This window comes from Gordionus sp. m RMFG-2023, chromosome 3 (genome assembly GCF_954871325.1).
Source record: "Gordionus sp. m RMFG-2023 chromosome 3, tfGorSpeb1-WG-v2, whole genome shotgun sequence".
In the NCBI taxonomy this organism is placed as follows: Eukaryota; Metazoa; Nematomorpha; class Gordioida; order Chordodea; family Parachordodidae; genus Gordionus; species Gordionus sp. m RMFG-2023.
This window is the reverse complement of record NC_088777.1, coordinates 31613229-31664094: the sequence shown is the minus strand read 5'-3', so window position 1 is coordinate 31664094 and position 50866 is coordinate 31613229. Positions and strand designations below refer to the sequence as shown.

The window sequence follows — 50866 nt, the reverse complement described above, 5'->3', positions numbered from 1 at the left end:
TAAGGTCTTTTTCAACTTTGAAAAGGTTAAAAACCTATTTAAGAAATAGCACCGGTGAAAGCCGTTTAAATGGATTCGCAATACTAAATATTTATAAGGAGATTATTCAAAATAAAAATTTGATTCAAGATTAATTAGTCAAATCTCAGAGAAAAGTAGACCTCATTTTATAAATTAAAATAATAAAATTGCTATATTAATATGTTCTTAGTCATAAAATTTTTATATTCAAAACGTAATTATAATGAATTATTAGTCATAATATTTATATATTATACTATTTTTAATAAAAATATTGCAATAAGAATTAGTGATCTGCATCTGGCCTAATCAAACCCGGCCCTGCCCGAAATTATTTTTAAAAAGTTTTGCCGGCCCGAACCCGAAATGTTTTTTATAAAGTTTTGTCGGCCTGGCCCGAATTTATTTAAATATAGAAATTCATTTTTATAATTACTCAAAATAAAAGATATTATGTTATATGGCGTCTAGTTTTTATAACTAAAATATTTTACATTAAAAAATTAACATAAAATTGATATATTTAAAAAAATTTCCAAGGCCTGAGCCAACCCGGCCCGAATTTTTTCAAAAAATATTAGGCCCGACCCAGCCCGAACCCGATTTTCCTACTTTTGCAGATCTCTAATAAGAATTATTTATGTTTTATTAATATACTCATTTGTATTAATTATAATTGTTAAATTCGATTTTTTAAATATCGTATAAGAATCACTCATATTTTATTGCAACTTTTTTTTAAAATATAGTTATATAGAATAAATTTTTAATATAATCTGAAAAAAATTTCTACATTTTGAGATTTATTTTATATTATCATTAAAATAAATACATAGTTAAATAAAGAGGGTGTTATTTATACTAAAGTATTTTAATAATAAATAAAATTTATAATGAAATTCTCTGCAAAATTTTGTTATAAGCAAAAATTTAATTAACATAATTATTTTTAACATAGAATAAAATATATTGAGTGATCATAAAAATGGGAGGTTTTTGGGGTGTTACTTTTTCTTCTTTATATACCAAATGGATTGAATTAATTTACAAAAATTTTCGGAATAATGTTTTCAGTCGCGTATTATTACTAATATTTTTTTCATTTATGCTGACTACTATAGTGGATAGACACTAATAAAGCACAAACTATTGGCAAATTTTTAAAATGTGGTTTAACCCCCCCCCCTTCACCATGGATCAATCCTGGCTACGCCACTGTATTTATTAATATATCTGAATGGAATACTACCATACCTTTCTAATTATAATGAAGAAGAAAGTAGTAAAATTGAAATTATGAAAATAGGATTCCCTCAATTAAATCCAAATCTTAACATTTTAGGTGGAAAATATTTTAAAAGATAAAAGTAACGGCTGACCTATAAATGTCAAAACTTATCCTTAGTTGCTACTAAAGTCGTTTTTTTGCAATATCAAACTCAGTCTCTTGGAAAGATTCACTCATGGAGTTATGGAATAAATGTATAACGCTATGGAATGCCTGTGAATGGTCCAAATCTTTAAAAATAATAAGGGAGATAATCAGTGGAAATTCCATGCATGCCCGGGCGAAATAACCTATACGATAATATGACTTCATTGAAATTTTTAAAAAAATTGATAGTCTGGCATTAAAAGATATTGATATTGCTTATGCCCATATTATTTGTGGTTAAGAAGGACTTAGGTATATTTGAAAATTAAAGTTTAAAATATTGTCTACCTTTATTGATAGCTGTCCAAGATGGTATAGGAAAAATTTTGGAAATTTTTTTTTGTATGATAATGAATAAAATGAGGTATTTTTGGAATCATCATCACCCATACTTAAAGAACTTACGGATTGAGTAAGATGATAAAAAAAATAACTTCGAAATTTATTACTAAAAGAGCCTTAATTTATTGTTACATAATCAAACTCATCATTAGATTTAACACTTAATAACCAATAAAATTATGATTATTTTTCTTTTAGTGGAATAAATGTTTCTGAGTTTATTAATATAAATGATTGAGCTAGAGGATTTGAATTATCTTAAAATATATAATAATTAAATTAATCTTATATGAGAACGAAAAGGTAATAAACCTAACAAAAATATGCCGGGTTCGATACAGGTCTAGGTGGCAAAATTTTTAAATTACCCAAACTATTGATCGATATAAGTTTATTTTGTAAAAATAAGAGTAAAAAAAAACTTTTGTTAGCTATTTTTGCATCTAAAAATTACTGGTGAAAAATTTGAAAAAAGGTAAAAAGTTAGGGCACTTGCGTCTTAACATATTAGTAGCAAAAACAAAAAAATTAAGTTTAAAGTAACCATTTTTTAGGTTCAACTAGAGATGTAAAGGTAGGGAAATTTCCCGGGAAATAATGGAAATTTTCCTTAATATAAATATGAGATTTTATTGCAAAAATTATGATTTATAATTTAATTTATTATATCATAAATTTTAAATAATATTTTCCTTGTGATTCTTTAAACTTATTCTTTTTATTAGTGCAACTATTCAAATCTATAACTATAAAATATGTCAAATTGCCTATTCAATCTAGTTGAATATAAATATTTTATCAATTTTTTAAAATTAATGAGCCCAACCTATAAATTTCCATCTTGATATATTTGCAAAAACAGGGATTCGAACCGAACCCGAATCCGGAGAAGTGAACCCGGGTTTTTAGAAAAAAACTCTGAACCCGAACCGAACCTGAACCCCATTTATAAAATTTTCAAAACCCCGAACCGAACCCAAGAATTTTATTTGAACTCGGGTTCAACCGGGTTCAGTGTATTATTTAAAATCATATAATAATATATGTAAATACAAATATTATATTTTCAAATTTACAATTAAATGAAGTGTTAATAAATTTTAAACAACTTAATTCATTTATGCCATTTTTAAATTTATTCTCGATTCCTATTGGAGTGTTAAAAAATTTTAAACAATTGAATTAATTTACACCATTTATTTTTAAATTTTTATCTTATTATTCTTAAAGATTATTAATTAGAAGAAAATGGTTAACAAATCAAAGTAAAAATTATTATATTGTTAATTTAAAAAAATTCTAAACATCTAACTTAAAAATTGTTAAATGTAGGGCAGTTTTTGTGAACTTATTAAAATGATTTTAAAATTTATATATGCTAATCATTTATTTTGGTTCTTATTAATTTTTACAAGATATTATTGAAGTGCATATTATAAATGAAATTAAATTTATAAATATCTCTTTTTTAATTATGAAATCATAGCTATTTAAAAAAATTGTTCTCTTTTTATAGATTTAAGATTAAAGATAAAGTCATATTTGATAAGCATTTTACCCTTAATACAATAGAAAAAATATCAATATGTTCATATTGCAAAGTAAAAATGTCTGGTAATCACTTGTCAAATTTAGAAAGACACCTGGAAAGAAATCACAACAATGAATATTTAAATGAAAAAACCAAATATCAGGAATTGTTATTGGCAAAAAAACCTAAAATTAATATAGAAACCTTTTTTCCAAAAAAGCATATAAGTATAAATATATCATCTAATGATTTGATGAGTTCTATACTAGAACTTGTTACTGTAAATGGCCGGCCTTTATCAATTATTGAAGATTCGGGATTTCAAAGAATTATAAATCCACTCCTATCTGGGCTCAATTTAATTATAAACAAAGAAAATTTATCCAGAACTATTAATAAAACAGCCCAATCAATTAGAGACAAAATATCGAGAGAGGTAGAAGGAAAATTAATAAGTTTAAAAGTTGATGCAGTTCAACGACTAGATAGGTCAATTCTTGGTGTAAATATTCAATTTATATCAAAGTCCATTATAAATTTGAGGACTCTTGGAATTGTAGAGCTGAAAGAGAGATGTACAGGAGAATATATAAAAGAGAATATATTAAAAACTTTACTAAAATTTAAAATTAATATTGAACAAATATACACAATTACTTCTGATAATGGTTGTAATTTTTTAAGAGTTATAAAGCTCCTGCAACCTGAAACTGATTATGATATAAGGAGTAAATATGATATTGATGATATACAAAATACTTTTTTATCAACTATTATATCCTATCCGATTTATAGTGTACGGTGTGCAGCTCACACACTTCAGCTGGCACTTCAAGATCCTATAAAATTATCACCTATTGTGGAAACCATTGCAAAAGCTAGGAGCCTAAATTTAAAATTAAGACATCCCACTTACCAAAAGTTATTAAAAAATATGAAACTCCCTAAGCCTATGTTAGATTGCCACAGATGGCATTCAACCCATGATATGTTAGAAAGGCTGATTTTACTAAAACCCAATATCGAAGATTTTTTTTCAGAGCAATCTGATTATTTATTGACTGAAGATTGGAAAGAGATAATAACGATTGTTGAAATTTTAAAACCGCTAAAAATCGCAATCAAACAATTCCAATTTGAACAGTTAACACTGACAGATTTTTATGCAGCATAGTTAAGATGCTGCATCGAACTGGAAAAAAATCCAAACCATTTTGCTCAATTACTATATTCTTGTCTTTAGAACAGAGAAGAAAGGTTTATAAAGAACGAAATTCTCTTAGCTGCCATATACCTGGACCCAAGATACAAGGTTAATTAAAAGCTTAGTAAATTAATTATTTTAGATTTATATTAAAATTGTTATTTTATGGAATATTTAAATATTAACAATATAAATCCTTAAATATTACAGGTATTACTTAGTGATGATGATAAGATTTGTGCGAAAAGGCATCTTGTCAATTTATGGAGACGAATTAAAAGCTTAACAACGCCGATTTTATCTGATGATATTAGTTCCGATGAAGTTATTGAACAAGAAGATGATTTAGAGAAATTGATACAACTTAAAGAAAGGCAGGAGAAAATACTTAAAAGAGGGCCAACGATTGCTGAGAAAAGTATTGGAACAATAATTACTGAATTTAGCGATTATAAAAGATTAGATAAGAAGGAAAATATTTTGCATTTTTGGGTGTCTGCTAAGCTGGAACACCCTGAATTATATATTTTATCTAAAATCTTATTTGCTGTTCCTGCAACCCAAATTTATCATATTTTCACATATAAATACATTTAACATAGGTTAACGTTGAAAGATCTTTTTCACATTTGAAATTCATTCTTTCACCACATAGATCGAGGATGAGTGAACAACTCTTGGAAGATATTATGCTAATACGTCTAAATAAAATTTTTGAAATTGATACATGACTATATGCTTTGTTATTTTAACTATATTTGCCTATAAATAAATAAAAAATTTATTTTTTATATCAAATTTATGTCTAGTTTTTTATTATGATTTAAATATAGAATTTTTTTTATCAACTCAAAAATTCTTGAACCCGAACCGAACCCGAACCAAACCCGGGTTCAAAAATATTTCCCTGAACCGAACCGAACCCGAACCGAACCCGGGCAAAAATTTTGTCGGGTTCGCATCCCTGAGCAAAACATTATTAGATTTTGAATATAATAAAGTGACAAATATTAAACAAATTCGATACTTTAAAAGATTTTACTCACATTAGTGATGGCTGGACAAACATTTGTGGTGAGTCATCATTAATTTCATAATTATGACTCCAGAACCCATTTTCTTTAAATCCATTGACACAGGATCTAGTGCTCACACTGGTGATTATATCGCATCTGAGCTGATCAATTTGACTGGCGGAACAACTTGAGGATCAATTACCGAAACCTATACCGTTGTGTAGCCTGTTAATTTATCCTAATTGATCTTCTATCCGGAAAGCAACGGAATGAGCCGTTCGTAAGTTATGGGCAAAATAAAAAAGTGTTGGCACTTTGCCAAAACCGGAAATAAATAGGATCATAATCTGAAACTTGGCAATTATGTAGTATTCAATATACATTAATAATCTGCAAACCGCGTATCCGTATCACTAACCGTAACCGAGTTATAACGGTTTTAAAAACGTGAAGTTAGCGGAATTTTTTTAAAAAATTGAGGATCAATTACCGAAAATTATGCCAAAGTGTAGAGCGTTAATTGATCCTCCAGAATCTTTAAATCGCATACAAGCAGGATATACTTTTCGAGAGTTATATGCAAAATAGGATGTTTTGGCATTTTGCCAAAATTTAAAATTCGAGCAATCATTTTTTAGTTAAAGCCAATATTTGGTGTCTTACTTGATCCTCCGAATTTCAAACGGAATGTCAAAAAAATTAAAAGAAAGTGTGTTATCAACAATAAATATTTCAAGGTCAAATTTCGACCTGACAAATTATGGATATGAAACTTATATCATTTTTTAGTTCTTCGTTGATAACAAGTTAAGAATAATATCCGAAATTAAAATGTAAAAGTTAATAACAAAATTAATAAAATAAATTACGGTACACTAAAACAAAATCTAGTGCAGCGACAGACATTCTATTATTTTTGCCATTATTTAATGATTTTAAATTTTTTTATTAGCTTACTAAATGTTTCAAGGTCAAATTTATACCACTGAAATTATATATGCACTGTTCTATTAAATTTTATCGATTTAAAAGGCCAATGATAAAGCTCGAAAGCCCATTATATTACTCTTATAAAAGTATATTCCTTTTTTATTGATAGATCTAAACTATTTTAAAAAATATTAGAAAAATGTATTAGTAATTTTGAATTACAAGTAGCTATCTAGAAAAATTATGTATTATTTAATTTAGCCAAGTTTATCGTTATATTTTAATCTATGTCGAAAATTTATGTAATATAATAGTGAAGGAATGGTGAATAATATTATGTGCGAATAGTAATATGTTAATCAGAAAACGCAACAACAGTATAATTTCTTTTAATCACGATATATATATTATAAGCGTTGGGGCGTTGTGTTCTTATTAATTAATGTTGTTGAGGCTTGAGTACCCTTGGATATTTCATAGGAGATATGTGGAATTGATTGAGATATCATCCAATCGTCAGGTTGTTATTATTTCAACAGGCTCTGAATCCGAAGAGGGATATCTCTTAGTTGGCTTGATCACTAATTTATATGCGCAATAGAGTGCATAGGGATTATAAAGTGCAGCGCTGCTTCGGTAAAGACACCTACATATTATCATAACCCCAGTAGTACGATGTAGTCACTGGAAGCGTCAACGTAGACAGGGTTTACGTGCGATCTTAGCTTGATGGGATGCTGAAGGGCACCAATGATAACTTCCGCTTTCTTGAAGGCGAGGTAAGTATTTTCGGTTTTGGCAAAGTGCCAACACTTTTTTATTTTGCCATAACTCATGAACGGTTTATTCCGCAGCTTTCCGGATAGAAGATCAATTAGGATCAATTAACGGGCTACACAACGGTATAGGTTTCGGTAATTGATCCTCAAGTCGTTCCGCCAGTCAAAATTTACACTTTCTTTATTTTTATGATATCTCTCTTTCCTTTAATTTTTCTGACATTCCGTTTGAAGAATTCGGAGGATCAATTAAGACACTAAATATTGGCTCTAACTAAAAAATGATTGCTCGAATTTTAAATTTTGGCAAAATGCCAAAACCTTTCTATTTTGCCCATAACTCACGAACGGTTTATTCCGCTGGTATGCGTTAAAGATTCTGGAGTATCAATTAGGGCTCTACACTTTGGCATAAATTTGGGTAATTGATCCTCACTTTTAAAAAAAAATCCGCTAACTTCACGTTTTTAAAACCGTTATAACTCGGTTACGGTTAGGGATACGGATATGCGGTTTGCAGATTATTAATGTACACATTAAATACTACATCATTGCCAAGATTCAGGTCATGATCTTTTTTATTTTTTGGCAAAGTGTCAACACTTTCTTATTTTGCCCATAACTCATGAACGGTTTATTCCGCTGTTTTCCGGATAGAAGATCAATTAGGATCAATTAATGGGCTACACAATGGTATAGGTTTCGGTAATTGATCCTCAAATCGTTCCGCCAGCTTCAAAATTTCACACTTTCCTTATTTTGCTTATAACTCATTAACCATTGATTCCGCTGATGTTTGGTTTGAAGATCAATCAGGATCAATTAGGACTCTAAATATTGGCATAGGTTTTGTTAATTGATCCTCACATCGTTCCGCCAACTTCACAGACCTATTTAACAGCTTGTTCCGTAAAATTATTTTAAAATGCTTCTACAAAAAATTCCCTTATTATTCTAAATTCTTGGGAAACCTTGCTATGACATTAAGAACTACTCCTTTCCAGTTCTCACTTCTCACATCTCAGCCTCTGATGATGGTAACCAGAGGTAGATCCCTCTTGGACCCCTCATCTTTTAATTAGGTATATATGACTTTGTTCAGAATCTCAAATCCATGATTTGGACCTTAACATTTGGTATCTTGATGATGGCACAATTTGTGGTCCTCTATTTAGAGTTACGGCAGCTCTAAATTTTATTACGACCAATTTAAAACATAGGCCTAACCCTAAATATAACTAAGAACAGAAATCTATTTTCAAGATTACAGTACAATAGCCTTATCTGACTAAAAAACAGTTAAACATATCCTAACCCTTTGGTCTCACCACACTTATCTAATTCCTCCTTCTGGAGAATCTATATCCAAAATTTTGACAACATAATTATCTTGGATATAATTCTAAACATTCTACCATCACATTATTGCTTTTACATAATTCGCAAATGCTTAAATTTATTTAAAGAATTTAAGCATTTAAAGCCTTTATTTATAACTTTCGTGGAAATAATTTCTAATCTCAATTTATCACCATTTAATTATAGATTAGCCCAAATACTGGTAAAATAGGTGGCATCGACTTATTATCCCTACATAACCTTATCGCTCTCATCTTTTCTTTCTTTTCACTTATTAAACAATTCGCCAATATCCTATTTATTCTCTCCTAATAATAATTTGCTGTATCTTTGAATTCTATAATATATAATAAACTACTATCATCAATATAATAAAATTGAAAAAAGTCCGTTTTTTATTTAAACAATTTATAATAAATTTTATTCTATGAGAATTATTTTAAAAAATTAAATGCCCTCATCTATTGAGAAATAAGTGTATATATATCAGAGACCTGTAGAAGTACCATTTTCAAAGTCCGGCCTGGATTTAAAAAATATATAGCTAATGGCGATTTAAAATATTTAGTTTTAAAATATACAGCCGCAGCCTGGGTATTTTTTTTTAAAAATTTTTTTGGCCCAGACCGGATATATTTTAAAAAATTAAAATACTACCATGCCGGGCCTGCAGGCCATTGATATATATTTTTTTGCAGTAAATTTAATAAACTCAAGAAAATAACTATTAAAATTCTTTATAAAAATTCAACCAAACTAAAAATTACATTTCTTCCTCAAAGTTAATTTAATACTTGTTTTATCTTTAGCAGGCATGTATTCAGAATAAAAAAGTTCTGAAAGGGAATAAATGAGGAAAAATGAAATGAAATTAAATCTAAAATGAGAAAAAATATAATCTGCAAAAAACAAATATAGAAAATCGTCTAAATAAATAAGTAGGAGAACAATTATATCTCATATATCTTTCAGAAGGATAGGGTGTTTCCAAGAACCGAGTCCTTTCATATTATTTATTTTAAACACATAACATCAAATTAAGTGAAAGAAATTAGGTATGACTATTTTAATTTAAAAACGATTACAATTTATAAAATAAGTGCATATCAAAATAAAATATATTTAAAAAAAAGAAATAATATATTTAAAATATAAAATAATAATGTTTTAAAAGAAACGTGCGCTGGTGCCTCTAAATAATGGAATTGTGGATTGATATATTATCCTACATTTCTCAATTGAAATTTGTTGACGTAGGGAAGAACCTTCCTGGATTAAGCGTATTTTTTTGGCCGAGTGCTTTGAAGAAATCGCAGATTCTGGATCCAAAAGCACATGTCAGAAACAATGGCGATTAAAATTGCATTAGGAGCCTTGCTATATTTATAAATTTTTCTAATTCCCGCTCTAACCAAAGAAGTGGAGCCAAATTCATAGATTTTATACATTTTTTAAGTCTAAAATTCTTCGATGAATTTGTAGAAATAGAAGAAAATTAAGGAAGAAGTTTTATTTAAAATAAAATAAATAACGAAAACAAATTATAATCCTATCATATTTTCTATAGTAAATTCAACAGAACTCCCAACCCCATTTTCATCTAGATATAATTATAAAAGTATTTTACAGATAATCATTTTATTCCATCTTATTTTTCATAGGTTTGTAGATTGACAATGGGATATATGGATGTTTTCTGCCAATTTCATAAAATTCTATCAAAATGGTTCAAAGTTATGCACATTCAAAGTTGGACAAACAAAATAAAAGTTTCCAACATGTAAAAATTATTTTTTATTTCTTTTATTTAGACGATAATAAAATAAAATGTTTTTTTAGAAGATGACTTGAATTTTAAGAAAAGAAAAACATTGGGAGCCAAAAGGTTTTTAAATAAACTCCCTAACAGAAACCGGTCCATCGCAGCCTTGAATAGATTGATTGCAAAAATTGATTCTGTCAGCTTAAAAACAGTATAGTGGTGGTAGAAAACGCACAGCTTGTACTTTGGAAAATGTTGATTCTGTTAAAAGACTCGTATTGAGCCAAGACGACAACCTGACACCCGCAGAATTATTCGTATGCCGAGAAATTGATATTTTGCGACTTCAGTGCAGATTATCCAAAAAGAGCCGCAGCTGAAATGTTTAAAAAAGAAACAACCCTATGATCTAACCGATGCGAATAAGATTGCCCGTCTGGTACTTACCAAATAACTTCTATGAAATACTCAGAGGTGAGTTCATATTATGTGGTCGGATGAAAAGCTGCTCACAATGACTCCACCAGTAAATCTGCAAATTGATAGGGTTTATATTGCAGTTCCAATGAAAAAAAACTAGTTGTAGCCAATCGATTGCCTCTTACTAGTGCAAATTTCTCAAAATGGTCATGATTTCAGTCGGGATATCAAGTCTTGGCTACACAGAGCTCATCTTTATTGAACAAGGGGTCAAGTAATGATGCATACTATCGTGACGTTTTACTCGGTGAGCACTTATTGTCTATTATTAAAGAATACCGGGCAATGAATTTTTCAATGCAGGATATTACCCCAGTTCACCGAGCCAAATAAACTGTGGATTTATTAGGGGAAGCCAGATTTTATTTCACCCACTTTTTGCCCCCCCCCCTTCATCCTGTATTGGAGCTTCCTTCAACAACGTGTTTATCAAATCGCATATGCAACGTTGATCATCTCAAACAAGGACTTGAATGGAATCGTTTTGATCAAGGAATTAATAATCGTGCAATCAATGAATGGCGAGATCAGAGCATGTTTTCGAGCTAATGGCAGACATTTTGAACATTCGCTTTGAAGAACAACATTTGTTAATTCTATATATTGGTGTTTTCATGTTTTTGATGAATTGTAAAATTTAATAAAAATAAATTTTTTAATGTTGAAAAGTTCGAGTATAGTTTGTAAAACCTTTGTTCATAACTTTGGACCCTGTTGATAAAATTTGCCGAAAATATTGATGATTTATCCCTCCTTCAACCTATAAAATTTTAGCAAATTATTTTTAGAATTGACATACTTATTGCCAAAACAAATTTGGGACACAGTGTAATTACTTTTCAAATAAACGATAACACGAAATTATATTATATTGCTAAATCATAGTTTATGTATTTTTTTGATTAATTATATATTATAGTATGTGTGGTTATGCATTATTTTGTTTATTTTAAAACATGCACCCTAATAATAAATTTAAAAAATATACTTTATATGAAGCAAACTTTTTGGATAGTTTATTTTTAAAATAATAGTATTTTTTTTTATAGGTAAACACCATGTTGGATAATATAGATATCGTCATAAAAAATTTTAAAAAAACATCGTAGAAAATAAAACAGAAAAAAAACGAATAAAGTAGTTACAATTTGCATGACCTTTCTACCATCATAAAATGAGAATTTAAGAAAATTCCATGATTGATAACTGAGTATATTAAAAATTGTATTAATATAAATATATTAAAAATTACTTGAATTATTTATATTTATTCAAATATGTATCAGTTAAAATTTATTGTGGTGCTGGTGGATAAGATAATATAATGGATGCATTTAAATAAGTTTAAATAAAGCCCACTTTGTGTGAAGAGGGGGGGGGGCAATTTTAATCTTGATTTTTGAAGGTACAAAATTAGATAATGTTTTCAAATATATAACTTTAGGATAATTAAAATACGAATATTATATAAGTAAACTATACAAGTTTAATTGCAAAATTAGTAGTGTGACCAAATATATGTAAACAAGTAAACTTAAATATAGTTATAGGGATTTCCTCATTCAAATTAAACAAAAAAATTTAGTAATAATGGTGGAGGGTTTAAAAAATATATAATAGTATTGTAAGAAAAATTATCATAAGATTGGGAAATTATGAAGGAATGCAATTTTTGTGTTTTTTAACACTATTATTTTAATTTAGATATTGAATTTTATAGATAGGTTAAGTGTAATAAACAATACATAAAGTTTTATATTAAATATGTTTGTGTTAGAACATACAATTAACCAACCCTTTAAAATTAAGCATAATGAACACTCCTACGCACACCTAATTTATGTGAAAAAATAGTAAATTAGGATATTAAATCATATAATTTAGGATAGGGCTTTCTAATTCCAAAATAATCATTTTTTAAAATGTAGGTGTTATTTTGAGCAGTTCAGTTATCTTATATTATAATAAATACAAATGACTTTTGAAAGATGCATGTTGATAAGGTTAATTTATTATGGGAAGGAAGCCGGGGGGGGGGGGGTATTTAGAAAAGGTTATTTAAAATTATGGATCTCAGTGATGTAACGAAAATTGTTTAAAATAAAGTAATTTTAAATACTTACTATTTAAGAGATATTAGAGACAAAATCAATAGATAACTATTATTTTAATTCTAATAATAGTAATATCCCATAAAAAGAAGCAACGAAAAATGGTAAAAATGTATGACCCTTTTTTTCTATAATCACCGCCAATAATTTTCTAGCAGCAAAAAATGATTAGAATTTTAAGTGACTCACATTTTAAAAATATAGGATAATTTAATTTTTTAAAAAATGAATGGGAGAGTTCGAGATATTCCTCATTTTTAATTTGATAGCATTTTATATTATTATTTTTTGTTTAATTTAAAAGAAGGATATATAAATTTCGTATCTTAAAAAAATTTCAGTTTATTTTTTTAGCAGATTTTAATCTCTAGCATGGATGGGTGGGTTTCTAGTATAATCAATAGCAAATTATCAATATAAGCTTTCAATCTTCGATTTTCTTTCTCTAATTTGATGGTTAGCGATTCTGTGATCTTTCGTTCCATAATCTTAAAAAAATATTTAATATAAAGATTAAACATTTCACGAAATTACGTATTTTCTTCGTCTCAATTTAAATTTTCTCTTTTTCGCTCAATTAAATGTATTTCCTTAATTCTTCTTCCTTTCAAAAAATCTATTTTCTTAAATTCATATCTTATAATATAAAGTATTAACTAATCAGAGAGAATTCGACGGGGAAATATGACATAACTCAGTTTAATTTTCATTATAACCGAATATAATAATGATTTACACTACTAAAACGAGTATATCCAACTCTAGCTGTCATGAAAATCCGTTCTTCCTAGCGTGATTTTATTAAGGTCGCGCCAAGTAGGGTGTATAACGGTTCAGTTCCAATGCCGTTTTAAATTTTAAAACCTAATGGTACCGTTCATGTTATCTTGAAAAAATTTATATCGGTTCGTTCCAATTTTTATAAGTTTTGAATTCATTTTAATTGATTCCTTATAATCTAATAAAAACATTTATAATAAAAACCAGAGTTGTTAACGCGCTACAGCGCGCTATCTTTTTTGGTAGCTATAGCTAATAGCCGCTACTTTTTTTAAATTATTTAATTTTTTAGCGCGCTACTTTTTTTAAAAGTAGCTAAGTAGCGCGCTACTTCGCTACTTTTAAAAAATATAATGAATGTAAGTATAAACATGAAAATTTAAATATAATATCATAATTAATTATAATTTTTATAATTTATTATTTAATTTTGAAATTTAAATATATTTTCAATTTTTAATTTATATTTTCAATCTGTGTTAATAATCTAAAATGGCATCGTCCATGGATATCCAAATCCTTGAAAGTGATTCAGATATGGAAGATTCAATGGAAGAAAATGTACTTAATAGCTCTAATAACGTTTTTCCATTCCCTAAATTTGAAAAAATTTTTAAAATAAATATTAAACAAAATCTGGATTCAAATTCATGTGCTTAAAATGTAAAAAAAATATATCATCAAATCAATCGAGTAGCTATAACCTGAAGAAACACCTAAAGGTAAATTGTTATTTTTACATTATAATATTATTTATTTTATTAGACTGTTCACGCCAATTGCTATAAGGAAATAAAGAAACATATAAAAAAATTTGGTATAGGAGAATCTTCATTCAAAAAGACATACTATCCAAACCAAATTAACTGATAATAAACATGCCAATATTTCATAAAAATTGGTTGATAAAGTTATTGTTGATTTTATTATTGACACAGTTCAGCCAGTGTCTTTGGTTGATAATCCATCATTTCCTCTGATGATTAAAACTTTATCCCCTGGCACAACAGTTTTATGTCGCCAGACACTTATGAATAAAATAGCCGACAACTTCAAAGTGATGAAAGATGCTCTAATAGTAGAGTTATCATATATATCTTATGTATGTACCACGGCAGATAGTTGGACACATAACAGAAGGTAAAAACTTATTTATATTTATAAATTGATCTGATTAAATATTTTTAGAGCTTATTTGGGAATCACAGGCCATTGGTTAGACCCTAGGACTTTAAAAAGAAGATCTGTAGCCTTAGCCCTTAAAAGGATTATAGGATGCCAGACATATGACGTACTTGCAAATAAAATTATTGACATCCACAAGTCTTTTAGGATTCATAATAAAGTTTGCAAGATGGTTACTGATAATGGGTCTAACTACCTGAAGTCATTTAGGTTATATCACAAATTTATTTATAATATTTATTTTAAGTTATGATTTTTATCAGAATGGAATGGTTATTATTTAATCTATAAAATATTTAGTATTTTAATATTTCACATTATTTATAGAATTTTTATTAACTAAATACACACATATTTTAGTAATATTATGATTATCATAATTTATATCAAATTATAAATAAGATAGGCTAATGGCGAAGCTGAATAATCTTACTCCAACAAACAGAGATTGCCGAGTATCTACCACGAAGACATCCTCAAATAATTTTTTTGAAATTAAAGATGATTTAATAGAAAATCCAATTGATCTTTTTTTTCAATCAAAAAATATTGAGATAAATATTTTTGATAATTTTTCATATATTAAAAATTTATATATGAAATTTAATACCCCCCTTGCCCTCAAGTGCTAGTGTCGAGAGATTATTTAGTAAAGGAAAGCTTATACTTTCTGATCGTAGCTCTAGACTTGGGGATGATAATATTGAAATGATATTATTATTAAAATGCAACAAATTAAAATAAATATTTATTTATATTGCTTATTTTTTTATAATCTAAACTAACTATATTTTTATATTTATAAATGTTGATTTTTATATATTATTTATTATACATTTACATTATAAGCAAAAAAAAAATAAAAAAAATTTGTTTCATTTGTTTCTAAATTTTTTTTTATAAAAGTAGCTCAAAAGTAGCTAATAGCGCGCTACTTTTTTTGACAAATAGCGAAAGCGGTAGCGCGCTACTTTTTTTGACAAATAGCTATTACGGTAGCGCGCTACTTTTAAAAATAGCGTTTAACAACTCTGATAAAAACTAAACAAAAATTATAGAAAATAAGTTGAATTTATTTATTTTATTATAAAGTATGAATAAGAAAATAATAAATTAAGTAACATAACTGCGTCTAAATATGAACTACCTATTTCCTAAATATTTTAAATTATGGTATCATTAATAAATGAATATAATTTATAACACGTTATGAACCGGCTTAAATAGATTCGAAACTATTTTTAACAATTCGGTTCTCTCCTTTAAAATTTTGGTAACTCACTGAATCACGGGGAAATTTTTAACATTATTTTTTTTTATTTATTTTATTTATTTATTTTTTAAATTTAACAAAATTTTTTTTTGTTTGGTCTGGTAGAATGAAGTCATATTTTAATTTTAACAATTTAGCTATAAATTGTCTAATTTGGTATTTTAATAATTTGAGCGATACAATTTTATAAAATTATAATAACTGAAAACAATATTATATTTAAGAGTATCAATTAAATTATATTTAATTTTATGGGTCATTCAATTTCAATTTTAAACCTAACGATGCCCAAATTAAACAAGTGCTTACTTTTAAATCTAAAAATAACTTTCTTTTTTGAAATATTAACCTTTTTCCACAAATTTTTTTAAATTTTTAAATATACTCTGTTTTATTGTAAAATTAATGAATTGTGATAAAAATTTCCACCAAAATGCAGATGATCATTTATTTATTATATAAATATTTAAAAAATAAATAAATAATAATATCAAAAATTTCCCCGTGATTCCCTGAGTAACCTGAATTTTTATTATAACGGTTCATAGACGGTTAGGAAAATTATAACTTGATAGTTCGGTTTAATTCGACACCCTGCGCCATCAAGGGTAAAACTGCATAAATTTAAAATTTTAATTAAAAGATGAGTGCAATTATTTTTTTTTGAATTATCAAATACGCGATAATTTAATTATTTTTAAAATTATTGCATTTGATTTATAGTCTGTCCTTTCCAAAAATTTAAATTTTTTAATAATATTTTCGCATATTATTTATTTTTGTTTATCATAAAATAAACATTATAAAATATATATACATAAATTTTATATATATTTAAACATAATTGAATTGGAACCGTGAGATGCTGGGGGGATAGTTAATACCTTATTTAATCTTTTTAAACCCACAGGAGTTTATACAGTTTTTTACAATAAAATTGAGACGATGGTGCCAGTATTATAACTATAAAAAAATCTGGAGTGGCAACGCGTATTTATATACTATATCCAACTATTGTATCTCGGCATTGTTTTATCACTGTCAAGGATTCGTGGTATCCGATTCTATAAAAGGTGTTACTTGTCTTAATCATTTTGTTAACACAATTTAGTTTATATAGCCAATCCAATACAATCAAAAGGCTTTGAATTATTTGCTGAAGATAGGAAAATTACTTATAAGATAGGTGTCTAGCAGTATTCGTAAAAACACTTTGGAATAATTATGTTTGTCTTTATACGCATTTCAAAAATTTTAATGAATCTAACAGTTAAAAATCTAACCGGTTGTCAACCCAATTAGAAAGCTAATGATTTTTATTAGATCTCGCCTTGATATATATTCTTTGAATTATCCTATCTTTAATGCTTGAGACAAGAACAATCAGTTTTCTTTATGCTGAAAAATCAATAAAACGAATGATTCGTGTTTTACAATCGTTTAAGTATAAGCCCGGTAAATTTTAAACCTGTTATGTTTATTTTACATTTAAAAGATTAGCATATGAAATTAGCCTAAGACGCTAGTTAAATATATTAATTTGAATTAATAATATTGAAGAAAAAAAGAAGATACTTTGACATTAAAGGAAATCAATAAATTACTGCTTCAATGGACAATATAAGAATAGGTTAATGGAAGATAATTCTGACAATTTTAACAAAGGAAATATCATATTAAATTATTCAATCTTATTTATTTAACTATCTTATCTAATATGGAATATTTAGAAAAAGATAATTAACCGCCAGACACTTAAATTCGTTATGAGAAGGAGCAATTAAACGACTTTACTTCAGACTAAAGCTCAATGTGAAACTAGCATTGTATAAGATGAGGGATATTAATGATAATAACGAGAGCAATAAATGTCCCCGCGATTTGAAGAAGTTCTAACATTTTATAAACACAATTCCGCGTGGTACTGCCAATTGTGAGTGCGATTCTGACCTTAGAGTGTTATTATGACGGATTTGTGGTCTTGTGTTATAACATATTTCCAGTTTAATCGTAATAAACGTTAAAGAGTTTCCTCTTAATAATTGAAATTATTCTCCATACATTAAAAAATAGCTGATAAGTGATAGGACTGTTAACAATAATTAATCACAGAAAAGTTAGGTTAAGGTTGTTAAAAATCAGAGACCTGATATTTTAATTTTATAAATATACCCGGGCGGGGTCTGATTTTTTTTTAAAAAAAAATACCAAGGCTGGGCCTGAAAATTTAAAAAATCCTGGCTGGATCTAAAAATATAAAACCCAGGACCGGCTGGGCCGAAAATAATTTTTGAAAAAAAATCCGGGCTGGGCTGAAAATTTTTTTTAAAAAAAACTGGGCCGGGCCAAAAAAAATTTTAAATATCAGGGCCCTGCAAATGGTACCTCTACAGGTCTCTGTTAAGAATGTTGAATAACTTTTATATATATTATATTTGCATTATATTAACTATCTTTGATATTTTAATTATTTTATATAAATAATGTATTTTTTATGAAAGTTTCGATAAAAAACTTTAAATATAAAAAAAAATCGTTTCTATTTTCCATTTTAGTAATAAGATGCCCCGACATATATCTTAGGTTATACATGATAAAAATATTTAAGTAATGTGTTATTTTTATTTTACATCATTTGTCTCCATATCCATCGAAATATTATTTTTTAGGGAATTTTTTAATTCACTCTCCAGATTAGCATAATGCATTTCATTGCTTTGGCCATTAGTGTTCTCCAGGAAAGTGGGGTCAAAATTACCGTTCTTGAAACTCAAAATATCGTTTATGTCGTGATGGTTATTATTATTTTTGTCCATTATATTGAGCATTATCTCTTGTTTTTGAGTTTTCACTTTCTCTTTTTCCTTTTTTTAAAAATTTAAATAAAGGAGACATTAACGAAAAACCTAAGGGTTGCGAATGAAACTCTTCAGGAAATACTAGTAGAAGAATTATATAATTAAATAAAACGATGTTTTATATAAAATTTGATCATGTTCTAACGTTTTTAATCAATAGATGAATGTAATAGCTTTATGCCATCAGAAAATAGGTATTTCGTCCCTATATTTTTAATTAAAAATAGTGGTCTATCCAAAAATTTTTTATTTATTTTTAAAGCCTGAGCATGGCCCAATTATTTTAATTTTTCGAAAAAATTATATTTTATACATTTTTGATTTTGGAAACTATCTCCTTCAATTGAAGCATAATGAGTTCTGGAGATTTGTTTTCTTCTTCGTCTTTATCGTTCGCGAGAAATCCATTGTAAATATTTTTAGCGCATTCACTATTCTTAGAATTACCAGAAATTTCATCGAAACTAGATTCAAAGCCGAGAATGTTTGTTAACTCCCGTTTTAGGTGTAAAAGCGATTGAGTACTATCTTGCATATACTTTTTTGAAATAAAAAAAATTTTTAATTAAATTTTGCCTAAACCAAAAAGTTATCGATAACTATAAAAAAAAATTTAAAATTTAAAAAAATTCAACTTAATAAACAAATTTTCTTAATAGCTAAAAAATAATAAATAGTAAATTGTAATATTTTTGTGTCAACTAGGTTTATCCATGCCTAAAGATCCTGTTAAACAATTCAAAACTCCATTGTCTACTCAACCTGAGAAACTTATTTCATGATCTAGAACTATATAAACATTAATTGTAATATAAAATATTGATTATCCTTACCAACTCTTTAAATTTCAGATAATTTTGTAAGATACTATACGAATTATTAACCTGAAACACTATTGCCTGATACTACATTCCTATAAACTTCTACTGTAGAGAAATACTACATATACATCATATTTAAAATATATTTTTATATAAATATTTTCCTCCCAAAAATTCTTCATTATTTTTTTGTCTCAAAATATCTGGAAAATTTTGTTTATAAAATACTAGCCTAAGTATCCAACACACTTTATGTGCATGGCATAGTTAATAATCGTTGCCCAAATATAAAGATAGATAAGCATTATATTGACAGAGTTATCTTCCATACCCAGGGATTCGAACCGAACCCGATAAAGAAAACCGGGGTTTTTGGGAAAAAAATCTGGACCCGAACCGAACCTGAACCCCTTTTAAAAATTTTCAAAGCCCCGAAGCAAACCCGGGAATTTTATTTGAACCCGGGTTCAACCGGGTTCAGTGTATTTTTTAAAATCATATAAGATATTTGTATAATTGTAAATAAAAATATAATAATTTTTGAGATTTTATAATATTTTCAGATTTCATTTAAATGAAGTGTTAATAAATTTTAAACAACTTAATTCATTTACTCCATTTTTAAATTTTTTAAAATTTATTCTCAAAGATTCCTATTGGAGTGTTAATAAATTTTAAACATAAATTCATTTATGCCATTTATTTTAAATTTTTAACTTATTCTCAAAGATTATTAATTAGAGAAAAATGAAAGTGAACAAGTCATAGTAAAAATTATTATATTGGATAATTGTTAATTTAAAGAAATACGTCCAAATAAAATTTATAAAATTGATACATGACTATGCCTTGTATTTTTAGCTATATTTTGCCTATAAATTAAAAAATTTATTTTTTATACTAAATTTATGTCTAGTTTTTCAATTATGATTTAAATATAGAATTTTTTTATAAATTAAAAAATTATTAAACCCGGAACCAAACCCGGGTTCAAAAATATTTCCCTGAACCGAACCCACCTATTTTTTTATAACCTTAAACCGAACCCGAATCGAACTATCAAAAATTTTACCGGATTCGCATCTATCCTTAAATTACGATCAAACTTCCCATTCCTCTCCCAAATGATGGGATTTTCAAAGCAAAAAAACCACCTACTCTTGACCATATCCTCAAAAGGTCTAGAAACATGGTGCTAGATTTTATAAATAAGCTTATGGCAAATGTCAATGATAATTTTTGTTATTTAAATGTCCTGTGAATCTTTAATAATTTTCCTTTTCCAATTAATAAAACCTAACGACAAACATAATTCCATTTACAACTTTATAAAAAATTGTTTAGCTATAATAATATATTCTACTGATCTTGATCTCAAATTTAAAATAATCAGCAGCAAAATTGACCATGGTAATATTTCCTTATACACGCTACTTCATCAATAATAATTCCTTTTATGAACAACTTTTATTCATTCCGATTGGACCAAATAAAGCCATTGGGGATTTTAAATTTTTCAATAAAACTCATCTGGCGATTCCCATCATATCTCTTGTCATTTTAAACCCCAATTTTCCTCTCTTTTTTTAACAAATCTGCAGAACTCTTTAAACCATGTAGTAAATAAATAAAAAAACTAATTTCAACGATAATTTTAAAAAATTATATTATAAAAGATAAAATAAATATAATAATTTATCATTTTATGTTAATTTATAAAATTGTAATATTTAACATATAAAATTATAATATATTAGATTTTTTAAAATAAATATAAGAGCCTCTAGATTTTCAGGCAAAGGATCAGAATATTTACAAATATTAGTTATTAAGAATGGCTGACTCTCAGGGCTCTTTTTTTTTAAATTTGATTTGTTTTTTCTAATATTTCTCGTTTTTTTTATACTAGCTTTTCGAATTCCGTTTGATGGAATAGCTTTAAATGTTTCCGATTATTTGTTGTATTAAATAAATTTTTCATTGTTCCTCCCTGTGAAATTAGAATTCCGCAGATAACGCATTTTGCAAAATTCTTTATCAAAATATTTCCATAATTCAGAAGCCATATTTAAAATAATTCTTTTATTTAAAGTATAAATAATAAAATTGGTATATTATTTTTTAATAAAATTTAAAAAAAATAAAACTTTAAGTGTTCCTTTCTATTTTTACTAGCTAATAACCCGTTAAGAATGACGGGGTTGAGGGGTAATTAGTTAGTTTGTGCATATGGTACTAAATATGCTTTATAATAAAATTTAGGAGAAAAAGAGGTAAAATTATTGCAATATAACCCGTGAGCATTAAGGGTATTAGAAATATTAAAATTTAAATTTGTGATAGGGATCACATTGGGTAAGATGTTTCAAAATTTTTGAATTTTAAATATGGGCTATACATTGGCCTCAAAATTTTGTTTTGCAGACACAGCTAGGCCTGATCAAAAAACCACGTCCCATGCAACTTTCCCAAAATTTTGCCATTTATTTCTATTGTAATTTAATAATAATGTCTTAAATTTAATTTTATATTTATAATAAAATTTAAATTTGTGATAGAAATCATATTGAATAAAATTTAAAATAGAGATACTTGGAAATTTTTTTAATTTTAAATTAAGACATTAGCCTGAAATTTGTTTTTGCAAACATAGCCAGACCCAGTGACCCCTACACTTTTTGAGGGATAGAAGCAGAATACCCCCTAAAGTACCCCCCCCCCCACCCCCCCCCCCTTCTTATTGTAAATTATTTTTTGACACCTATAAATTTCAAAAATAATTTTTATTGCATCAATATTTATTATAATATAAATATAATGTAAAAAATATATGCTTTAAAAATATTATTTTTAAATTAATAATTTAGATAAATTAGGGGAAGAGAAAGCAAAAGAATTTATAATTTCATCAATATTTAATTGTTTAAATAAATTATTTTCCATTGATAAAATGGTTAAATCAATTAAGAAATGGATCTTTCATGACACTACGAAGTCTTGTTTTAATTTTACTCATGACCCTTTCGGCAGTACATGATGTAGTAGGAATAGTTAATAAATATTTATATAAAATTGTTAAATTTGGGAAAGCAGAAAAATTTATAAGCAGACGATAAGGTAAAATAAATGAATAGTTTCTCCAGTCTGAATCATTCATCTCAGAATTATTATCATCATCAGAAGAAGCTAAATAATGTATTTGTAAAAATATTTTAATTAAATAAATTTACAATTCTCAGAATCTGACAAATCTTCTTTAATCTCTAGGTCTCGAGTAATAATTACGTCCCCCGTTTTAGCCATTTTATAAATATTTCTAAACATCAACATTTCCTCAAAAACTTGACTTGTATTTAATTGATAAAATTCACAGATATCCTTGATATCATCTTTAACAATTGCCTTTTCCGCCATTCCCTCTGGAGTAAAAAATTATGTTTGACTCAAAAATTTTATCGATTCATCGTTAAATCTTTCACTAAACTGCAAAATAATTAAATCAAGTGCAGCATAAAACACACTGATTTTAAAGCTAAAATAAAATATTATATTTAATGATGAAAGTATATATATATATACCTCTCCTTTTTGGATTGTAATGTTTGAAGTCTTGAACTTTCAAAATCAAAAGGTAAATTTCTCTTCTTCATAAAATCTTGGGCCTTTGAAAAGACATCCAAAAATTCAGTGTTATTATCAATTTTAGGATTATAAAATAATAAAAGATAATAATTTAAATTATACTTCTCATATTAATCAGGCAATCTTTTGCCAATTGAATTTGATTTATTGCAAACCCTATATCCTTCGAAATGGTTTGCAATTTTGTACAAGCCAAGCTTGTTATCAACAATATTTTATCCAAAACACATAGTGATAAAATAAAATCAAATTTTTCTATTCTATAGACTAGAGCACTAGCCATAGTGGAAGTGGCAGGATCTTCAGAATCCTTTAAATTTGCCAAAGCTGCCCTCAAAGCATCATAAAGTAGGAAAAAATTTACAATGGCCTTATATGATGTTAGCCAGCTTCTATAAATATAAAATAAACATTATATATCGAAACAATTAAGATAATATTACCGAGTGGTATTCTTGATGCGTAAAAATCTATGTGATTTTGTCAGTAAATCACTCTGACATGTTTTGAGCACTTTATATCTTTTAACACCATTAAAATATACGTAAATTTCGTCTAATATTCCCAAGACATTTCGCAGCTCTTTTGCTGATTGGCATAATTGAACAACTATTAAATTTAATCGATATAGCACCAAATAGCTGCCTTTGGCGCCTCCGCTCTAATCAAAGCCTGCACTCCATTAATTCTTCCACTCATGTTTGAGGTGCCATCATAGCTTTGCCCCACTAGGAATTCGAGGGGTAGATTCATGGAGCCAAGCTTGGATATTATATTCTTTTTAATATCGAGGCCCGTTGTATTTCCCGTACAATAAATGTCTAATCAGCCTTTCAACGGGCTTAGGTGTCTCGCTATTTTCAACATATCTCACTATCAAAGCTATTGCTTCTGATTTCGATACATCATATGTGCCATCATCTATAATTGAATAGCACCTGTTGAATTCAATCTCCTTTTGAATTTTTTTTATAACCATATTTTTCATGGTTTCAATAAGAATATTTATGTTATTATATGATAACAGATTTTAATATAATTTAGATTTTAATCCCTTAATTTTTTTCTCACTTCTTCTTTCTTCATTATCTTGTATATACATTTTAAGAACAGGCTAGAATCTGCAATAAGTTTAATAAGGCTCATCATATTGCCATCTTAATTTTTAATCAAGCATTTATATTTTTTTTGGTAAATATTTTTGGGCATATTTTGACAATGATCTAGAAATTATAAATGATTATATATAAGATTAAATATTTAAATTTTTACTATTCCCTTTGATAAAATTTTAATTTTGCGCCAAATCTTGAAAGTGGAAAAATAATTTTATGATAAGAAATATCGGATAACAAACTAATTTGCTAAACATCGACCATAAAAATTTTTAAAAAAATAAATAAAAAAATTTAAAAAAAAAAAAGTACCCCCATAGAAATTTATAGAAGCAGTTGCTTCGGACCCCCCCCCGTTGTAGGGGTCACTGGCCAGACCTGATCAAAAAACCAAGTCCCATGCAACTTTCATAAAATTTTGCCATTTATTTCTATTATAATTTAATAACAATGTCTTAAATTTTATATTCCATTTATTTCTATTGTAATTTAATAACAATATCTTAAATTTAATTTTATATTTAAAAGCAATCATATTAGGCTGCCAACCTAGATCTCCATGAGGAAATAGTACAGGGTAAACCATTGGGTCTAAATTAGGGCTTAATATGTTAAGAATTACTAAATTATTCCCATTGGATCTAGGATACACTTTTATATCTCACTTAAAGGGAGGTTCCCCATCATCATTTGTAAAAATCATTGCTACGTCATCAATTGTAGGAAAATTATACCGCCTACGGTCGCTAGAACGATCTCCGCGAAATATCATATTAATCTTTGGCAGTAATATATTTGAATGTTCTGCAAGGGATAACTCAGCTTTCTCAACTTCCCCTAAGGTTTTGAAACTTAAAGCTTAGGGATTAATTTGGCGTATAAGCTCATCTAAATGTCTCATGATATTTATATCACAATCAGAATTGGCAGGGTGCTGAAGACGTCCTGCAATGGCCTGAGATGTATCCAACACATATAACTGAGCAAATTTAGGTAGAATATCAGTCTGGGGATATAAATGCAATGTGCGATGATAAATTTGCCCATGAACTTTAAAACAATAAGGTCCATTACCTGATAATTCTGAAATCTGTGCTCCCATACTGGCGAAGGCGATCGCACTATTATAAGATCTAATATAATGCATTAAATTATTTGGGCAAGGGATCTAAGGAGTTAGATAAGAGATTTTTTAAATAATCAGGATATGGCGATTGAGTAATTTTGACTTTACCTTTATGACAACAATGAGTAAATCTACCATCTGAAGGTCTTTCAGCTAAAAAAATTTAAAGATTGACAAAATTGGCATAATATATTCATAAGGCCACAGTTATGTTGCTCCACTAATGGATTAATCTTAGGGAAAATTAGGTAAAATGTTTTGAATTTTTTTTTTAAATCTTCTAGAGCAAACGAGAATCATATCAGATTTATCCTATAATATTATAGTATTATAGAATAGGTATTAATTGTTTTTTCTAAAAAATAAAATTATTTTTTTGAAATGAGATTAGTTGGAGGTAAATGAGTAATTAAATTATTTTGTTTGAATATAATTATAGATGTATTTATATTATTTAATTTGATCCTTATTCTCCATTGTTATTCTTATCTATATAAAAATAATATAGCTAACTTAAAAAAATATATATAAATAACATTGTAAATTAAAATTATAGGATAAAATAAATGGAAAAATTTTAAAAATATTTATCAATAAATGCCCTAATTTTAAAAATAATTTTCAAAATTATTAACAATAAATGCCCAAAAAATAAAAAATATAGACAAAACTTTAAAAATATCAGCTAATATATAAACCTGAAAACAGCAAAATGTTTACCACAAGTTGAATATTTTCTTATAACTCCAATATGTGCAAAATTTTACCTACAGGTCTCTGTATTAATTGGCTTTACCAACTAAGTTTGTAAATATATTACAATAAAATAATTTAACAGCAAAATGTTTACCACAATTTGAATATTTTCTTATAATTCCAATATGTGCAAAATTTTACCTACAGGTCTCTGTAATAAATGTCTTTGCTTTACAAACTATATTAGTAAGTAGATTACAATAAAATAATTGGACAGTAAATTATTACTTACCATAATTTAAAAATTTTCTTATCCAATAATAAATGAAAATTAACGGCAAAATTTAAAAAATAAAAAATTATTGTTAATTTAAATTAAATATATATGAAGAATTATTGTAAAATAAAAAGTTGAGGGGGGTAGCATTGAAAGACGTTTGCCTTCCAATCGTGAAGTCGCCAGTTCGAATCCCGAGGATGGCAAAAAAAAATTAACATTACACTATATAGTCTCCTTAAATTTTAAATACATTACGGAGATACGAAAAGTATCATCATGTGATTATGGAGATTATATATATTAGATAAAAAAACTTTTAAAATCTATTTTAAAAAATAAATAACATTTGCATTGTTTAAAAAAAAATTATTTAGAAAATATTATTAATGTAAAATAGAAACTCACTGAAACTCGGAAAAATTTATTATTTTTTTAAATTTTTTTTATTTATTTTTTTAGATATTTTTTTAAAAAATTATTATTAATAAAATAATAAATATGATGTAATAATAATTCATTTCATTACTCAAAAGTTTTAAGAATTGCATTTTTAGTAAAAAGATCGGATCGGGTTTTTTACAGGTATCGGCCCGATCCGATATTTTTGGAAAACGCTAATTATCGGTACCGATCTTACCCGATATTTAATATCGGCACAGCTCTACTAGAGATGTATCATATCTAATTTTTTTTTATCTTTACCAAATCGGTTCAGTTTTTTAAATTATTTACCTAGCCGGTTCCAATACAGAATTAACTAATGCAGACAAGGCCTACGCTACTCCAATATATAGATAATTAATACATAATCAATTTCAGAGCCCAAAAATATATCGGTAGATGATGGTATTAGGCCTAATAGTCGAATAACTACCCAATGATCAAGTAGCAAAAATCTTGTATGTGACTTTGCCTGAGCATCTACTTCCCCTTAACAGTTAATTCTATAATATAAACCGAAAATAAAAAAGGACAAATTTTATTTTTTTTACTTCACTATTTAGAGGGACATGGAACGGAACGTTCCGTGAATAGAACTTTAAGTAAATTTATGGAACAGGAACGTGTATTCTGGAACCTTCCCGAAACGCTCCGGAAATTATATATAATTTCTTATTTATTTCTACAATTAAAAAAAATAATTTTTTTTAATCCATCTAATGGCATAATTTAAGTTCTTTTTATTTTTTAAATCCTTACAAATGATACATCCTGAAATCTTTTTCTCCAGTGAAGATTAAAAACTGTAGAAAAATGGTAGCCTCATTAGAGCCGTTAAAGGAAGCGAGCTTAATGTTCCAAAAAGAGAGCATTTTTCGAGGTGACTTTATAGGTCAATAGACCAAATGTGAAATAAGGCTTCAAAAAATTAATTCCCTATTATCACAAGACTTGATTCCAGCTCTCAACAAAAGGGAATAAATGCTAATGAATTAATTATTTTGTTCTGACTTATATCTAGATCCTAGGTTTAAATCTCTTTTAAACGAAGAGGAAAATAATAGAGCTATAAATCATTTATTGGCGACATGGGAACATATTAAAAATTTTAAGGATGAAGATTTAAATATAGTAAGTAATTCAAATATATTCTGAAGAAGGACAAGAATATGATGAATTAGAAAATGTTTCTAATATCCAAGGATAAAAAAGAAAAACATAGCAAAACTTACAAAAAAGATGATATTCTCTCAACTATAAAATCGAGCGTATCACTAGATAAATCAAAAAATTGCTATACTGGGAATCCAATAAAATAAAAAATTCTTAAATTGGTCCAAATCGTATTAGCAACTCCAAGTAGCCAGGTAAGCGTTGACGTTGTTTTTCGACTCTCAAATTTATACTGACACCACAAAGACCCGATTAATTAAAATGTGTAGATTTACAAAATATATTTCGATATTTTTCTAGGAACGTTCCAAATGGTGGAACGGAACAATTTTTTGACCAGAACTGGAACGGAAAACCGCCCTTGTTCCAGTCCCTGATTTTTATCCTTTCTCAGATATTTTTCTCCCTTATATTTTTATACAATCTTGCCTTGCCAAGAGGATTAACCAAGAACTTATGAAAATAATAATTTACATCTTTTTAAAACAAATTGATATTTTTTTAATCTAATTAACTATGTATCCTTAAACAGTGGCGTTATTGGGGGGACTCAAGTAACCTAATACTTGAAGAGACATCTGTTTTTAGATATGGACATTGGATAGAATTTTATTTTTTTGCTAATGTCACAGTTTTAAAAGCATAAAGTCTGATACATAAAGGATATTTCTTTTCTTTTTTCCATTAATTTTATAGTCAAATATTTTTAATAAAATATAATATAATATTGTTTTTAATCATATTACGTTTTTAATTAATCATTTTTAAAGCATATATAGATAGATTTTTGGGCTGTTAGCCCTATATTTTTATCCTATCTTTAATTCTTTATCCTTTAATTATCTTATGGCAACTTCTATAATATACTATACAATTCGAATGCATACCAAATTTTTCGTGAAGTCTTGCTTTTCTAGCCTAGTTTTAAGTCGATTATATTTTTCTTGGGTTTGATGGCATTTATCTCTTAGGTCTTGATTCGTTTCTTTGCAAACTGTAAATTCTTTAATAGTCTCGTTCATTTCCTACATATTAAAAAATACAATCGTTTTTATTATTCAATTTTTGAATGCCAAAATAATTAGAAATCCTTTTTTTTAAGAAAACTTAAAACTAAAAAACAGAATTTGATAAAGAGATGATACCGATTTGTGGAGTCATTTTATCAAAATCTTTCTCACAGTATTTTTAAAAAAATCAAAATGATTCTAATATGTATTGCAAACCTTTTTGAAGCTTTCAACCATGTTTTGTAATCTCTCGTTAACAATTTCCTGTTCTTGTGTTTGTTTTTCCAGGTGATGCACCCTTATAATTAATCAGCCATTACATTATGTTATATACCTAAATTAGCTCGTCATAGAAATATTTTTTCTACTAGCTCGATTTTAAATTAAAAAATTAATTTATAATAACTTCATTTGAAATTTATTATATGTAGCCACAAAGTGCTTAATTTTTTAAATTAAAATTTAATTTGGTTTAAAAAATGTTATAATCGTCGTATATTCTTATATTAATTTAATTTTTTTCCTACCTTATTTACGTCTTATCTTTCCTTTCTGCATTTCTAGATTTAAAACTCAATTTTTATATTTAAAAAAACCTAAATTTAAGCCTTTGAATTTCTTCAGTTTTTTCCTTTTCGACCTGCGATAAAAATTTTCTGTTTTGTGCTATAACCTCGTTAAGCTTGAGGTCAGCCTTGAATTCGTTCTCCCTTATCAATTCTTCCTGCATTCTTATCCTATAGGAAATCAGTTAAAATTTTATTTATTTGTTAAAAGTATAATACCCATGTTATATTAATAATTGTAAATAAAAAAAGGTAGACATAACCATATTTTAAAATATAATTCGATAGCAAGCATATCACGTAAAAATAAAATATTAATAATAACCATCTTAATATGGCTTGCAAGATATAAATATCATAACCAAAGATTTGTTTTAATTCATGATTGATCGAAATGTCACATAAAATATCAAAGAACACTCAACCCATATACTTGATACCTGAATGAGAGGGGTATTGCTAACCTATTTTTATAATCGAAAAAATTAGAAAATCCCGAATAGCTATAATTAGGGTTCAGACAATTTTTTAATTAATTTTCACCATTAATAGTGGTTAGTTCGTTTAGTGACCTATAAAGCTATGAAAACAAGACACGATCGCATTAAAAATCTAAGGGGGTAGGGGATATTTTGATTTTATCCAAATTTTTGATGTAGTTGCATTCAGGGGGGATTACATTTTTTAAAAAAAGTTTTTTAGTTTTCCCATATTTTAATTTTATATTGTTATTATATTTTCAATCTATTTTTAAAAAATATATGCGGCAAAATCAGAGACATAACAATAGAACACGAATAAATTTTTTCCCCAAAACAATGGCAGTTTTTATATTTTATTTTTTAAATTATCATATTCAAAAGTGTTCTTTTTTTAAAGTTATTACAATTCAAAATTAAAGTTAATGTTAAAAGGTACCAAGTCAACGTTCAATGTGCTAGATTTAGTGTTGTAAACGAACGCGTTGAAAATGAACGCGTTGAAAATGAACGCGTTGAAAATGAACGCGTTCGTGAACAAAGTTCGTTTTTTTGAAAAAAATGATGAACGTCGTTCCTTTTATTTTTGACGAACTTTGAGCGTAAACGCGTTCCTTTTTTATGATGAATGCGTTCGAATTTAACGTTCGTTCAATTTTAAAAATACTTTTTATTTTTATTTATTTGAAAAATTTAATAATTCCGAATTTTTTTAAAAAAAAAGTATTATTTATATTTTTTAACCGGATGTGTATTTCCTTTTCACATTTCAATTCTTTTAACACATAATTTATTAATTTGAATATTATTGTTTATATTTTAATTTAATAGATTATCATAAGCATGGATATTATTATTTAATCCTCATCATCTGATTCTGAAAATCCAAAATCAGATGAATTATCATTGCCATGGCCAAATATGATAAATGTTTTACAGTAACATCCTATATTGAAGTAACTAATTCAATAAGTGTAAAATGTGGCCAAAAAGTATTATATTGTCAAAATCTTCAGGTTCCAATTTAAAACGACATTTGATTGTAATTTTAATTATTTTATTTTATATAATATAATATAACTAAGTAAAATCTTAAATTTGAAGAAATAATGCATTTGGGATATTTTACCCCAACAATAACGATAGTCATTTTAAAATTAAAAAAATTTAGTGGTCACAAATGTGGTCAACCATTGATAGACGCCGTATTAACTGGGATTAATAAAAGGTATTAAACCTATCACTCTCAATTATTACATATATTTTATTTTTTTAAAGATTTGAACATATATATAAAGATCAATATGTTCTTTCTGCAATTATAAATCCAGCATTCAAACTTCAATGGGCATGGATAAAACTTCCACAGAACGAACCTATTAAAAATAAACTTATAGCGTTATTGAAAAAAATGCTTTGAAAACTCTAGAGAACTGTTAATTTCGAGATATCCTTTTTTTTGTCGAGGAAGTAGAGAATGGATTGGAGGAGGATAACTTATCTCAATTTTTTGAAGCAAATAACAAAACAATAAATGTTTTTAATTAATTCTCCATGTTAAAAGAGCTGTTTATCAAGTATAATACCGCAATTTCCTCATCTGCCCCTGTAGAGGGCGTTTTTAGTATAGCTAATACCGTATTAACTGCCAAGTGTTCCTGTCTATCAGATAAATATTTTGAAAACAATTGTTATTAAAAATAAGAAAATTTTTTTATAAATAAATGTATCTTTTTATTCGTTATATTATATTTTATTTATAATTATATTCAGGGACGAGAACCCTCCTTCTAAAAAAAATGGGTTCGGGTTTGGATTTGGGTTCTGTGAAAAATCCCTGAACTCGGTTCGGGTTCAGGGTTCGGAGACGAGAAAAATAATGACTTATTAAAATTAGTTAAAATAACAGAAACATCAAATTTTTAAAAACAATTTATTTTAATTAGCATCACCATAAAATAATTTATCATCATAATTATAATACTAACATACAATTTAAAAAATTACTAAAAATATAACAAAAATAATTACACGAAAAAATGATCAAAAAATATTTTTTTAAAATTAATATATAAATTTTTTAAAATTAAAAAAAAAAGCTTGAACCCTGAACCCTAAATTTTAAGAAAGGGTTTGGGTTCAGCAAAATATTGAAGGTTCGGGTTCTCGTCCCTGATTATATTATCAAAATATAACTATATTATTTTTTAACATGGCTAATATATTGTATTAAAAAATATAAGTTTATTTATATTAAATTAAATTTAAAAAATAATTTATCATAAAATTTTGAACGGTTCATGAACGTGAACGCGTTCCTTTTTTTTGAAAGTGAACTTGAAAGTAAACGCGTTCGATTTTTGTCAATGAATGTTGAACACGTTCGATTTTTTTAGAAATATTTACAGCACCATAAAGATTACATTTTATTTAAATGCAATACCCATTTTTATTAAATATTAACAGGTGGAAAAATTCTCCCGTCTCCGATCTACTATATATCATACTACAATCACACAACGTTACTCAAAAAATACCAATATTTGTATACTTTATAACCATATGTGGCAGAGATGATCCAAATAAAAAAAATATAAGTTAAAAATTTGATATTAACTAATAAAGGATGATATGGTATTACATGTATGTGTTCAGTCGTTATTAATATATCTATATATTACTAAACAGTGAGCCTATATTAAATCAATAATAAAACATACTATTATAATGAAAAGATATAAATAATAACAATTCTACATATAATTAAATACAATACATATCTCAATTTTTTGAAGTTCTTGTTCTATATTCATTATTGGTCGTTTCATTTTTCGTTGTAATTTCGTTTCGTTGTATTCGTTTTAAATTATATTCAATCAATAACTCGAATAAGCTGAGTCCCTGTCTAACCCATTATTGTATGGGTAATGATTCACAGCATTAAACATTATAGACTTTTTATGTTTTTATTATATTATTAAATAACGTCATAGATTATCCTTATATACAAAAAAATTCACGTTGATTAAAGAATTATTTTATTATTTTGACGTTTGAATAAAGGAGAAACTAGGTTTTTTAAAACTTATGTGGTTTTGTGAACCGAGGTATGATAGAGAGCAAATAGGAGCAAGCGCATGATTCCGTTAATATATAATATATATCATGCTTTGTAAACAAAAATAAGCAAGGAAGATAAAATTTTAGGTGTAGTGTATAATATTAATGATATAGTTGATAATTTTTATTAGCATTATACAATTTGGAGAAAATCATATAAAAACGACTGGGGAGAATTGTTATAATTGAAAATAATCCATTTGGGTTTAAACCTGGTAATCAAAGAATAAACCCAAAATTGTGTCAATTATAAATATCAATATGGATGGAATTAGCGGATATGAGACCACTACCCCTTATATTTAATGCGTGATGCATATAAATATATTAAAATGACTACTAGTAAAGAAGTTTCAAGCGCCTCTAGCTCTACAACAAATAACAACAAAGATGATCTACATGAATCTTTAATTAAAATGAACCCTAATATTAGGAACTGAAGAGTACATAGAAGAACTAAGAGCGCGAAAAGATATATGTCCTCTCAATTGGTGGAAGGAAAATAAATTTTGATTTCCTAATTTCTAGAACATTGCACGTCATTATCTAAGCATTTCTCTACATCATCCACAATCAAAGGAACATTTTAAAGGACGGCATTTATAACTGATCAAAGATGATCCCTCGAACAAAAAAATATCCAGGCATGTCTATGCCCTACACAATTTAGGATTAATACTCCAGATTATAATATTTTATTTGGGGTGGGGGGAGTGGGGGGGGACTATAACCTAAATATACTTATAAAATTCGTAACCTAATAAAATTATAAAAAATGTCCAAAATCTTCTATTAAAAAATTTCGAATAATTCTTACCAAATTATTTGTATACTTCCCATTTTGATATAACTGCCCATTTCTTATTATAATTTGAAAAATATAAATTAATAATTCTTAGGGGGAGATCGGGGATAGTTATGCCTGGGCAGATAATTTCTTCTATGATTTAAAAAGTAATAAACTTTGAGATTTTAAATTTAAAACAAATACATATGTATTTTTTTTAATGGGTCTAAAAATATTTCGCACAAAATTGCACATGAAAATTTTTAAATGCGAATTTAAATTTTAGCATTCAAAAGTAACTTTCAAAATTTCAAATTTTCCCTAATAATTTTTTAGTTGCTCTATCTTAATATCGATGCTAAATTATAAAATAATTTTCATTCAATCATGTATACGAATTTTGACAATAGTAATATTAATTTAATAGCCAAAAAATAATTTTTAAATAAATCTGAGGACCTATAGAGGGTATGGACGTATAACCTTTCATACATTCATTAAATTACTTATAAAATGGTTATGATAAACTATTTTCAGGATTATGCCCTAAACATTTCTATTCTTTATTATTTTATAAATTAAATGAATTTTGTAATAACAAAATAAAAAAATTTTTTATAAGACTTCATTATAAATTAATATTAAATTCTTTTATAATAGAAATAGATTCACAAAAATAGATCAGATTTAATTATATATGATAATTATATATATTTATACATGATATTGGAATTTATTTATTAATTTTAGAATAATATTGTAATATTTTAAATGATGTACATTGATTTAGCATTAAATTGTTACCTTAGCCTAGCTTTCAGCCTGTAATATTTAATTAAGTTTCTAACTTAAACTTGATGTTGCAATTTATTAATTAATTTTAAAATGATGTACATTGATTTAGTATTAAATTATAGGTATTAGATTTAAATATTTTAAAATGTTGTTGCAATATATTAATTTCAAAATGATGTACATTGATTTAGCACAAAATTATTAAAAATGATATATATTTAAATAATTTAGAAATTAGATTCTTATGAGATAAACTCAATATTTATAATTTAATACATTATGTTTATATCTAGGTTATAATCTTAGCATTTATGGCTAAGAAGCATTTAAAAACACCTAAATCTTGGGAGATAACTGAAGCAGCTGGTGAAGGCTGGTTTGATGCATTTATTTAAAAAAATTCCAAATATCATCGAGAACACCAGAGGCTGCAATAGGGCCACCAATTTGAAATGGCTAACTTATTTTTTTTTAATTATTTGACAGTTTTAAGTGATAACAAGTTTTTGACAAGTAATATTTATAACAAGGATAAAATGGTATATTTAATATCTATTTGACAATAAATTTACAATATTTTGTATAGGATTAAGAACAGTGTACATTATTACTCTATTTTTATTGTTTTTATCTAAAAAAATGAAAAAAATATATATAAAATGATAGGCTAAAACGTCCCCCCGTGTATTTTTCATACCTCAAAATAAGATTTTTTTCTTAGATATTAACTTTTATCATATATAAATATATATATATAAAATAAAACGTTAAAATTATCTTGATAAGTTACTTCTTCGCTTTTTATAGCCCCTTAATTTATTATAGACAATATAACCCCAGTCTCCCTAATTTTTTTCCAAAAAATTTAGCAACTTTATAAACCACACTTTAAGCTAAAATTTATTAAATTTTTATAATTTCTCTAAATTTAATAAATTAAAAAACTTTCGTAAATTCGAAAAAATAATTTAGGCCACTATTTTATTTTTACATTGAAAATAGCGTATTTCTCTTTCTTCGTTAAAGTTTCGAAAGTTTATTAATTATATTTATAATATTTAGGTGTGAAATTAAGTTAGTTCTGTAAACTATATATTTAGTAATTAAATTATTATTTCGAGATTATAAAGGTTAATAATACTCTTATTTGTAATTGTAAGAGAAATCATTGGTTTGTTTAATGAAATTCCGAACCCTATCTATAATATTGAACCCTTTTATAACATTATTGTCAAGGTCACTGATATTTATATGTCTTTGAATTGTTATAAAAACGTTTTGGTGGTTTTAAGAAATATGACATCATGGATGACGCACCACCTCTCTCTTTAAAGGTTAGATTTCATTAAATCATGATATGTAATACTTTTCTTTCAATATAGCGTTATCCCTGTTAAGATGTTTGTTGTCCCTTTCGAGTTCCCCATTCTGGTTCTTCTCGAACCTTTCTAAGTGGTCGTTTATGTTCGTGATGATCTGATTGAAAAGTTTAAATAAATAAAAATAATGAAAAATGAAATTAAAAATGGTATTAAATACAATGAAAGGGGATATAATAATACAATTATCTAAATGAAAGCAACACACCGAGAAAGAGTAGCGACTGAAATAATAACAGCAAAAGAAATTGGAGTGGAATTAAAGACATATTTGGGCAATTCAATTTTATGTGAAAGAAGTATTCTAGCAAATTGGAAAGAAACAGTTATTCTGGTATACAATGGAAAAAGTGATCAGATAGATTGTGGCTCGTGCTGAGTGATTAAGCTTCTGAGGGATGAAATGAAAGTTTTCGAGAAAATTTTAGAGAAGAGAATCGGAGATCAAGTGAAAACCTAGGTTATTCAATTTGATTTTACACCTGGGAGGGAACTACGGATGCAATTTTTGTGGGCAATATATTGGGCGAAGGACTTGGAGAAGGCGTTTGACAGGGTCAGACGCAAAGTTATTAAATGGGCTTTGAGAAAATGAGGTGTAAAGACTATTTAGTTTTGGATGGAAGTAATGAGACCAAAGCCTCGAGGAAAATCAATAAAGACGCAAATGAAAGCGATAACGGATGACATAAGAATAATGGGTCTTCCAAATAACAATGTCTAGGGGCGTAAAAAGTAAAAAAAAATGGATAAGAGGGGATACTGGTTTATCTGGGTATGAAAAACCGTCAATAAACGATAAAAAAGATTATCTAAATGAGAAATAGTGGTACTTCAATAAGAAAGTTTTTTATAGGAGAGACAAAAATAAGTTATTTAAATACTATCGTATTTTATAAAATGAATAATCCATGACAAAATTTTTAAAAGCGATTATGAATGACATAATTGGGTCATCGTATTATAAATCCATAAAAACAAGATTCATTTTGTATGGTTATCAAGCATGTTATGAAGAATTATTTTTTTAAAAAAACAACTTTATCAATTTCGGAGGGTTCAGTAAAAATAGGGTCTTTCCAAATTTTGCAAAATAAATCAATATAAAGATCACTCGAAAAATTTAAATGGTAGACCTATATTTGGTATGATTTCGTTAGATAGTCCCTGAAGTCTTTTCTTTAAAAACATCTATACTTTTTACTGTTTTTTTTTCATTTCCAAAAAAGGTAAAAGTGGATTTTTAATATCGGTGACGAGTTACATTTTCTAAAATTTTAACGCATATATTACGCTATAATAATAGCGTAGGATGGTGATTAACTATTTAAAATATATAGTTTTGGCGCTAGGAAGGTCTTCAATAGAATTTAACAGAAATTTTTCAAATCATAGCTTACTAATCTTATATTTTTTTAATCCGGATGTTATTTGTAATAACAAATATTAATTTACATTTATTTTATATGCAAAATTATTTAAATCCTTTTAATACCCTGTTAAATTTAAAACTATTTTTGATAAAATAAAGTATGTTTTTTTTAATTAAACTTTTTTTTAAAAAAATTAGATACTCCATTGCAAAAACTATGCGGGTCTTGTCTTCACTGAAATCATAACATAACCATAACATGTTAATATTTTTTTTACTCATTCAAAAATAATCATTATGATAATTGACATTTTTCTATATTTCAACTTGATTAAAATCATAATATAACATATTTATAATATATTTTCACCAATTTGCTTCAAAGTAGAATAATTATAATTTTCATCACATAAGTTAAATTGCCTTAATTTAATCAGATTTATTTTTAGATAATTATTTTCCGCTTCATATTTTTAAAATCTAAAAAGATAGGGAATTTTTTTTCCAGGGAATTTATTTTCCCGGAGAATTAATTTCAGGTGATCTAATTTTGGGTGGATTATTTTTCGGGAAATTAATTTCATTATTTATAGGGAATCTATACAAGACATCATATAAAATTTTTATTATACGAAAGAAAAACGAAGATTTGAATTCGGATTATCTCGTTTAATTCCCCCGCAAGCGTCATGGCGCAGGATTTCATGACAGGAAAATGTTTAGACAATATGTATATAATCTATGCAGGGATATCAACAGATCTTATTAGAAAATTTTTTTAATTATCCAAAATGTGGTTTCTGCATGGGAAATTCATTTTTCTAGACATGTGATTTACCGAAATCAACCAAAAAAAAATCTATTGGATATTAATACAAAAGGAATAGCTTGCGTTTATTACTCTTTTAATCCAACTGAAAATATATGGATTAGGAAAATGATTTGAGGAAGAGTCAAAGATATTGGATATATAATAATTTTTAAAAAGAAAGATATACTAAATTAAAAACTTCACCAGATTTAGACTAATGAGTGCTTCTAGCTATATATGTTCTTAGTTGAACAAACCAGACATTTGTGGGGAAGGTTAGCCCATCTTATGATTCTAAGTAATTATTGCATTTAGATATGGGTTCTATTAGAAAATGGAATATTATTGGATAGATGAGTTAATGTGGGTTCTTTTTTTTATTTCAAGAATATATCTAAAAAATTATCAATAATGAACAGATTAGGTATTTTCTAAGATTTTTATGGTTTAATTCAATCACAAGATTGATTACGCTGGGTAGTCTTAATATTCTATAGGATTTTTGTTTAATAAACAGATATATAAAATAAGTTCCGATAATCATCTTAGCTATTTAAAGTATAATTATAAAGAAGGCTAAAGCAAATGTCTATAATTTATTATCAAGCTAATCAAAATGGCGAACAGATCAATTAATCCCGTTTTCAAATTTCATATTAAATAAAAGACTCAGTTTATTGCTATAATAATACATGTCATTGGGCTTATTAGTGAGTGATTTTTGGGATGAGGAATAGGTAATCCCTTTTAATATAAGTACAGACATAAGCTTGATTACTGCGAATGCGTTTCAGAGAATATATTAGGCGAAAACTTTCCCACGAATATATTACCGTTTCGGCGAACATATTATCGAGAAAAAAATTAAGGGGAATAAGTATCTTTTTTTATATTACTGACAGAGCAGTCATCAGTATCTGATTGAATGTACAAACAAACGTGTAACCATGGTAAGATATTTATATTTATTAATTGACATAAATCTAACTCAATATTTAATATAATAATAACCCTAATAGGCAATCAAGACATTTGTCCGTACCCAATTTAGGTCATATTACGAATAAAATTTATATATTAAATAGTATCATTAACTAGGAATTCGTTTGCAGTAAAATATTCACAAAAATGCATTAGCGATAATGTCTTGGTTGTATTGTAAATCATTCGCGAAAATGAACTTGTTGGGGGTTTTTTCCAAGATATTTTGAAAATCTAATTAATTTCTTAAAGTTGTCATTGGATATTTTTCTCTCGATCTTGTTCATTTTCTATAAATTTTTAAGAATCTAAGAAAATGGGTATTTTTTTTCAAGAAATTTTATCCGGGGAATTTTTTCAAAGAGGAATTTATTTTCTGGAAAATATTTTTCACTTGATTTACCAAGATTTTAATACCGGGAATTATATTCTTGATAATTTTGCGGGAAAATAAGAAATCTTTCCAATGTTTTTCTCGCGAGAATTATTTTCAGCTTTTACATTGCAATATATATATTTAATTTAAAAAAATATATTACTGTCTTTTTAAATTAAACCTTTTCGGTAATATCCGCCACGTTTTCCTCGTGAATGTAGCTATTCACGCCATTTTCGAGATGGTTTAACGCGTAATTCTCGTTTTCGTTATTATGATTTTTGCAGTAGTAATCGAATGAGGTATCGTCTGATGCTGTTATTAATTTCCTTCTATATACACAAACAACATGCATTTAGAGGGGAAAAAATTAAATAAAGAATCCTGTAATAAACTGAGATGAAAATTTTTTTAAGGTTGTAAACTGCAAGTTTTATGTTATTAAAATACTTAAAGATAATAAAGTTCTCTTCCTTTTTTTCCTTCGTGATATTTAATTCATTGATTAAATATTATATTTTGAAGTGATTCTGATCATACTAATGAAAAATAAAATTTATTTGAAATAAAAATACTCTGCCAAATTTTTCATAAAATTTAACCTAATTTATCAAAAGCCTTTTATAGATAATATATTTAAATAAGTATGATATACATATATGAATCACAAAATTTACCTGAAAAAAGATATTATTTTAAAGAAGTGAAAATGCTTAATTAAATTAATTAATCTAATAAGTTGCATTAAAATAATTTTGTTTTTATAAACTTGGAAATATTGTATTTAAAAAAATATATATAAATAATAAGGAATTGGTATCAAATGAACTTCAAAACCATTATTTCTTTACTTCAAATTTCCTTTAAACTTATATTTAAGTAAATCTTGATTTGAAATATACTAATTTATAAGGTACATAAACTCGTTAATGTTAACCCAAAATAGTAAATCAAAAATACTATTTCCATCATTTTAAAAAAATCTAGTGTATAGTGAACATTTTAACGAAATCTTGTTTATTGCAAAAAATATTTCCATTTTCAGAGTCTATCTTCAAATTATTTTATTTAAAATCTTTTTCTACAAATAATTTTTAAAAAAAAAATGCCTTTGATGGAGTATCAAACATAAGACATAGGTTTTATAGTCATACGCACTAAAAATTATACATTACTTACCTCCATAATTTTTAAACGTCAAAATATTATCTTGAACAATAGCATTAATTAATTTTAAATAACGAACGAAATTTGTTGTTCCCATTACATTGCGTATAATTTAGTATATATGAACCTTTTTAACCCCAAGGTGTCCTTTTCAGAATTAATTATAAAAAAAAATTTAAAAACACAATAAAATTGAAATTGACACGAAGAATATAACAACAGTAATTGGGAAGGTTGTTTCGATCTAGAAAACTCAGATCCAATATTCCGTGAAAAGAATTTTTTTTATAACATATAACTAAACATATATTCTTCAACATCCAACTTATAAAAGCTAATATTTTGTAGAAATAACAGAGTTTGAACCAGACAGGGATAAATCTAGGAACTGGATCACTCTTTAAAAATTTACAAGAACCAAAATCGGAACCTATTTAAAAATCTCCAGAAGTTTGTTCTAACAAAAGAGCAAGAAAGATAAAAAAAAATTGTTAAAATGTTGAATGTTTTTAAAAAAAATTTTTAATTTTGATCACTTTTACAGTTTGGAACCAGAAGTTTTTTTATTCCCCAAAAGTTAATCATCTCATTTAAAATATGAGAAATATATGGCGGAATGTGACTAGTTAAATATTTTTTAATTATTTTCTTGTTGCAAATAATAAATAAAACAAAAAATGGTATAACAATTTTTAACTGCCTCCTTCTTTTAAAATAATTCGATTTTTTTTTAACATTATAAATAAATGATAAATTATGTAAAATAATATAAAATCCTATAAAAATATGTCGTATTGGAATAAAGAATCCGTTGTTATTCGGAATCTCGCAATTCTGAATTATTTACTGAGGGCAATTTTTTAATTTAATCCGAATTGATGGGAAATGTGTTCCAGCATGTATAGAGTAGCCAGCATTGAACTTTTGATCTACTCTTAATTTATAATATTTTTTAAATAGATTCATATAAATTAAAAAATAAGCAAATGTTCATATCAAAATAAACAGATTTTTCAAATTTAAAAATCGTCTTCAATAAATGTTATAAAATTGAGAGATTCTGAATCACCAAAAATTTCATATCTCAATATGACATATACAATCATAAAGTAACCAAAAACAATGATAATATCGGATCAAATCGTTTTATTGAATATCGGTCTGATCCGATATTTAAAATTGGCGCAGCCCTGTTAATTGAATTAAAATTAAGACAAAAGAGGATATTAAAAAAAAGGTTGCAAAGTTAAAAAATGAGTGATATAATTAATGACTATAATATAATTACCTGGGAACAGTAGACGACTTAATGTTAGGGTTCGTATCTCTGAAATATTTTCTCGATTTTATAAATTAAAAAAATGTTAGATAGAATAGATTATTTCTTAAAAATGGTATATTTATTTCTTCCTTTTTCTTTATTCATTCTCTATAAAGTAGATATAAAGTTTTCTTGTATCATTTCAAACTTTAAAAAAATATAAGTTTAAGCTTTGGTATACTTTCAATTTTAATAAATACCAGTTACCAATACCCAAAATAACAATAAATTCTTATAAAAAAAAGAAGTATATATCGGCGACAGAGTTGGGCGCGGGCCTAATTTTTTATTCACGACCCGCTCACAGTGTCAATAAAAAAATTCACGCCCTATCATGCTTACTACTAAAAAAAATTTTACCCGACCCGCCCGCTCACGAAAGACATTAATTTGATCATGCCGGGCATTCCCGAAAATTCATGGTGTTTTTAAAATTTAAAAACTTTATTGCTATCCTTTTGTGCTTTTTTAATTTATCTACTATCATAGTTTTTATTTCTCTTAACACAAAATTAATACAATTTATAAATCAAAATTTTTATTTAGAAAAAGAAGAGAGTCCATGTTTTTTATTTCAATTGTGTTCTCCTTTCTTCTAATATGCAATTGGCTATAGAAAATATCCTTTCACTAGAAGCCGAATTTGCCGGGGATGACAAAATTTTACTTGCTAATTTCTAAAAAAAGAAAATGATTTTTCTGCCTCCAAAATGTTAAAATATTGTCATTGTTATTTGTTTTATGAGAGATGAATCTACTTTCATCTTTAGTTGTTGATGCTTCATCGGAATCATATAGAAATAAATTCTCTAAATGTTTCATTTATAGTATACAATTTTTTATGTGTATAGGATGAATTAGAAAAATTTAAAAAAAATTAAACATATATATTGATAGCAAATTAAGAGTAGGACAAGAATGATAGTTGGCATTGGCTTAGGCATTTCATCCAATTTTATATCATTTAGCATTTTTAAGGTTGTTATATATACATCTTCCTTTTCTTCGTCTATTAAAAACTCAAGACTTTTGAAATTCGGATCTAGAATTAAGCCCATCTTAAGTAATGGCTGAATAATATATTTTTCCTTTATTGAGAAATGTTGTCCTGAAGGGTTTTGATTATGAGAAGGTTGTACTAATTTCTGTTTCCATATATAAACTTCATTTATTGTGGGGTGAGAATCTGTCCTTAGATTACCGAGTATTCTTTGAATATTGGTAAAAATTTAAGTATGTGCATAAGACTCTACAATCATTGTACTAAGTATATTTATTATGATCATTATGTATATCATTCAAAAAATTTCGTATTAAGGTCAGACCCTCAATATATATTCAAACAATTGAAAGGCAATGGCTTAAAAAAGATTATAGAGGCAAATTAATATTTAGATGTAAATATTTTAAAAAACTTGTTAATCAAAATGTAAAGGAAAAATTATTGTTATTTTTATATATTAAATAATTATAATTGAGTATTTTAGATTTGTAGGTAAATATGAGAAAATTTAAACAATAAGTTATTAAGATGTTTAATCTTTCTATATATTTTGACTGATTATAATTGAGTGCAAATAGTTATATATAGTATAAATGAAATAAAACATTTATAACCCTTCAATACCTGGGTGGGGTATATGAGACCCCAGGCTTACTAGAATTGAATAAAAACGGTTTATTATTATGATCTGGAATCTTCAGTAGCTTCAACAAATATATTAGAATCTATATTCCAAATTTCTAAGATATAAAGATTTTGTGACTGATTGGAGTTTGTGAGACCCCACCAGAGTAAATATGTAATTTTTTTGAAGTTTTTTTATAATTATCTCATTTTTCAAATTATTTTTATCATTTATTATGATTTTCACATATTCTAAAAGTAAATATAATAAAATTATTTAAAATGTAATATCATTTTTCAAATATTTGAGTTGAATTTGAAAAAAATAACATTATTATCATATCCAAAGAAAGAAAAAGATGTCATAATGCTATCGACTTTCCACTGTAATAAAAATGTTGATACAAATGATACAAGCAAGCCTGAAATTATAACATTTTATAATATGACCAAAGGTAGGTTAGATATGGTATATTGAATGACAAAAAATAATACAATTTTAAGCAGGTCTTACACACTTCTAAACATAATATCAAATAATTCACATCATATAGCAAACACAAAAATACCCATTACAAGAAGTAATTTCATATATAAAATATCAATTGAACTACATTTAGAAGTACAACAAAAATTATCAGATTGCCCTGACTTTTGAAGGAATCTATATGCAAAATATTAGGCAAAGTTCAAAATATAAATCTTATCCACGCAAGAGGAAGTGCAGTATATGTCCTAGCAGTAAAGATGTGAAAACGAAATATTTTTGTCAAATATGGGGAAAAAAATTATGTTTGTAGCATATTAATACTATATGTGATAAGTCAAAATTAACATATTTCAATGTCCTATATTTTTTTTTAAGTTTGCATATATTAGTGTAAATCTTGTTTTATATTGAAGAATAAATATCAAAATAATGAATTATAATGATGATATAATAGATAAATTATTTTTTTAATTTAATATTTAAAATTTAATAAAAGTAAACTTTTTTAGAAAATTTTGACACAAATTATAATTATCCTCATTATTTTTAATCTAAGCATAATAAATTAAAATAAATAAATATTTTATAAAATTTAAGGTTTGTTCTATCTTGTATCCAAATATTAAACCAAAATATTAAATACAAAACGAGATATTTACATTTGAAAGTGGGGTCTATTAAACCACACCAGAGTACCAACGTCATTTTTTTCAACAGAGTATTGAAGGGTTTAATTAAATTTATTTATTCCCAAATTTCTATTGTTGAACGAGAGTTGAGAGATTTACTATTTTTCATTTTATAAGACGGAAATAAAATGGGGAAGTTTTTTGTTTTCATAAAGAACTAAATTAAATTAGGAAATATATATTATAAATATAAAATTGCAAATTTATATTAATAAAAAAACAATTTCAAAAATTAAAATTTCTGTGATTCGCGGGAAATTTATGTTCACGCCCAATATGCCAGGCAAAAATTTTTGGGAAGGCCCGACAACCTAATAATTTATAATTTATTTACACTCACACCGTGACCCCTTGTGTCACGCGTAATTTCAAGGCCCGCGCCCACCTCTAATCAGTAATATAAATAAAAAGTGGAAATGGTGCGCCTCTGCCTTAAATAAGGTAAAATACTACAAATGGAGTAACTTTTAACAATCCTTAATAACTATGCAATTACGTGTCTATAACTTTGGTCATACAGGCTTGTTGCAGAAACAAAACCAATATCCGATAGCATTAGAAAAAATACATAAATTTTAAAATCACTTAAACGATTGAGAAAAAGAAAAAACTATTTAGATAGAATTAAGTTGGATAAGATTAGACCTGTGCGCCGCCGGTTATTTTTGTCCACGCTGACGCCGCCGCCAAAAATGTGTAGGGGCTCAGCACGCCGTGCCGATGTAAAAATTTGGCGATGTGATTTTTATTAAAAATAATATTTATATATTTATGAAATATAATTAGAAGAAAAATAATATTAAATATTTTTTTAATAATTAACATTTTATTTTTTAAATTAATATTATTTGCTATAAAAACATTTGATTTGTAACTGATATGTTATTAAATTAATAATACAGAAAATGTATTGAAATATTATTATATATTTTATTAAATTAATCCTATTCCTTTGTTAGTCCTAAAAAGATTTATTTTAGATAGGTTTTAAAAAAGTTAGATTTTATAATTTGTATTCTGTAAATAGTCATGAGTTGTAATTTAGAGTTTCAATGATTTCATCTTTAAGAACTTTTGTGTAAGACCATCAATATATAAGGAGTAATACATAACTCCTCATCATAAAAAATATATAATTTATTTTTTATTATAAAAGGAAATTTTAATTAATGATTTTTATTTTATTGCCATTATAACATATATAAACATAGCAGGACTAAAACATTTATAATGAATGCAGCATTACAAAATCTAGTATATCCTTGCAAGCAAGACCTTCTATGGAAACATTTTGGATCTTAAAAACTGGCACAAATAATAAGAGAACCAATGTTGCGGCAGATAAGGCCTTTTGTAACATATGCTTACAAATAACACTTGATAAAGATGATAGCTACCTTTATGTTATCTTACACGTTCGATTTAACTGAATGTGAAACTGATGAAGTTGTTTCAGAATATTTTCTTAAGATTAGATACCTAACATTCATCACAAGAATCTGGAACAAAAACTTTTTAACTAGTCTAAAAAAAGTACTATTCATTATTTTCGCCTTATAATTTAGAGATAAAAGATGTGTTAGATTTTGAAAAATGAGAGCATTGGATATTTTTATACTTTCAATATTAACCAGAAATGCCCTGTAGGTTCAAGCTACACCCAGCGAGCGCAAACTCTAAAAGATCATCATTATGTCCTATATATCTAAATAAAATAATATTTATACATGATAATTATAACTTAATAAAATCGTTAAATTATAGTTAAAATTTAATTTAAAATTTGTATAATATAGCAAAAATTTGCTTTTAAAAGTATTTCTAATAAATTTATAATTTTAATTAAGGTTCAAGTTAGAAAAATATTTGACGCCGCCGCGCCGCTGTCACCGATTTTTGTGGTGAAGTCTAAATCGGTACACCGTCGCCAGCCGATCGTTTTAAGAAAAAGAAACGCCGTCGTCGTTAAGGCTGTCGGCGCTCAGGTCTAGATAAGATACATATTAAAGAAAAATAATAATTTTTGACCATCATATAAATTTTAAGACAAACATGAAATAAAATTAAAAGACATCTATTGTAGCCATATAATATAGCAAACTGGTAACTTGACCATGATCATTTTAGTCATTGGGAAAAAAATTTAAAAATATTATGGAATAATATTTTTTATATTAATAAATTATATATTTATAATACCTTTTCTTCTTATAGCATAAGGAACGGGTTCGTTGAAAATTGGGTATTAAATTGCCTTGGCCCGTAAAATCCCGAAAATGAATATTGTTATCAGACAATTCAGGCGTATATTGGTCAATTGATATTTGAAGAGACGTAGCATTTTTAAGGATTTCAGCATACTTGTTGGAGTGACCAGTCAAGGGGGCTGTCAGCGGACTTATTAGGGCAGAATTATTCTGATGCCTGGGTGGGATAGGTGGAGGTGAGGATAATATGTCGTTATTTAGTTGCACTTTGTCGAATAGATTGTTCGTATCAATATCTAATATAAGGGGATAAAAAAAATATTATTTTTATTATCAATTGCTATTAGAGTTCTACTAATATTGGCAGTTTTAGGAAAAATATATTTATATGAAAGTGGAGTGAAAAACAAAAGTTAACAGAGTAAAGAGGTGCACCATGATGAAAATAAAAGGATCAAGGCCTTAAGGAAGGCCCAGAATGACAAAGATGATAACAGAGAATATGAGGAAAATGGATCTCACAAATAGTGATGCACAGGGCCAGCAAAAAGAAATATAATTAGAGGGGAATCTGGTTTACCCAGGCAAAGCTGGAAATTGTCATTAAATTGAAAAAAGGAGGGTATGAAAGTTAAGGCAAATTTCATGACTACTATTTTAAAATGATAACTATGGCATTCATTTCCTGACGATGACAAAATTTTGAAAATATGAGCAGAAGCTTATGTCATTTTTTAGCTTTAATATTGATACCTACTGCCGATTATCGATAACTGGCTTATATTTAAAAAAATCTGAAATTTTAGTTGAGTTTTTCAGTTGTTCTTGATATGAACAATCTAATCTCAGACTATTCACACTTTTTTTAAATAAAAGTTTTCCACATTTTTATCACTTTCACTATAGCATATAACCTAGCATAGTTCATGGTTGATATAAAGTATAAAATATAACCTTTTATTTTAAATTTTTAAACATTATGTGTATACAATATAATCATATAACTAATTCGATATTATCTAAGACATTATGCAAAAAATCTCAATTTGTGAAGAAACTATAATTTTTTAAAATATGCAAATATTAATTTTAAATATTTATTTATTAATATATATTTTAATTTAGGCAAAATAATTTCATATATTAATTTGTAATTAGCCAAAAATAAATCATAATATATTATTAAGTAAACAAGGTAAGTATTTATAGGATATAAATAATTTAATATTAGCCAACAATTTTAAAATGCAATTTATCTTATATAATGTTATCTTGTCAATGCTAGAATAGTTTAAATAATCTCTCAATTTTAAAAGGTGAGAAAAAAAATAATCTTACCCATTGCTTGTGAAAATGGAATTTATAAAATTTTGATAAGATGCCCTCTCAGCTGACCGTAATTTGTTGACGACAGGTGTTAAATATTTATACATCCGCTAATAAAGTATTTATTAAAATTTCCGTATTATATTTTAAACATTATTGTTAATTTTATATATAAAAATCTCTTTAAAAAAATTATTTATAACATTTTCTCATTCCAAGTCTATTTGTACACATATTCATATATATGTATACATATTTAATACAATTTTATATTATGTTCATTAAAAAAATCATAATTAATCTTATTTTTATATTAAATTATAAGTTAAAATTTTGTTTCAATTAAATTGAAGACAATTAATATTTTACCCAATGACAAGATAGTAATCCTTAATATAATAAATTCTTAAACTATTAATGTTATATTAGGGGTAGGGGTATGGTTAAATAAGAAACAATCGACACAGCCTCAGCAAATGTTTTAAACTTGATTGGATTTGGTTTCAAAAGCAAGAAAATTTAAGAAAATAAAGAATTTATGCAGCGATTAATCGATAAACTTTCAAGGTTTATATATTTTAAAACTAAGTAGATGAATTGTTACATTTTATGCTGTGTGATTTATGCTAAGCCTTGATGTCAGCAAGGGTTAAATGTGCAGTATCATGGGTTTAGATGTTACGTTAATTTAGGCCTATGCAATAAGGATAAGGATTACTGTTCATATTAAGGAGAAATACTTATAATATTAGACACCTAACTCACGACATTTTGTAAAATCTAAAAGAACCAACCTTGTGAACCTCGTAGGTGGTTAGCTTATGGCTATACTACAAAGTTATGTTGGTGTTTATATTAAATGAGAAGAAATGCTCATTTTATTAGACACCAAACCCACTATATTTGGTAAAATCTAAAAGATACTTAATTTGATCTAATAATCCCCAAATGGGTTTCTTTTTAGCCAATCAAATGGTATTTTAAATTTAAGTGCGCGGAAATTATATCAAAAGAAGCATAACGATGAAAGTGATGGTTGTTTGTGATGGTTTACAATCCCATCACCAACCAATATAGGTGTTAGGAATAGAATTAATCAATTCGAAATATATAATATACAAACAAAAGGATCCAAGTTAATATGAATGAATAATTCCAACGCGAATATTAGATTAATAATCTTGATTGATATTAATATCATATATCACACAACACGTTATACATGACACCTTTCCCCTTTATTAAGCTACAAGCTGGCATTAGAGAATGACATGACTTACTAACAAATTTTCTCCCCAAAAAAATATAAGATTCATATAACATCATATTTAATTATAAATCGACTCATATATATTTATATTTTTCCTATAATCAATATATCATATCAAATATACATTACTTCCTCAAGGACTAATAGATTTCCTAAAAAAAATATATCCCTTCTTGATCTCTTTATATTATTACTTTTCACTATTCAATTCCTTGATTTTTGCAATTTCTTATTGTCCATTACATCTTTTGTTCCTCGGATAAGGGTTCTCTTAAGCCCTTTACATGATCTTGCATTGGCATATAGCTTGCTGATAGCACCTTCACCTAGTAGGGTTCCTGGAAGAGGGAGTGCATGCATGGGCACGAGCCCCCTTAAAAATTTGAATAGCCCCTTGAACAAATTTTTTAATGGCCCTCTAATATCCTCCTGAAGGAAGTAAAAAAAATTGATGGCCCCCTGAACAATTTTTTTTTAGAATTCTAAGTATTACATATAGTATTTGTTGAAACAGTTGTTTGTTATTAAATTTTATTTTTATATATCCTTAAGATGTGTTCTATTTTGTGTTATATATTCAAATTTATATTTTTACTTTTTTATAATCTAATTTTTATAACCTTACCTATTATTAATTTTTGTTTTTCGTTTTGATTATATGTATTCTAATTTATATTTTAGATAATATATATAGTGTGTGTACGAATATAAAAAATAATAAAATATATTTTTA

The 50866-nt window shown here is 26.5% G+C and overlaps 1 protein-coding gene across 2 annotated transcripts; it reads right to left on the bottom strand.

Annotated features, from left to right (window-relative positions):
• Window positions 1-11934: 11934 nt before the first annotated feature.
• LOC135925637 (rab11 family-interacting protein 4A-like) lies at window positions 11935-48975 on the bottom strand. Of its 2 annotated transcripts, XM_065461015.1 has the most exons (11): window positions 48876-48975; window positions 47530-47833; window positions 42492-42542; window positions 40218-40368; window positions 36484-36593; window positions 29967-30107; window positions 29587-29668; window positions 29248-29385; window positions 19380-19604; window positions 18839-19072; window positions 11937-13458 (listed from the first exon to the last, which is right to left on the bottom strand). In XM_065461015.1, the coding sequence occupies exons 1-11, from the start codon at window positions 48877-48879 to the stop codon at window positions 13321-13323; spliced, it is 1578 nt and encodes a 525-aa protein (XP_065317087.1). In that variant the 5' UTR covers window positions 48880-48975; the 3' UTR covers window positions 11937-13320. The 2 variants fall into 2 exon arrangements, with proteins under 2 accessions (XP_065317088.1, XP_065317087.1); XM_065461016.1 differs by lacking the exon at window positions 42492-42542 and having other exon boundaries at window positions 11935-13458.
• Window positions 48976-50866: the final 1891 nt, after the last annotated feature.

Bases quoted from the DNA above. Each gene is read 5' to 3' on its own strand.
- LOC135925637 (XM_065461015.1), bottom strand. The intron at 29,386-29,586 runs GTTTGCAATACA...TTTAATATGTAG, and splicing joins TGGTTGAAAGCTTCAAAAAG to GAAATGAACGAGACTATTAA. The intron at 19,605-29,247 runs GTATGCATTCGA...ATTTCAAAAAAG, and splicing joins AAGACTTCACGAAAAATTTG to TATATGCAAGATAGTACTCA.